Raw genomic sequence first — 72,089 nt, forward strand, 5'->3', positions numbered from 1 at the left:
TTGAACCTCTTAAAATGCAGGTTAACCTGTGCTGCAATGAATGTCCAACGTTATCCCTTTCTAAAAACAGCTCTGTTCTGCTTGCCATGTATTTGTTCTGTGTACACTTGTATCAGCTAAACCAAGATGTTCCTCCAAAAACCAATGAACACTTCTATTACCAAGAAATTCAAGGAATGTGGTCTTGCATCTCACCCAAAGCGATGGAGCCTCAATTCCTTAATGATAAAATGATTCTGTTACAAACAGAAACTTTGACTTCAACTCTGAGGAAAGAACATGTAACAATGGACTGCACGATGCAGAGGAGAATTTTTCAGCCTCTTCAACTTCAACCAGCATTACCTGTGAGTGATACATTACAGAATTGAATGCCAGAAAAGTGGATTTTAGAATAAAAAGTATAGTGTTTCATAATTTGATTTAAATCAATTATACCATCTCTCACTGGAATGCTCATGAGCTTCAGAAATAAAATATATAAATGAAACCAGCTGCTCTGGATACTCTTTCCTTGGGATAGATTTCACTTGAACTTCGCCAGCTTTCTTCTGCTGCAAGTTATTGTAATGTAGCATCACAGTGGAGAGCTGTACAAGTTACTGCAAGGTAAACAGTTTCCATTAAAAAATATAGAAGATTAAAATCCTTTCCTGCAATGGCTGGCAAAAATCTGAGGAATTATTAATTCCTCTGGGGCTGACAGGGAAACCAAGGTAGTTACTGGCACCTCAGAAAGATCCATAATTTATAGCTATTTACTATATCACATAATCTTTCTGATTTGTCTCAGTCTGGAGCCCCTCTGTGCCCAACAGCACGGAGGTCTGCAGTGTTTAGAATGAAGAATAATTACAACTGGAGAAGCACATGCAACCAAAGCTCCATGTTCTTTAATCTCCAAGTCTAATGCATGTGTAGATTTTGGCATCACTCTTAAAATGATTGTTTGTAACTAAATACCGTATCTCAGTGCTTAGATACAGCGATGACTGAGCTTTTCATAAATCAGAATAAATATATAAAGGCAAAATCCTGGCTGTACTGAACTCAATGGGAGCACTGCCAGCTACTTTAAGGGAGCCAGGGCTTCATGCAAAAGGTTTTCAGCAGCCCAAGCTGTCCAGTGTTTTGGTTGCAGTATTTTCAACTCCATTTGAAGGCCTCTTTTTCCCATCCAGCATCTGCAGTAGCGTGACACTGAGATAAAATTGCACGCTCAATTCCCAGCCAAAGTAACAGGAAAATATCCTTTGTTAAAATAAGGGGCAATTCCAGCTTCAGTTCACAAATGCAAGGTACAAAATCCTCTGAATTTTTGTAGATTCCTCTGGGGTTTTTCTGTTCCTTATAGCAGACAGGCTCCTGCCCAGAGCAGAAGGCAGCATCCTCACTGGATGCTCATTTTGATAACATACAGAAATGTAACAAAGGAGAACTCCACCTCTCCCCCTTTTCTGATCTTTCCTTAAAGAAACCATCGTCTTCTCATACAGATGCTTATGTATCTTTTCTTAGTATGTTATCCAAGTGTCCTAAATTCTTCTGTAGTGTTACAGCAGTTCCCTTCAAAGTGAATAAATGTCTCATTCTATAGTCAGAGTACTCAAAGAGAGGCAAAAAACCAGCTTGTAGCCGAAAACAAGATTATTTTCATAGCTACTGTGTGCTTAACTTTCCCTAGCTCAAATAACTTAGAACACAAAAGCAGGTGTCATGTGCAATAAAGGGTGATTAGGAGAGTCAAGTGATGTGTGCACTACACTATCAGTCTAACAAACTCTGTTTGCACTGATATACTTAAAATACTTGCATTCCTAAGAAGTCAGTACCAGAAATATGTTTGTATAGGATCAACAGTGTTAAATTAATATGCATGACAAGACAGCAGCTTCTATAACAATAAAAACCAAAATGATTTTGAAATTACTTATCTCTGTAAGTCCAAATGTTCTTGTGAATGAAGAGACAAAAGGAGGAGGAGACAGGAAAAGACAGAATGAAATGGACTTTTTCATAATGAGGCAAAACAAGCCAAAAAATGTGATTCCCTTCCTTCTCCTGAAAGATTGAAAATGCAGATCCTGTTCCTAGAATGATTCAAAGTAATCACTAATAAACACAATTATTTTGGGCAAGAACAGGTCATTACTATAAATTCCAACTAAAGAATATAGGTTTTTTTGAGACCTAGAAAATGTTTAAGGAATGGAAGGATAACTGTAAATGGCAAAAAATTTCAACACCAGGAAAGAACTCACTTGTGAGAAGACTCATGTTCACAGTCTTTGGCACATTCAGTTGATGTCCCACATGGCACAGCGACCTCAGGATCCCTCATCTCTTTACCACTATCGAAAAAAAAAAAGAATCTTATAAAAAAGGGCTTAAGGCAAAGTGGGTCAAGGAAGCAGGTGTTGTGATATATTTTAAGTAACAATTTCTTCAATGAGAAATGGAAGCATGAGGATTGACCCCTAAGAACAACATCACAGAGAGGGGATGGGAAAGTTTTCAGTTTGAATGATGACTCCCCTGAAATGCGCATGTGACCTGGTAACCCCTGTGAGACAAGGCAGAGCTGAGCTAAGGAGGAGAGGGGGCTCCAAGAAACAAGCTTAAGGTTTTTGGAAACAAAGAGACCACTCAAACAGGTCCTGGAAACTGCCTTAATCAAAACTGCAAGGATCTACAAACTCTCTCTACAAAAAACCACTTTCAACAGCTGGGATAACTACCTCATTTAAACCATAACTTAAAAAACATATGTCTGTGGATAGATGGGAATGCCTCCCTCCAAAATCTCATTTTATTTCAAATTTCAGCACTGGACACTTAGCCTTCAACTGTATCTAAGTTGAATTCTCATCCTCCAAGCTTGAATGAGCTGTCTTTTAGAAGACATCCTTACCCTCAGTGATGGAGATGGCAATTCAAGGACATAGCAGTAAATGATGGCCATTGAAAATATTTTATCTCCTTAAAAACACCAGTAGAAGACTGGGGAATATGGTCAAGAACCAACTTGTAGAGGAATAACCACTAGTAAAACCACCACATGGATTTTGCATCCTCTCAGTTTCCTTAAGTGTAATATGAGATATTAAACTTTATTTCTTCTGGTCTGAGGCATAATAGGAATTAAGCTTTCCCTCATTTTGCCAAAGGACCTGCAAGTCTGTTTACCTGGCTGTAAAAACAAGCCTATTCTCAAAAAACAGAGCTGTACAGAAATTAAATAAGATCAAGTGAGCATTCAGCATGGCACCTAGAAATATACTGTAGACGTAACAGAAGACTGGCCAGATTAGGCACAAATGAAGTAATGTTGATGAGACTACTCTCTTATATTACCAAAGAAAGGGCTAAAGCTAATGCTTAAAGTGACCTGGGACCTATGGGAAAGGCCATGAAAAAATAACACAGATTTAAGGATCCTGCATTTGCCCCTTCTTCTTTCTTTCTTTTTTTAAAATTTATTTACTCTTTCATTTTCTGAGCCTACAATTTACAGAAAAGCAGATGGACTCCTCTGAACCCCACATTTCAATATTCTCCAACCATCATGGAAAGTTGTGCAAAACATTTCTTGTGCCCTCAGGAAGCTGCTGAAATTTGGATAGAGAAAAAACATGCAACTTTATTGAGGTCGGTGCAAGCCTAGAGATTTCCAAGTTGCATGTCTCTGTTAATCAAAGTGACTGTGCCAACATGATTAGGATACCCACAAAGCCAAGCCAATCAAGCAGCTAACTGAGGGAGACCATAGAGCAGATAGCAAATACCACTGGAGTTGTACATTGTCTCAAAAGATTATCACTGCAGTTGTTCAAACTCTTGTGACCAACAAGGGATTTCAGTGACTCATTGCTATTGTGTTTCTGCAGCTCAACATTATGTCCCATGCATATTCTGGAGCTTCGTAGCACCACATGTGTATAACAATGTGCCACTCTTAATAAAATATCTTTGTGGTAAAAGAAGTACCAAAAATATTCACACAATAGCAGAATGCCAACCAAGCACTGAACTACATTAAACAAGTCATTGGGTGCCATTCCAAAACAGCATCTGCCATGGCCCCAGGAAGTAGCTTTAAAAAAAAATAATAAAATAAGAGATTTTTCTGAAAGATCACAGCTTTTAACATACCAAGGAAACGTCAAGAACAAATTAACATATGACTCACCTCCCTGAGGTCTATCCCATGGTTTCATTATCAGTCGAGCAGAATCCATTGTTGCAAAAGCAGTTCAAAGCATCCACTCCATCCATGTGCCACACTGAATACACAGCAAGTCTTCATGTATATACAGCATTGTTAAAAAAGGAGGATGGCAGGATAACATTTAAAAGGAAAACAAACAACCCCTCCCACACTGGAGTTGGAAAGGCCAGCAAAGCCCATGCACGTCAGTAAGGGCTAGGAAAGAAGATGCTCATTTCTGACAGTCTTAAAACTTTCCCAAGAAAATGATGGCATGCAGCTGGGGCACACCAATCAGCTGCTCTGGCAAAGGTCACTGAAGGAAAGATCCCCTGCTAGTTAACAGCGGTGGCTTCTTAAATAATCTTGAAACAACGAATAGCATGTGAACATGAATGCTTCTTCATCCACAGGATGGAAAAAAGGGCCCACATAACTCCTGTTGTCCTCCTGAAAGTAATGCGTCCAAGCAGAGCAGAGTGCCTCCTTCTGATCAGAGCAACCAAGCCTGCTGAAATGAAAACAACAGACTTAATTGAAAACCTGGAAAGGAGTCATGGAAGAGTAAGTCCCCTCCAAGAGACAGTGTTTGGGCTCCTGCCACAACTAAAGAGGCAGATGTAGCTTCTGACACTGACAAGCTCTGAGTGCCATATCAGATGAAGGTAGGAGATAACAGGGAAACCCTCAATACATCAATCATGTCACAGAGAGGTGTCAGGCATAGTAAGAATCTGGCTGAGTTAAGGTTAAAAAAAAGAATCATGACATTAGGCTTTTACTTGGATAACTAGGGGAAGGGAGGAGGACTGTATTTTCTAATTAAAGTCCTGATTTAAAAATTCCATGTGCAGAGGGTGCTCTAATGATAGATTTTGGCTGCTGAAGCGCAGATGAGCGGGGGGCAGCCCTGCAGAGGGACAAGTTTCTAGGTATGCTGCTCCTTCCTCTCCTTTCTCACATCTGATGACATGACACAGGAGCCTCTCCATGTCAGGTAGGGACTGAACTGAAAATATTCACGCTCTTCTCTCTCCATTTTCTTTTTTCCTTTTCAGTGTCCTGCACTGGGTTAGCAACAACATATGAGGAGCCTTATGGATATGATGGACAACCCACACTGGCACCAAGCCATGGAATGCCATCAGACCTTCCCTTCAAGAAACAGTCCTTCCTCTGCTTGCATTCCAAGCACCAACAGAAGACAGTGGTTTAGGACTTCCACTCTCCTAGGGACCCCTATCCCTGGTGTAGTAACTGCTTGCCATCACTGCACTTTAGGAAAGCCTAAAATTTGGCAAATCTCTTACGGTGAGAATCTGTTCTCCGTGATAGGGCTTGAAAAAAATTATGCAGCTGAAAGGATGGCTATTATAGATTGGAACTTCACAGCCTGTTTGTGGTCACTACCACAGAGCCAGAGGATCCCACTCACAATAGCCCACAAAAACAACCAAAATATAAAAAGCTTAAAATGAACTCAAACTTGAAAGCATTACTGGAGTTTACCATGAAAGGTGCACTGTGCATATATATAGATCAGGAACCCTGCAACACACAAAGCTTTCTACAGATATTCAAGACCCCCTTTCAACTTTGATTCACTTAAGCAAAACATCACTGAAGCAATGTTAATCCTCTTGTTTACAGTTACACCCACGGAAGAATGGGAATTCACAGCTCAAGATCAAACAGATACACTAAAGGGAGCTATTTACCATCACTAAGGATAGCACCCTGTAATTACTGTATCAGGGAGGTTGCATCTTTCAACACAGGTTTTGCTTTAAGAAGAAAAAAAGAAATAGGGAGCTTAATTCATCTCTGGTTGCCCCAGCCTGATATCTATTTCAAGTTAAAACTAAACAAAATACCAATTTATTGACCATTGTTTCAGGACCCCAGATCATCAGAAAACTATATGAAAGAAACTATATGAAAGAGGCAACACAGCTAAAGAAGCATTATAGGCATGGAGCAACCAAATGCAGCTGTGTACCCAAATATAAATATTTTTACCTTTGCATCTGCTAAGCACAGCTGTTACCAAGGTCAGGTTGAAAATTGGAGAATCTTGAGGAGCTCAAGGCAAACATAACCCTTGATGGTAAGACCCTAAACGTCCTACAGTCCATGTGTGAGGCCTTATTAACTTTCAGAGAGTATTTTTTGGGCAATGTGAGTGCCTGCTTTTCTGATCCTGTATTCACATTACTGTCAGGAGGTGGCTTTTCCAAGCAGCCTTAGCCTTAGGAGGTAGAGTGCCTTAGTTATATGAAGTCGATGTCCCAAAATGCAAATTTGGGGCCTTTTGTCACATTGACAGCATTTCAATAGAACCTAGGCTTGGTACTTCAGTTCTAGTAGCAGCTCTAGGTTCAACATGAATGCCAGACTACAGAAAAGCCCCTAAACTATTCTAAAAGGAATTATTTAGCTGATATTCCTACTGAAGTTTGCAGTTAATCAATTATCCACAAGAATTCACCATGAAGTCCGCAAGATTTTATGAACCCGTTCAATAAGAACAGTCTAAATACAAGTGCAGGATTCCTGGTAGCAGAGAATTTATTCATATCTTGATATTTTCCATAAGGAAGAAGAAAAATAGAAGGAAGCCTGTTCCTGTGAAAACAAATGGATTTTGCTAGCAACTTCACTCAAATGATCCCTGTTACATTACAGTCCCACTAATGCAACTCCCCTGTGCCCTTGAGAAACCCCATCCACTTTTGGCAGCTGAAACATTCAAGATCTACAACATAAAGCAATTGGATTTTGAATGCAGGTTGCTTCATTTTAAAACATTACTGCTCTTTGATGTTTATCTGTTTAAGAGAGTTTATTGCAGCTAATTCACAGCAGGAGTGCCCTGTGGCATCCTCAAAAATTATATTAAAAATATAAAAGATAAGAAAGGAAAACATAATAATTATATAATCTAATTTTTTATGGCTACACAACAAAAATTAAATCCTAATTTTGTAATGTATATGCATAGAACTATTCCTGACACATACCAAAAGCATGAAGCCATCATACACAGGCCTTTTATTGAAAAGTCTGACAAACTGAAACAGCAAGAGACTCAATACTCTATAAGTTGGGTTTCAACTTTATTTAGAAAATGAGTTGCAAGGATAAGCCAGAAACATATGGATGGCAGGTTGTTACGCACGAACAGAGTTAATGCACAAATGGTATTTTTTGATGAACTAGTTCTCCAACAACTGCTGCAGTCACTCTCCTTAAATTAATTAATGCCCAGAAATTGACCACTCTGGTGCATGGCCTGGTTTGCTCAAGGTGTTACTGAACATGCCCACGACACACTAGCAAATGTAGTCAGAATACAGCAAAGCCATTAAGACCTGAAAACTCCATTGTGCCAAGCCCAAGGAAATGTTTAATTAGCAAAACACAAACATCATTACCATGCTTTTATCTTTAGCTATATCTTTTGAAGGCAGAAACTTTCAGGCTGCATCTTGAGTTGCTTCCTGAGTAGCAAATTTGGTCCAGCTGCAGTATAGATCAATTATTATGGATCAGCTTATCTGTAATTTCAAACACAAGAATGAAAGAGTGTTATTCTATACTAACTCTGCAAGCAGAAACATCATTTGTGGAATCACATTGCCAAAGGAGTTTCTACAAAGGAAAGCCTCAACCGAGAGATCTTCCACTGAGTCATCCCTTTCAAAAGAGCCCTTAAAAAGAGTCCTTCTGAGACGCTTTCCAGAGGTCTTATGATTAGACTGAATTTTCTTAAAGCCTAAAAGTTCATTTGGTGTTGTTGCCTTCTCAACACAGCTCCAACTCAGTCCCCATTTAACTAGAAGATCTGCAATTCATGTTATTCCATAGGACTGGTAAACCTAGAAAGTTTTTCAGAGAAGGGAAGAGTTTTAAGATTATCTATTCCAGATGCAGTGGCTGGAGAAAAATGGCTGATTCCAAAGAAAAAATGAGAACAGATATCCAGGTCCCTGTTTCTGCTAAAACGAATGAGGATGGATTCATCAGACATTCAAACGTCAGCTCTGAGCTCCTAAGTTTCACAGTCTGAGACCACACGTTTGGATCAATACAAATGCCTTTCCAGGTCAAGGAGGGTTTAGAATAAAGACTGACTCTGAAGAAATACAAAAAACAAAATCAAAGATACTCCTCCACAATGACTGAAATTTCAGATAGAAATGCAGTTCAACAGAAAAAGGGGTGTATTTCAACACAGCTGAATGGGCTCAAGTAGATTCCCTAGGAACCAAGTTCTTTGAAAACAGACAAAGGAGTCTTGATTTAAACAACTTGGGAATGCTGGAACCCACCTGAAAATCTTATGTGATAAACAGCCTAAACAAAACAAACCAAAAATCTTAAGAGTATTTCTTCATTTTAAGAGAAATTGTGCCACGGACCTCATTACATTCCCAGCTTGTCCTTTTATTCTAGTGTTGAAGACTGCTGATGCAGTAAATCCTGTCTAGTAAGTAAAAAAAGCCAACACAGACAGGTACTTTTCAAAAGAGGCATGCACAGGCAGAGACTTGAGGAGAGAGCCCTTGTTCCAGCTGTTGCACTCAACCCATGTGCCTCCTTTTCCTCTTAATATCTAATCTATCTCAAGACCAAGCAAAACTGAAGTATTTTATGAACTCCCAGATAAAAATCCTCTTAATTTTCATGGCCATCAACCAAAAATGAGATGCTCCACTCTGCCAGACACACTGAAAACATTGCTTTCAGACAAAAAATATCCTTTGAATATCAAAATTCTAGGCTTAAATATTTCCTTTTCCAAAATTTAACCTTTATGGGAAAAAACCACAATAGACTATATTCTGTCTAAATCTGAGTAACATTTCCTCCTGGATAGACACCTCTGAGAGCTGAGCCAGCAAAAGGCAGGTGAGAGGATCTAGGCCGTCTAGATCTAAGGATCTCGAGCTGACTACAGCTATAGGTGTACATTTAGCTCAACAAACTGACCAAAAGACACACTTGTTCTGCAGAGGGGATCTGCAAAGGCAACTCAGTTCCATTCTGCCCTTTGCAGCTGAGATACAGAGGCCTTTACTTGTCCTCTGTCACTGCTTTACTAACACCAAACTTATATACTGGCTTATTAGTGAAGGCTACCTCTGCACAGAGCTGCTGCTGACCAAAAATTTCTGCAAAAAAAAAGAGAATTTAGGGAATTGACACAAGTCCAATTCAAATGTACATATTTCCTCTGCTGGAATCCAACTCAGGTTTGAAAAGACAAACAAATAAAATTGAAGATCTGCTACTCTTAACATTGTCTCCATAAACAAAGGTGTGAATGAAAGACTCCAAACCTGAATTCACTATTTTTATGTAGCTTCTATTTCATGACCATCACCAAGGTACTCCTCACATGAGAGAGGGAGGGAGAGAGGAAGAAAAAGATTTAATAAATAACAGAAAGGAAAATCCTGATGACGTTAATCTCAACCACAGTGAAACAATAGTTTGAAAGCACGCCAGGTCTCTCTCTAGTCCCAGGCTGAAGCCCAGCATCCAGCTCATTAAAGTAAATAAAATATAACGGTGAATGAAAAAGAAAAATAATAAGAAAGATCACATGAATAATAGAGATACTCTGAGCACAAGTCCAACCAAATGATGTCAACTATTATTTAATTTTTACTTTGCTTTCTCAGAGACAACACCAGAGAGAGCAGGGGGAGGGGGACCCGGGGAAGTAGTATGTTAAGGAGAGAAAGGCAAGGATATCCCAGAGGGGTTTTGATAACATAATCACTAAAATAGTATATATACATTTTAAAGCCTTTTGACATTATTCCTTCCAAAGATAATACAATGGCAAGTCAGGAGGAAAAAAAAAAGGTAGCATTCAGAATTGCAGAAATATTTACACTGAACAGCTCTGGGCCATTGTATCCCAAATGCACCTTCTGTCAGGATAGAATTTGGCCCAGCACGGACAGTTGTTTATATAATTATTGTGTGGGTTAAATCAGTTCTTGACAAAATAAAGAAGATTGACATTAGTAGGTTAAGTCATTTTTATTTAAAATTATTAGTATTCAACCAGGGATGAAAATTTAGATGTAAAAAAGATGCTACATCTTTTCTTCTGGTTTAGTAGGAAGCTAATCATTACAGTTTTGAGAAGTCTTTTATGCCCAAATTCATGGAGATTTTTTTCCAAACACCTAAGGACAAATTTTAATATGCTCTTCTTCCTACCAAATCTCAGGAAAACATTCTGGCTTCTGATCAACAGCACCAGAACTGAGATCTTTTGGGGGTGCATTCAAAGACCCAGGAGATTTGGTCTGTCACAGACAAAAGAAATCCTACTCCATAAGCTCCCATTGGCAAAGTTTTACCAGGTACTGGCATTAAGCATATATTTTTAAAAAACTGTATTAATCAGTATTTGAGTAAAAAACTTTGGATTCTCAGAACCCAGGTTGTGCAGGTTACATAAATTTAACTTTTACACTACCTTGATAATCAGTCCTTACTCTTAAATCCAGAAGGAAACCAAAAATCATGATGATTGGTGTTATCTTCAGTGATGCTAGATTTTCATCTCCAGATGCAGAAAAGTCACAGAAAAATCAAAGTGTTACCAAGTAGAGTTTCATTTCTAAGCATTGAGCAAAACCTCGGTCACCTTTGTAATCAACCTGTGAATTAATGACAAATAAAGACTTTTATGCTGACTCGAATATAATTCTTGTAGAGCTGAAAGGACAGTGGCAGGTGGGGGGAACCTGTCCATGACTATGCATTTCAATACAGCAAAGCAGATTTACTAATTTTTTTGGCTGCCTTTGCTGTCATTTTGGGTTTTGATTTGACTGACCTTTTGTATCACCCTTCCTCAGTGTAATATACACATGGAAATTGAGTGTATGAATAGGCATTCAAATCCAAACTTTGATTCTTGGACACGAATAGCACAAGTGACCAAATATTAAAACTACCATATTTTAAGTAAAAAAACAAACAAACAAAACTATAAAAAAAAAATCATCTCTACTTCTACCCCAATACAGAATTGCAACATTCACAAGTTACATTTATTAATCAGGAAAGCTGATTGTCCAACCAGACAGCAGGCTAAAAAAGATTAACAATTATAAAATATGAATTGCAAATCACAAGTGCAAAAACCTAAGTATTTATGAACAATCTTCAAACAATGAATTATTAATTGAAGAACTTTGTGAGGAACTTCCTACAGCAAATAAATCAGAGAATTCTGCAATCTGCACAAACAATTTTTTGAATAAATTATTAATTGTGATTCAAGTATTCACTCAGATCTGAATCTTTCTTTTTTAGTTAATCACTATGAAGATTAACCAAAAAATCTGCCTAATTCTATTGCCATGATGTAAATTAAAATGTACCCACTACCTATAGTTTTATTAGAAGTAGTCAAGCATGTGCCAGAAAGATATTGAGTTCATTCAAAATATAGTCTAATAATCTATTTCACCATAAAGTGAAATTTTGGGTGTTTCAGGAGCACAGTGATATATGAGAGGAATTTCAGATACCTGCAATTAATGGACTTCCTGAGAAAATCTGACTGTAACTGCATATATTTATAGCCCTTACTTGTAGAAACAAATGCAAAACAGATTTGAGAATAAGATCAGCTTTCTGTTCTCTTTAACAACTGGAATAGGAGAAGTGTTTTGCATGGATTTGCTCAGCATGCCCTCCAAGCCCATCCCCTTCCCTTCTGGGTGAACTTGGCAACTTTGAGCTCATTTATTCTCATTTTGCTTCAGTTGCCCAAGTCTGTAAAGAAGATAACTTCCCTGGGCTGGAGATTAAACACACTGGGCTGATCAGGGCTTAAGATGCACAGCAAATAGACTGAAAGCCAAAGTGAGGGACTTTGACTTCTAGGAATGAGCATATGTTTACAAAACAGGATCATAAACAGCAGCTTTTAACTTCCCTTCTTGATTACCCTACACCTTCTGCCTTTGCAGCTAACATTTATGATTACTACACTGGTTTAGAAATAACCACTCCAAGCTATGGTGAACTCTCAATATGTTGGGTTATACCACAGTAGAAAATAATCAAGAAAAAGAACAGTGTTAACTGCATGATGCATTATTTAGGACATACAATTAGCACTCTACAGAGAAAGAACATCTGTGATGCTGACTGTGGAACATGGGGATCCCTGAACACATCCCAAAGCCACACCAGGCAGCACAGCAACCCACAAAACGTGGCTCTGCAGCTCCCAGACCACAGGAAGGGAAAGAATCTATGGCTGGACTCATAACATATCTGGCATTCCCAGCAATCAAGATTGACTGTCAATTGTTTAATCATTATTATTGTGGCCCTTAAGGTTTCCAAACACTGTGGGATTTCATAGCATGATTCTTTAAGAGCAGCACAGACAAGCACATCCAGAAGGGGCTTGGGGAAAACAGGAAACTAGGCAGGCACAGACAGCTTTTGTTTCACAGAGCAGACAAAACTTTTCTGAATCATCCTCTTTAACACAAAAGAGCATCTTGAGGTAGAGATGTGACAAAGGCACGTAGCTAATGAAGCAACAAGAAATTTCCAGCAAATTATTTCTTCATCTCACTTTATTTAAAAAAATTCTAATGAGCACAAGTGTCTGTTTCCAACAAAATCTATCTTCATCCACCTGGGAATAGGAAATTGCCCATTGAAATGGAATTTGCTCAAGTTAGCTTAAAAACATTGTAGAAAGAGTGCAAAGCAAACATCAATATCAGTTTGATAGCCAAAATTAGAAAACAGAGTTTTAGGTTTATTGTTGCCAATTATTTCTGGCCCTTAGAACATAATACTCAGTAACCCCCAGCTTTTACCTAAGGCTATTAAAAGTGGTATTAACATTAGATCACATTAGCATCTTGCTACAAGTTTCTCCAAGAATTTGTAATTTTACTGAAGTCAGCAGAGGTAACTCTGAATTTATACAAGTACTGTTGTGGTAATAATCCACTCACTGGCTCTGAGGGTTTAGGTTTGGTGTAAACATCAGGGCATTAATATTATCATTAGTCACCACCAGAGAATGAGCTGACATAAGTGAGTTACAAGAGTGAACATACACAGAAATAACTGGGTGCTGTATCAGGAGGAACCACTTTATTTTTTTTTAATAAAACCGAGAAATTTATATTTTATTCACCTCTATTTTACACATCCTATACAAAAAAAACTTCATCTCGGAGCCCTGAGATACAGAATCCACTGCATTTATTCTCTCAGTGCCTACCACTCACCTTCACATCTGTCTTATATTTGATCAGAAGGGCTAAGCAGTAAGGAAAGGATGACCCATTTAGAGTCACATTCCTCCAAATCCTAATGCCCTGTTGAATGTTCTCTCACCTCACATCTCTCTGTTGCAGTTGCAAATGGTTTTCATGCTTATGTTGCTCTCAGAACACCAAGAAGGATACTTGCTACAGTTACAGTGAACGCATTCATTTTTCACTTCAACGATATTTTTTTAAATATCTGTTTTGCACTTTCAGAATTCCACAGGAATTTAAAAATGGTAAAGCCATGCATAGAATAAATAGCTTGACTTTGCTACCTACACTTAATTTCTGCTTGTTTCATGGGATGAGTTAATTTGCCGTAAAACTTTAACCACTGCTGATCCTGGATTCCAGCATCCATAGCTCCCTACAGAATTTTATTGCCCCTAATATAATAAAATGTAGTTTAACCTTCACTACTAATTTCAGAATTAACTACTACAAACCTGACTAAACGGCCTTTTTTATCCCATGCACATTATCTGCTCATCATTCACCTGAACCTGCCTTCTTTCCACAGCTTAAAGTTCAGTAAGGGGTTCAACAGAAGATTTAGAGTTACAAAGAATTTCTAAGCACAGAAAAGCTTCCAGAGGAAGGATATCTAAAATATTACTGCAGGAGAAGTCTTCCAAATCTCACACCTCTACAATGCAAAATAATCACAAATTGCTGCTAATTAGGGATCAGGTGAACTGCGCAGATTAAGTAAGCTTGCTAATAAATAGGTTTGAGTTATAGTAACACAACAAATGATGCTATGAACTAAACCTCTGTAAGAGGTAGAAAACACCCGACTTCTAGAACCAATGGCCCTTAAGAAAGAGATACTCACTAGTCTGAAAACAGGCCTTTTGAAAGCCAGGTAAGACAGAGCAACAAAGCCTTTCATGCCCTACCGTGCATTTCCTTTTGGCAGTACCAAAACCAAACAATTCAGCAATATTCTGTTCATTTGGATAGGCACATGAAAAGGAATATGCCATTTATTGAAAAGGGCATATTGCAATATTACTGTAAGTTTATTTGCTTGCAGGATTAAAGAAACAAAAAAATTAATTAAAAACAGGAAAATGTTTTTGGTCTCCAAACCTGCCTCAGTCAGCCTTAAAAATCCCATTAATTCACACTTCCTACTGCCAGTGCCCTGTTGCATGGAATGCCATAGGCACCGTAATGGGCACTCACAGTGCGGGTGAAGCGACGAATAAAAACCAGTTTAATCTCAGTCTAAATCTTGGGCCAGCTATTCAGCAATGAAAGCACCTAAAAATTAGCAGATATTCTTAAAACCCAACAGCTTTAGGGATCCACTATGCCTATTATTGCAGGTTCTCTCCTGTAGCAAGACTTCATTACAAAGCTGAAGTGGGGATTAAATGACACAAATCTTAATGCAACCTTAAACCTCACACCTCTCAGTGCAAGTCCCAGAGTTGTGTTTAGAGAATCACTGAGTATATGGGAAACGAAGTTGGACTGGTGGGCAATTCCACCACCACCCAATATTTTTCGTTCCACAGACATGCCAAATAGCTCCCTTTGGAGGCCATGGCTGGCTTGTGCCCGCAGCTTACACTGAAGGCTTGAGCCGACCCCCACAGGAAGAAGGTTGCTTTGACACGAGACATCTTCTCTGACCTCAGTTTGCCTGCATTTCCCACCATAAAACATTTCAAGCCTGCCTTGACTCCCTAAAGCACATCTGTCTCCCACTCCTAATCTGGATAACACCCTCAAGTTGTCTGAACAACCTTCTACCGACACTCTTTTGTTTTCCCCTTCCCTTATTCTGCTCAATAAAGCTGGCTTTTGGCATATTAAAGCTTAATTTGTTTAAGAACAAACAGTTGGGGGCCTGCATCTCACAGACGAAAGTGACAGATCACACGAGGAAACCAAAGACTTCAGGGGCAGAAGATTTGGCAGGTTTGTGTCTCAGCGGAGATGCAGAGCTCATTGTCACGTTTCCAAAAGGCATTACACAGGGCTCCAAGGTGGAGCTGTTTACCAATACCGTGATCTCTCCCCAGATGCAGTTGCTACTGCAGCTAATTAAGAGAACAATTAAGACTAAGGCAATCAGTCAAGTACACAGATTCGACTCATTTTCTCCACTCTCTGATGCTGCGCTGGCTCCCAGAGGGCTAAACCTTATTCACTCATTCAGAAAATGACAGGAAGAAGCTATTAAATATCTGAAAACCATAAAAACGCAATCATACTGTTCCTGAGCTAAGCCACTCACCAGAGACCAATGCCAGGCAACTTAAGAAACTTGCTGGCCCCCAGAATTCACATACTTACAAATAAGAAAATTAATCAAAAGCAGTTCAGATCAAAATTTAATTAAAAAGAAAAGGATTGCGGAAGACTTCCTGAGATTTCTCTGTTTTATGTTTATGACTGATCAATATTACGCGTTATCAGCTCAGTGTATGACAAATTCCACTGGGCATCTTTAAAGAGGAAGTAACAGATTAAATATTGAGCTAAACAATTTAATCTCTGCTTTAAAAGGTTTTCAGATATTTGTAAAGGTAAATCCTATTAGAGTATAAATGTCTCCATGTGCTAGTGCTGTAGTCTCGTCACAGAGGAATTTGTAAACACCAGGAGACAGACCCTCATTAAATATAAATTTCCTTCTTTTGTAGAACTATTGATGAAAAAAGAGAAAGCATTTATGTCAGGGAAAGGGTCTTAGGAGTGAGATTTAAATGTATCTATAGATATAAGTAAATATTTATCACACTTCTAGAACAACTGGCTCCCTAAATCCATTTAAACCCATCTGAGAGCACTGATCCTTCACACCTCACAGTGACGGTGGAAAAGACTCATCTTGTGGGAATAAAAACATAGTCAACTGTGCCAAGCACATACAAGAACAGAGAGCTACATGTGATAAAGAAACAAATTAAGGGAAAGGCTAAATCCAAAATATACTGCATGCCTATTATGTACAGACACCATATATTATATACACATGGAGGCATGCAATAAATATGGTATGTCATGCACACAAAGGTCAGACTGACAATGTAGATGTTAAAACCATGCAATATCAAGGAAAAAGCACAATGCAGGCGCCCTCTCAGCTGCAGGGCAGAAATGTAGAAGGTGTACAAGGCCTTCAGAAGAACCGCAGCACTCACCCTCTCCTCACTGGGGAATGCCTTACTCCCCTGACCAACATCTGTTCTGCAACATCTGCACACATGTATCCTCATTGGGACTTGGAGCACACACACACCCACAGGAGGCACTGTTGGCATTGTTCCAACCCTCGCTGCAGTCCAGGACCTGGTAACCTTGAACATGGAATGCAGTCCAGAACCTGTGCTCACCTACCTGTGTTGCCCTGCCCAAAGGACCAAACCCATCTCTCATAAATCAGTAAGTGACCAGCAGGAACACCACCAGCTTCACAAAAGCACTTGCTCAAATGTTTTGCCACCCAGTCCCACCCCACCACAAGATTGGTGGAGCACCAGGCCCCTGCATCCAGTCACCCAGAGCCCCACAGGCAGCTTTGCTTTTTCTGGGCTTTCTTCATTTTCCATTTGGGAATTAGTCTTTTTTTTCCCCCAAATTTTATGTGAAAAGGGACTAAAGTAATTAGAGGTTTCACACGGTCCCTTCTCCTATCCCCCCTCACCCCCACAACTATTAATCAGCTCTATTCAGTTTAAACCCAAGACAGATAAAGAAGGAGAGGAGGAGAAGAAATGTTTTGAACGTTTGTTGTGGAAGGCTGGGTGACTTAAGAAGCAGAAGTACAAAAACTATACAAACAAATCAATTGTATATAATGTCGCTGTGGCAAATAAGAACATTAATCAAATGGAACAATTTTTTCTGTCAAATGGGAACAAAATGACAGTAATAAGGAATTTAACAGTTTCTCAGTCAAAACGAAATAAACTCCCAAGAGCTAAATTTCAAAAACCAATGTGTTTTAAGTTACAGAAAACTTCTTTAGTACAAAAGTCCAAGTTAATAATACATAGTTACTACAGATTTCTGCAAATAGAATCACTAATATTTCAAAATAATATCTTTGTTTCAGAACAAGCCTACATGTAAGTGTTAAACTTGGTCCTTACAATTCCCACTCTCCTGACATTTGCATATGTGGAGAAAGAGATGAAATTTTGTCATGAAGATGATGACCAGGATGGTTCATCTTTTCCAGCCCTGAACTGAGGGATGCCAAATGAACTTCAAAGGAAGTGCTATAAGATGAAAGGGAGACTCTCACCTCGGTGGTCCTGCCCCAGGACACCAACTCTAACAGCCAAAGAAGGAATGGAAAAGTTATGGGGGAGGACACAAAGGGACAAAAGCTCCCCACTGTCGAGTTTTAAACAACAGCTAGCACTTCAGAAAACCCCATCACAACAATCTGGTGTAGGCTAGGAGAACCTACCAGGAAATGTCTGCTCACAGATAATCTCCTGCTGCCTGAGGCAAGCAGCTGCCCCAGGTGGAACTGAACTATGGCCTTGTCTGACTATTATGCTTTATATAATTGATTTTGAGAAGAATATCACCATTAAGTATTTGCCTTCTAACTCCTCTTTAGCTTTAGATTCCTATATCACCTTAACATCAGGATCCAGATGTTTGGGGGCCATAGTTACTCATATTTTTATGAGTAGTGGAAAAGGGAAAAGATCCATGACCCGGTGTGATTATGGCTCAATAGAAAACAAGTGGTGCAAAGAAAAACAAGGGGGCTTTCCACCCTGTGTTGGATGGAATCACCACAGAGTGTGACTAATTATGGTTTTAGTATCAATGGCACCACATCCAAACTGTTCATTTAACACCTGATAAGGATAAATTTCTAAAAAGAGGTCCTCCATCCTCTACCCTCAGCTACATACCTGGTGCAGAACCTGAGCAGCACCTACTAGGCAAAAATCCACAGGACTCCTTGCAGGCACAGAGACCTGGCTATGCACAGCTGGTAAACCTGTGCATCCAGCTGATCCATGCAAACTCCTACACAGATCTGCTTTGACTGGAGCATGTTTGGGAGCTGCCATGAAGAGAATGAGTCTGACTTTCTCTTTCAAGATTAACATTGGGTCTGAATTAGGATTTTTACCTTAATATACCCTAACAGTACACATGCATTACCTGCCCTTATGAATCTCCCTTCATTAGCACACTTAAGTAACCACTGAGCAGATAAGCAGTGGTGTAAGTGTGAATATAGAGTTTCAGAGGACTCTCATGCCACTAGACAGTGGGAAAATATAGAACTGGAAGAAGCAGATACTGTATAGGTTCATCACCTTCTTCAGTTTGCTTCCCTCTGAAATATCTTGTTTCTGGTTTTTGCCAGTCTCTCACTCACAAGATACCAAGCAGCTTTACAAAGCAAACAAGAAGGTGCAACTTTACCAGTACATTTAGAAAGGAAAGCATTCCATGTGCTGCTTCTGCAAAGAGAACAGAAAGCATCATGAATATGTTCAGTACAGCATTTGAGGACATACCAGGGCTAATCTGCCTGGAATCCCAAGAATAAAGGGGAGTTTGCCCTTTAAATGAAAACCATCTCATCTCCTTTGTTGTTTTAAAAGTGTTTGTTAAAAAGCCAATTCCTTGATATAGTCTCATATTGTGCTATTGATTATTATGTGGAACCTCCCACTCCCTTCCAGCTGAAATTTTGCAGGAGTTATGCTTTATAATCAATAGCATGCTTCACACTGAATGGACTTGCCAGAGCAGCAGCTCTCTTCCAACACCCCCAAGGACAGCTGCAAAAAATGAGCAGCCTACCTCCCGGAGCTATCTAAGGACCAGATCCAAACTTCATTGAATTCTATGGAAAAATTCCCACTGACTTCAATGGGCTTTGGATCAACCCCCTGCAGAGGAACACTTTTTAAAATAAACATTAGGGAAAAAAAATCATTAGGACTGTAAAGCCTTTCATATTATCTCCTGGATACATTTTAAAGGGAGAGGGTGGGAATGTGCTCTTTTCTCCTTATTAATGTGTAACTCCCGTTAATGTCAGGAAGAAGTCATTCAATTGTGAGATTGCAAAGGGGGAAAAAGAAATATGGCCTGACTTCTACAAAATCAACCTCTGTCTAGACCTAGACTTCATTAGGAAGTTTTAAAAAACATGAGTTAGCCACACAAAATTTCAAAAACCCCTTTAGAAAAAAATAATCTAAAATCCCCTAGATTTGTAAAGCACTTTGACAGTAAGTATACTATTGGAACTCTCTAAAATACAAAGAAGAAAAGGAAAAAAGATAGAATAAATTGCATTCCATGTAATATTATGCAGGTTTAAATATTATTAGAAGAAACATTCCGTTTGTTTCCTGTTCTCTGGGCATATATCATACTTAGCAGCATAGGAATAACTCCTGGGGTTTTGCCTCTCCAAATGTGCTTTTACCTGGGACCTGTTCAGACTGAGCTCACAGGCAGGTACGTACACTACACCCTTGCAAAGTGTGCAACCAGAATCATTCCAAAACGCAAAGTTTCCTCCTGCTCTCAGAGCAATGACACCCAGGGCTGAGTCTGAAACCAGTAGGTTCTGACAGACCAGTAAGCTCTGGTAGAGACCAGTAAGGTCTGCTCATTTCTAGGATCACAGTCTGAGATTTACCATCCATCTTTACTAGTTCCTGGACAGTTCCTTCACAGCAAGACCAATCTCCTGTTGGCAATCCCTCTACAAAAGTCTCATTCTGCTCAAGAGCTGCAGATGCATTTGCTGGGCTCAGTCATCCTTTTAACCTCAGCTTTTAAGTTGCCCCTGCAGACTGCACACAGAAAAAAAAAAAAAAAGCTCGAGCTTGGTCATGAGTGTTGACTCCAGTTTGAAGAGGTCACCCACAAAGGAGTGACACTGTCAGGACCACAGGGTGGATGGGCTCCAAGGTAGATTGGGCTCGAGGTGCAGCTGCTTGCAGGCATGAACTAACAAACTGCTTTATCTGAAGGAAGCTCCATGCTGTGAGAAGCTACTGCAGAGGCAATGTCCTCCGACTCTCCCTTTCATTCAATTATCCCCATGATCTAACCTTGCAGATTTAACTATGGCTACATGAATATGAAAGAAAGCTTTAAAATGCGTAGGCTCAGGATGACAAAAACCAAATTTTTCTCAGCAAAAATGAATAAATAAGAAAATCTTTCTTGGTGTAGAATGAAAGTGTCATATTGCACCAAAGGTGTTTTAAAAAAATATGAATTCTTCAAGAATGAAAAATGTTATTAAAAGAAAGTTTCCTTTAGATCAATATTAAAAAATTCTCTTTGCACTTTCGTAAGATTTTGTCCTTTTACCCAGCCCAAACTAACATTTGAATTTCATCCAGACTTGCAAATAATTTCAATAACCACAAAACTGAATTTTCATTTCTCTTTTGGGATAGCAGAGAATAATCTTGCCTGAAAAATAAAATCATTCTAACTGGAACACCAAGAAAGAATAAGTCATGCTCAAGACTGAAATCACTGCGAGGGACATTTCAAATGCCTCTGGAAATCTGCATTTGAACACACACACACAGTTTTGGTTCTAGGAATTCAGACAGAATCCTTTCAGCTCTCTAGTTTCAACAATTTGTGACAAACATAGCATATTTAAGGACAGGACTATTTCTTTTACTATAATTACTTAATGACACTAGTGAAATGATCAAAGAAGTTCCAGAAGCTTAAAATTCATTCCAATGCAGACATAAAAATAATTGGGCTAAAGGCTCATGTTTTAGCACTTTCTTCTCAGTTATGCCCCAGAGATTTGCTCAGAGCCCACAACAATTTCAAACCCATACTTCTGGGGAATAGTACAATATAACCATAAAATCACACTTGAGATAAGATTTAATTGTCATTCTCACCTTTCCAACACCTTTCAAGAAGTAATCCTTAAAAGCCTCACAAGAAAGAATATTGCAATTAAAATTATAGCTTGCAACAATGATATTAAAAGAAAGACAAACTGCTTTATAGGTTTTACAAGAGCTTAAGTTCAACAGCTTTATTCAAAGATATTACAAGTGATCCTGTCTGATGGATTTTAGATATTCACTTTGGGCCCAAGGATGTTAGAGCCAAATAAAACAAACTGACATTACACTCCAAGACATCTTTTCATTTGCCTTAGCCATGAGGCTGGAGAAAGGCAGTGGAACTGCAGCAGGTGAACCATCACAGAGGAAGAATCACGTTCTCCTGTGGCTTCTTTTCAGCGCTGTTGGATTCACAATAAAAGCAAATGCTGCTGTGGAACTGTACTGCTCCACGGTACTAACTTCCACCTTCTTCCATTAATCCTTCTCCTGCTACACCCTCTACTCTATGTTCACTACTCTATCACTACTCTATCAGCAGTGCAACAGAAAAAATGAGATTGAGCCACTCTGGACTGCAAGATTCACCAGCAGCTGACTTGGCCTTACAGTCTTACCCATGGCAGTAGTTGTCACACCTGAAAGATGTGACTTTGTAACTTGTATCTGGAGCAGAGCCCAACCAATTTGTGCTTGGGAGATTTCAGGCACAAAGGGAGAAAGCTTGGGAGCACAGCCAGTTCCATGAGGCTGCCAGCATCTCGGGAGGGTCGAAACCTTATGCTGTAGCTGCCATTTTGGTCTCCTATGCTCTCAGGGGATGAATAAATCATTCTGCAACTGTGCACACAGTAGGCAAGACACACCTCAGCAGAAGGGAAAGGGAAGCACAGCCTGTCACGTATCCTGCAGCCCACCTAACTTACCCAGCAGATAAAAATGCTGGGGTCAGCTGGACCTTCCAGACAAAGGGGAGGTGTGTTCTGTTGACACACAGCTACCTGCAAAACTGAAATAATTTTAGTTGCTGCAGTGGGAAGCTCTAATTTATGTTCCTAGGAAGGTAGCTCTTCTTAGGGTGGGGAGTGTACTTGTAGCAGTTCACTGCCTGAAGCATCAGAGAAGATGAAAGACAAAACGCAGAAGTTGCAAGTGAATCCCTTAAAACAAGTATCTTCAGGTTCCCTGACCAAAGGCTAAATTGCAACTCTCATTCAATTAACCTGGAAGTTAACAGGGGGCAAGGGGAGAGAAAGGAATGGTCTAATCTTACTTTTTAACCAAAGGATGCAATCTCTCCATAAATATTCCCAGAACAGCTCCCAAAGGGTGAGCCTTCACTAGCGATTATGTATGGAAAGGAAGAGTTCTACTTGTTGCCTAGGCCTTGAGCAGAGGAGAAAGGGTGTCTTCCAATTAGATGAATAACTGTGAAAAGATGGACCTGATTTTATACTTCAGATTAATTCATTGGGGTCTGTCAAACCAAGACTTCTTCCTTTCTTTCCAGAGCAAAGAAAAACACAACCAAAACCATTACAGTTTTTATATGCTTGCAAATAGAAACTTTCCTTTTATTCTTTCTCAAGAAATCCAGCTAGTAGTACTGTTTTTAAAACTCCTACAAAAAGGTAAGACTATTGAATTCAGAAGTGAAATCATTGCAAAGAATATTTTGCATTAAAGCCAAACACCACATCGTCCTGAAGCAGCACGAATGCCTTCAAGGGAAGATGGAAAATGTAAATCACTGGAAACCCTGAATACCCAATAAATCACTGGCAAGCTGGCCTGGGTTTCAGTGCTGAACAGAAGGAAAGCAAAAGAGCTCCAGAGTCCAGCAAAGATGGAAAGAAAGCGTTCATTGTATTGGGTATGTTACACGATCCGTATCGGACCTTTGTGCACCATGCTGGGGCAAAGAATTTACACGGATGCAAGGAAGTGGGAGGTGTTAAGAAGGGAACGGCACTGGAGTTTATACAAGTGTTACCAATGTTAGAATAATGTTTATCAGCTTACAGTATTTGAATTAGCATAGCTCAAGGGAGAAGGGAGAGATAACAACAGTCCAACACACGTTCCTTTACCTGAAAAGCCGGAAGGAGGTCTAAATTCTCCATTTGAAAGGGAGCCCAATTAACTTTATCTTGTATATCTGAGCTCCTGCTGGGGAGACAAGTTCACTGGGGGTTATAATAATAATAACCCATGTGCAAACATTTTGACTACTGCATGTACTGAAACATCAGAAGAGGAATATAGTATCGCGGAGAAGGTTTATTGCATCAACTTCTTTTCAGCGCCGTTCTTTGGAAGATGCTTGAAGTCAGGCACACACTTAACCACTTTTATGATAGGAAACTAAGCAGTTCCCATGCATATCAAAAGACTTGGCTAACCCAGCTGTACTGCTTTTCTGAAATCAACAGGGCTGCGCTGATTTATATCAGCCCAAGAGCTGACTGTCCACAATTCATTCCTCTATGCCAACTCAGAGCAGGAACACAACAGAAACAAAATATTCAGATTCTCCACAGGAGAACTGGTCAGCAACAAACCCTATGATGATGTTGAGGGAAAGAAAAAGAAACACTTCACTAATTCCAGAAATTAGTTGTTTGGAGTGGACACACATGAGAATGAATGAAACTTGGATTCAGCCACCTCCTTTGCAATAGCCTCTGTACACGGCTCAGTCATCTGCCCTCCACCACAGGCAGAAAGTTAGGTTTCATCCACACACACTTGCACATTGAACAATATTTCTATGCAGAACAAAACAGGCTGTGACACTTCAATCTGGCACGATGAATTATTTTGGGCATGGTAAGAAGCGAAACAACTGCACATAACCTCAAGAGGACAATCTTCCAATAATAGAGCAAGCATCATCAAATAAAGCTTGTGGAAGCGAAAATCAAAACACACCAAAGAAGGTCTAACACCTCTCTTGTATGAAGAGCCACTTGGAGAACTCCTTAGCAAAGGATGGCAGGACTACATGACATTTTCAGTGGTTCAAGATGAAAACTCCTACTGTACGTACCACACATTGATCAGGAAATCCTTAGATTGGAAAGTACCAGAGGATTAGGAGAATACTGGTAAGGACACATTAATCTTAACACTTTTACACCTAATCTTCTCCAAGCATTCATTTACAGCTATCAACAGGAACAGGATGCTGGATTTGCTGAACCTTTAGTCTGAAGAAGTACAGTGAGTTTTATTTTGTTGGTAAGTACATCGAGATTCTTATAGTTACTTAGTTTATCTTTAAAGATACAAAAATACAGGGACAGAAAGCTTAAAGCTGGAGAAAGATAATAGATGGTAAACAGTACCCAGTAAAAAGGATCAGGGGATATTAATATTTAATAACGAGCCATTACACAGAACCACAGAGTCATTTAGGTTGGAAAAGACCTCTGAGACCATCAAGTCCAATCTCTGATCACCACCTTGTCAACTAGACCATGGCACTGTCACATACAGTCGTTTCTTGAACACCTCTGGGGATAATGATTCCATGAATTCCTTAGGCAGCCCATTCCAATGTTTAAAAACCCTTTCTTGTCAAGAAATTTCTCCTGATGTCCAGCTTGAACCCCACCTTGAAGCAGCTTGAGACTACGTCCTCTCGTCCTGTCACTGGTTGCCTGGGAGAAGAGCCCAACCTCTGCCTGGCTACAACCTCCTTTCAGGGAGCTGTAGAGAGTGATAAAGTCACCCCTGAGCCACCTTTTCCCCAGACTAAACACCCTCATCGCCCTCAGCTGTTCCTTCACCAGCCTTGTTGCCCTTCTCCAGCACTTCCTACCTGAACTGAGGGCTCAGAGCTGGACACAGCACTCGAGGTGTGACCTCAGTGCCCAGCCCAGGAGACAATCCCTGCCCTGCTCCTGCTGGCCACACAATTCCAGATCCAGGCCAGGTGCCATTGGCCTTCCTGGCCCCCTGGGCACACTGGCTCCTGTTCAGTGCTGCCATCCAACACGCCCAGCTCCTCTCTCCCTTCCCAGCCCCTCTGCCCCACCCGTGCTGCTGCAGGAGCTGGCTCCTGGCCATGCTGAACCTCACCAGGTGGCTCAGCCCATGGACCCAGCCTGCCCAGTCCCTCTGCAGAGCCTTCCTGCCCTGCAGCAATCAGCACTGCCACCCTGCTGGGTGTCATCCACACAGTTACTGAGGCTGCTCTCAATCCCTCATCCAGATCAGGGATAAAAGACATTAAACAGGACTGGGCCCAGCACAGAGCCCTGGGGACACCTCTGGTGGCCAGATTATAGGTAAGCAATTTCATAGGAAATATGGTGAAGGTCCCAGAAGTAATTTTAATGTGTGCTACACACTGCTGAGGTTAACAGGAATTGCAAATATTCACATAGGACTTTGGACCTGAGCCTATTTTCATCATGGAAAGTTAGCACCAAGTCTACAGCAATCAGAATTTAGGTCTTTGGTCATCAAAGCTGCTGCAGAGAGGTGTGGGAGATACTAAATATAAAAATAAAGGAAAGGCAATAACGAGCATTACCATATTTTCATGCACTCCAAATCATCCATTCTCATTAAAAGCACTACTCCACAAAAATGATTCCTCACCTTTGGACTAAACTATCTATGGAGAAAGAGATAGAGTAGGATTAAACATCTCTATGCCAGATAGGTCATTTGTAAGGTCCACAAAATTTCAGAAACAAAGTTTATAAGTTTCATTTTCAGACAGATAATCCTTGGATTATTCATGTGAAAATGTGGTGCAATATCTACCTGTCTGGTAAATTCATCCTTGCTGTAAATCTTTGAATCAAGGAATATTTTCCACCCTGCTACAGACACAGCTTTATGTCCAGAAAACAAATCTGGCAGAGGTGCACTTGCCAACAGATCTTAAAAAGTTCCAGTTCTTTGATTAAACACATCTATTTCTGCAGAGTTCAGTAAATGCGTGAATGGAGCATGTGACAAGCTGTTGGCAGTGTATTTATTTCTACAACACTCTGTAAATCTTGTCTAGGCTGCCTGTATCCTCTCATTTTCTTGTCTCTATTACTGTTCTTCAGCACAGAAAATCTGTGTCCTTCTTGGGAACTGAGATGCTGGGGGCCTGCTGCCCTTAACTTCTAAGTGAGATGTGCAATGATTGCTCCAAAATGCACTGGCTCTTGTGTCATATCACTTAAATATTTTTCAGTGTTCAACCAGAAACTTGCAAGGAGTACCTCTGCCATGCAGATCTCACAGAAAGTACTGACATTGCTAGAAAGGAGGACAGGAGGGGAGTGGAGGTGAAGTAAATATCTTAACTCAAAAATGTCTGAGAAAGACAGCCACGGGTGTGGAAGAAGTTTTCTAGGGGGTCACTTTTCACTGTCCTGTGAATTTTCTGACAGGAAGATACACTCTTAATGAAAAATGCCGCAGTGTCATTATGATCTGACTTAGAAACAAATAAAACAGCAAATTATGCAAGACAGCTTAAATGTGAAAAATTGCCCTCTGGCCCTGAAATTCCAGGGTTATTTTCGACAGGAAGAGGTAAAGCCACCAACAAAGGAGCAAAAATTTTCCTTTAAGGTTACATGGGCAATGGGACCTACAGAACAATGTATGTCGCTGTTCATGGTATAAGAATAACTATGATTTAACAGCACAGTTAAAAACCAAGGAAGAGCGAAAATTCATTTGTTCAAAGTTTAGCACATTTCACAGTAGCAGAGAGCTGAACGAAGAGGGTTCAAATGCCTTGGATAAATCACAGGGACAGACAGGAAAAAATAGGGCAAAACTAAATCAGGAGCAGTAAAAAGAGATGTTGGAGTTTTAACTGCTCAAATACAGGAAGCACGTGGCTAAATAGCAGTTCTCCAGAAACATATTTAGGGGTTACTGGATGAGAGTCAACATGGCTCTGCTGGCAAGAAAAGAGAAAACATAATGCTAGAAGAGATAAACAGGGTCTGCAGCCTGCACAACATAAAGAACAACTCCCCTGCTCTCTGCAGCATCATAGGGCTTCACAGAAACACTGCATTCTCTTTAAAAGTGGACAGAGCCGAGCAGCAATGGGATGAAGTTTCTGGGGGTTCAAGACACATCTATTAAAGGTAAGAATTACAGCAAACACCACAAGGCACCATGAAGAACTGCCACAAAAGAAAGAGCAGCAACGTAACCTCCATCACTAACTGCCCCTCAGAATAGGTTGGGCAAACATGCCACAGCAAAGCATCCAACCATTCTACCTAGATTGCTGTAATTCCACACACACGAGGGACACCTTCCAGCCCAATTTTTAATGGATTCTGTATTCCATGGAATTAAAGGAGAACACCCTGGAAATGAGTTAAGGGGATTCACCACTTTCTCTCCAACATCATTCATATTTCCCCCTCTTTTAGGTCATCCTTACCTTCACATTCAGAGCACCTGTTGGGTTGGAAAAGATCACTGACAATCATTTTCAGTGATGAGTTTGGCTTGGCATTCCTTTAGAATAGGTACTCACATTCAGACCTGAATATTTTTAGCATTCTGGGGTTACATCCCACTTGCTCTATCAGCAGTACAGTATCAGTTCTGAGGCCTTTCCTTTACCCAGGACTGATCAAGCTTTGTGCTGGCTTGGCTTCACAGGTACACATGAGCATCTCTCCCTTGTGCTTCCTCCCTTGGAATTCCACTGACATCATCCTCAGCCCTGCACCAGGCTGCTACAAATACCTCTGTGCTCTAGGAGCTCTCCTTTTCGTAGCTGAGGCAGACACACTATTAAAAAGGATCTCTGCTGCCCTCTCTCACCACTTTTAGTCCACTTGAATACGGCAGAGCAGAGAGAGAGAGAAGCCAGCATTTCAGGGAGAGGAGAGAGGCAGTCAGTAATAACACTGGAGAGACATCAGGCACTCAAATGGAGATGGCTGGAGAGGATCGAGCAGAGAACTTAGGAGGTTTATCCCTACTGGAGGAATAAACTTGAACTGGAAAAAAGCTCAGACCAATATTTCATTTATTCTGCAGATCTGGATCATAGTAAAAGTCTTACTGAATTCATACTGCAGCAAAGCCAGCTTCAGTTACAGCTAGACCCAACCCCAAAAATGAGCAAGAGAATTACTGCTTAATTTCTTTGATATTTGATTTCCTTGATTCGTAAGGTGAATGCTAGAGATGAACCTAGAACTAGGATCTCAGCTGGAAAACAGAGAAGTCAGGAGAATTATGATTTCCATTACCAAATTTAAGGAAAATAAAAGAAGTAATGGCCACCACAGCCTAGTATGGCACTGGTGTCAGTAACTCACTCATTGGCATGAGTGTGCCTGAGGCTTAAGCTAAGACCCTTACTAGGACAACCTTAGCATTAACGAACAGGAGGGACAAACACTCACATAAAGGAACTTTTTACAGTCACTCTTTTGCCTTCACTGTCAACATAGAAGGATTAACAGAAATATCATTGTCTACACATGAGGGCAAGTATTAGGACTACCCCACCCAAAGCCCATGAGGACCCGTTGAGCACAAGGTGACTGGACAATAAAATCCTAATAAACTCAAGAAAATGTGTTTATGACAAACTCCCAACACATCTGCATCTGGAGGACTGCAGATAGTTCCGATTGCCGCACCTGGAAAAGAGTCCAACAGAATAGGGAAGGAGCAAAGAAGGAAAACCAGCTCCTGACCACAGGAGGAGACACTCAGAGCAGGAAGACAGTAATCTTCAGGGTGGAAAATAGCTATCTAAAGGAGACATAGCAAATTTAAAATCATAAGGGAACACAGGAGGCAAGTATGTGAGACATTATTTTTCACAACAGAGCTCCAAAACACCCAAATAAGAACGTCAAAATCAAGGGGGGGTTAAATTTTAACAGCTCTCTTCTAAATTGAGGATGGCACTGAAAAAGGAGGCTATGAAGACAAGAGAGTGTTTTGGGAAGAAAAAGAATAGTTTCTTCAAGAATAGTCTGTTAGTTTCAACATGAGAGAACAGAAACTATTAGGTCAAATTGTCCATTACAATGAGTTTTTGAGTACTGCAGAGAACACACAGGTGAGAAAGAAACAAAAATTTTAAAAATCGAGAATTTTGCCCTTCCGCAGGGACCACCCTAACTACTCCTCAATGTTCCTAGTCCCTGCTCTAGCATTTGGGAATAGCCAAAACTCCTCTGTATACACCATATCCTGGTGATTATGCTACAGGCTAATAGGCAGCAGTGTGGTTCCACAGTGAATTGTTTGATGGGCATCTCCAGCAGTTTCAGTAGGCAGCACAAAGTGGACTAAGAAGACCAGAGAATTCAGATCCAGTAACCCAACTGAGTCACCTTTGTTCTTCCTGTCACTAGCTCCAAGCACAAAACATCAGCTGGACTCAGCTGCTGGTTTTAATTTAAAACACATACAGATTTTGCTGAATACTATCAAGAGGAGCTTTGAAAAAGGAGACGAAAAACCACCTTCTATTAGTCACATGTTAAAAGTTTTGGTTTTTTTTCTCTTAGAATAGGTCTGAAACACTGTCAGCTCCAGCACCTAATCGACTCTACTGGGCTAGGGGAGGTTATCAGACAGGCCTCCAGAAAGCACAGTAACTCCTAGAGTTACAGAGGCCCTCTAATATTGTGTGCAACTAAATATCATTTGCCACTACAGATAGCGTACCACAATGCATGAGGTAGTTTAGCAGATGCAATCCAACTGAGCTTTTAGCATAAAGAAATTTCTTTAAAAATGCCCAAAGGTCTCAAGACAACCTCAAACACACTGTCAGTCTACCTGAACCGGAGATTTGTGCTCCCTTTGGCATGGAATAGCCAGATGTTCTGATCAGTGCCCTAGTAAAGGCAAGGCAGCTCTGCTTCTGCTGGGCAGCAATGCCTCCCTGACCTTGGGAGGAGGAGCCTGGCACAATGGCTGAGAGCCAGCTTTGTGCCCCCCGAGGACTTCCCTCAAAATGAGGCACACTGCTGCAGTCTTCAACCCTGACAACCTGCAGCCTAAAGTCTGAGCAAGAGGGGGCTTGGCTGGGGCTGGAGGGCAGAAGGACATGATCATCTCAGTTAGGAAAATTGAACACACCCAGCAAGAAAGAATAACGCTGCAGTGCAGCCTTCAAGACAGATTTTTCAAGGGAGGAGAAGAAAAACAGCCATGAATCAGTAGGAGAAATATGACTTTAAAGCCCTAACAAAGGGGAACAGATGGGAACATAGCAAAGTGCTCACAAACTTGAACTGGAATAGCTGTCTCTTAATAAAACCTCTCCGAATATGAAAGCTCCTCAGACATCTGCAATTAAATCCCCTATTAATCCCGACTATATTTTAAAGGCAGTTGAACCAGGCTACTAATAGTATCAGCTATCGACAGGCTGAAAAGTATACCAGGAGGACAGAGATGGTGAAACAGAAATGAGAAGAGCCAAAATACAAACTTAAACCCCAGGATGACGGGGCAGGTTTTTTCCACCTCTCTCTCCACGTAATTAAGATCCTCCTGAAGGTTTTATCTCTAAGTGCTGGAAGGGTTCGGACTTCAGTATTTCTGACTCACCCTGATTTCTTACATGCTCACAGGAATGAAGATAGGGAAGTATCACCACTTCTGTATTATGGAAACCTCGCAATTAATAATTGAAAATCTTTTTCTCTTTCTCTCTCTTTTTCTTTCAGAACTAGAGTGCTCTCTTCAGCTTGTTAAGCTTAGTTCACTCCCACTGATAATTCACTAGAGATCATAATTTATGGACAATTGAAGCTGCAGAAACATCTCTTAGAAGGAATAGAGCAGATCCATAGCAACAATTCTTCAGGGGAATATTAATCCCCAGCTTTATGTAGTGCTAAGTGTACAATAGTAATCAGAACTTGAGTAGAAGCTGCTAATCATTGAGGGAAAAGGCTGTATAAAGAATTCATAATGGAATTAGCCTGCGGCAAACAAAGAAAGACAAAATTAAATCAGCCATCAAATTGCACCAAGGAATTTTAATTTACAGGTTAATGTAGGATTATGTAACTAATCACAGCTAACATTTTCAATGAACAACCAATAAAATTCTGCTCTTTTTTTATTCCTGCTAATGGTATTCCAATAACACACTTTTATCACTATATAATGTGTTAAGAATGATTTTCAAAAATTCTAAAAATCTTCCAAAAAGCATTATGACTGAGCAATCGATGCAAAATGCTGGCTTTAAGTTAATTAGCATAAATATACCTCTAGATGATCTACTGTTTGTTTCAATCCAATACAATAAAGTTCCTTGGAGTCTGCATGGGACAGATTTACATAACCAAATGTGCATAACTGTAGCCTTAAAATATATGCATGACTTCCAAAGAGGGAGATACAGCAATACAGAAAGCCTCCAAATTAAATAAGTCAAACAACTTCTGAGTACTAAAGTGCACCAGCTAATTCTAAATAAAACCCTTATTATAGTTTTTTCTATCAATATAGCATATATATCCTATGATATACGCACAAAGGATTGCTCTAACAGAGTTTGTGCTGTTTATAATATGAACATCATAAAAAAGAATAAGGTTTCTGAGATAAAAAGTTGATTTGCTTCCCCTGGAGAAAAGAAAGAAAGACCTTGTATTTGACCCAGTTTATATTTTGATATTGGCCAATGCAAGGAGATTTAAAAAAGACAGAAAGAAAGAAAAACCTCTCTGTTCAAAAACATATATTAAAAACCCACTAGTTACTGCATACTAATATATAGAAAAGACTCGCATAGCTCTTTGCACGTTTTTAAAGGGAAACACCGAAATTATACCGTATGCTTCAAAACACATCAGCTTAATCAAAAAGATCTTTTTTGCAACATATGGCAGCATGAAAATTTTTATAAATGGAGTAAAAAGCACTTTCATAAGCTTTACTTCACTTAAGAGGAATGCTGGGAAGAAAGGCAACTGCATTCTTCCTGCATATGTTTTTCTTGTTCTGAACAATGTGGGAAAACCTCATTTTACTTTAATCTAACAGTTCATTTTATGGAAGCAGCAACATTCTGCCCATTTATTAGCACAGAGGGTTTGGGGTTGTGGGTTGTTTTTTTTTCCCCCTTCCTTTTATAAAGTCTAATTTTAAGATGCACACTTCCAAAAAACATTATGGTGTCAATTGCACTACCCTTCAGCAATCCTGTAATAACTTTATTCAACCATTTCTAATTATAATTATATTTTCAATTCCTTTTAGCTATAGAAACTCTTTATCAATCAGAGCACAAGACAGAAAATTACTTTATTACAGCTACAGCTCGTTAGTCTGAGTGCTCTTAATGAAGCAGCCTCATAATCAGATGAAAATCATGCTGAAGAAAACTTGCATCATTAGTCTGGGCCTTAATTACCAAGAAATATAGTCACTAACAATGATACTCCATTTCATGATACGGTGCATGCACCTTCTACAGTACTTGCAATTAATAATTCCGCAGACTGCTACAGAATCTTTCTATTTATTCATAACAATGGAGGGGAAAAAATTCTAAATTTAATTGAGCGGCTCCAAATGCACTCTCTCACTCTCTCCTGCTCAGATTAAAATGTCAAAAGGCTAATATTCTATCTTACAATAATTCATCATTTTAATTACATATTTTATGTGTGTGGAATGTCCTTTTTATTTTTTCTCCTCTTGATCATTTAGGGCGACATTTTGGGGGTACATGTGTATGGAAAAAATCTCTCCTTGTATGTTGATGGACCACGCCACACAGAGTTGCAATAAAGAGAAGAAAAAAGCATTTCTTTTCCTTGCCAGTGAACGAGGATAAGCTTCAGACATAAGCACAAGACATTCATTTAAATTAATGATGTCCTTCATCCAGTACACTTATCAGTGAGGATGGAAAGATTCTTGAGCGAGGAATATGTTGATCCCTAAAATCCTTTATGAATATGATCCATCATAGGGTTAGTAACTTTTATACACAAGCCTCTTCTAATCCACTGCATTTTCTGTCATCTTTCACACTGAATGCTGGTCTGAAGTCTCCAGTAAGCTCCCAGCACACAATAGCATCAGGAAATGCCGTAAGAGTCCCCTTCATCCAGCTAATGAACCCGCTAAAAGATCAGATCACAATCCTCGACACCGAACACCTGGAGGATATTTCACTCTAATTTGCAGCATGGAAAATGATTCCACAGGCGTCGGCGGGAACGTTCACACCTTACAGTAGTGTCCCTGAGATTTGTGCCTGCTCCATCTCTCTCCCTCCTGTGCCTCGCCACCCCTGAAGCTCGGCAGGCTCCCGAGGGTGACCAGGAACACTGCTTTCCAGTGCATTAACTGAGGAGGGGAGCAGATCCTGCTGCTCTGCTGGCTGCAAAGCTGCACTTCACAAACTGGAGATTCCACTCCACATCAAAAATATCTGACATTATGATTTTTGCAAAGTGCCCGGCCCTTGGCTGTTCAGCTGCTATCTGAGTAAGTCACATTAGAGCAGAAGAGATTGCTCTGGAGTTAAGTTACCGAGCCTGTGATTAATCTCAAGGGCATAAGCTAAATAACTCCCTCGTACCATTGAATTTTCTAGCACTCACACGGTGCTGTGCTTTCATGCAAGCACTTCAAACAACAACTAGCCATTAGACAGGCTAGATGAACTTGCTGTAAATATATTCAGCATATCCTGCTTCCCGGCACTGTGCTGCACAAGGCATCCTTGCTGTCGCCTCTGTTAAATGATTTGCTGCATCTTCTGTTGGTCTTTGACAAATCATTGGCATCTTTTGAAGCCTTTTACGTGCCCTTCCAACAGAGAAAGCTAGCTCCCTTCTCCTGAAACAGAAAGTAAGAAGCTCCCTGCGCTGTTTTTGCTACCTCTCATATGTGGCACAGTTGAGGGCTAGTAAGCAAAAGAAGGAAAAATGAGAAGCAGCTTAAAATCCTGTAAAACAAATCAGTAAGTAGATGGAATGAATAAATAAAATAAATAAAAAGGCTTTCTGCCCAGTCTCTCCTGCAATTTTATTTTCCTACCCTCCCACCACACCTCAGTATTTTTTATTTTAGGATAACTTCTTTTACGTAATTCCTTCAAGAATTTGCATCTGGCACCAGCAGCCGACAGAGACAGGAGACTGACAAGATGGACTGTTGTGGCAATTCCTATGTTCCTACTACATTCCTAAGCTATGGGTTTTGGCATTGAATATGGCAAAAATAAAAGACAGCATATTTAGAAACGTGACAACTGGAAAAAATATCCTTAAACCTTACAGTGCTTTCTAAAATGGCAGAATAAAATTAATTTACAGTATGACTATAGTTGGCCAAGAACCAAGGACTCACAGTAAACCAAATGGGGTAAAAAACTGGCTCTGAAAGCAGTTCTGAGGTTTTGGCTCTGTCCAACAACTACACTTATAAACTTATTGTATAACTTACTGGCAAGAGAGGAGCATCAGACTGACCTCCACTTGCATCACAGAAACTACACACTCATTGTCTTTGAGGCAAAAATGTTCCTATGGTACCATATTAATATCCTTTGTGGGTTGGGTCATGAATCAGCATTGGCAGCCACATCCAAAGCCGTCTGCCTGCCAGCCTTCCCAGCTGGAAAACTGGTGAGGCAGGAGAGATGTATACATAAGGGAAGTGATGGTTTCCCAATTCCGAATTGATTCGTACATGAATCCGCTCAAGTTTAAAGCGCCCCAACGTGCCAAAAACCTGGTCCAACGAATATATAGGATGGTGAGTGCTCCCTGCGTGGGTTCGTAGTGAACGTCGGCGAGGATGGGTTTGTGCACACACGGGCAGCCCTGCAGTCCCGCGGCCTCGTGCTGGAGCGCTCCCCGCGGGGGGCGACCCGTCCTCGGGGGAAGAGGTTTGGTCTGGCTAAAACCGGGACTTTTTTTTTTTCCTAGATTTTTTTTTTCTAAACTTTATTTTATTCTCCCCACTCCACCCCTCCCCTCGCTTTTTCTGCGCCGTGCCCGTGCGGAGGGGGCGCAGCGGGAGAAGGAGGCGGCAGGAGTCCCGGGGCTCTCCGGCCGCGGCGGGGCAGCCCCGCTGCGCTCCCCCCGTGCCTGGGGGCCCGGCGCCCTCTGCCGGCCGCCCGCCGCAGCGGCCCAGGGAGGGGCCGCGGGTTCGAGCCCCGGCTCCTCCGCGCCCCGCAGCCGGCGCTGCGGTGGGGCTCTCACAGGGCGAGCCTAACCAGCGCTTCCCGAATAATTAATAACGACGAGTAATTAATAACCACCGCGCCGTCACTCAGCGTACAGCTCTCAACCCCCACCTAAAAGCATCGAGCAACTGGGACAAGAGATAATTTCTATCTGCCTGTACCAATTATTAAATACTAAGAAACCGCTTTGGTACGTGCAGGCCACCGACTGTCCCCAGCCCACCCTCCCTGGCAGGAGGAGCATTACGACTGGCATGAGTGGCAGATCTGGACCCTGAAAACCCTCCCAGACCATCAGAGGCTTGGAGCAGTGGTGCCACTGCTGATGAGCACTATTGTAACCACAGTCACAGGATGACTGTCGGACCTTCAGGCCTTAAACCAGGAGGAGGACATGCACTGACCAGCACAGAGAGGAACGGTTGTATTTTACCTGTCCGGGTGTTTGGGGTAGTCCAACCCTCAGCTTCATAGCTCACATCCCTGAACTACAGTTTGGCGATTAGATCAGTCTAAGTCAGCATTTCTTCACATTTCATCTTTTTAATTCTTGTTCCAAATGACAGTTGTGTTTGCTTATTCCACCTCTTCCTCCCCCAGAAAGATTTGTCCCAGTCTTAGAAACTAATCCTTCAAGGAGAAAACAGGATTAGACAGGCAATGCCATGGTTTTGGTAGTAGAATAGCTGTGTTTTCCCAAACGCTCATAAATCCAACCTGCAGGTACGAGCCATAGCTCTGAGCTGACACCCAACTGTTGCAAATGAGCACCATGCTGCCCGGGTTCCTTGGCCATGCACCCTCCTCAGCTGCACTCCCTGCTAGCAGCCAGGGGAGAAGCTCCAGCAAAACACAAGGAAGCTCCAGACATGGAGCCAGACTGCTGCAGCAGTAGGAAAGACAATTTTTCCTCAAGTAAAGACATGCCAAGTCTCTTGGTTCCCATGCTTCTCACTGAAATTGCCTGCTATAAAATCCAGGTGGAATGTAAAATGCAGTTTAAAAAAATACTAAACCAAGACAAACAGGATTTCCTGACTTTTCCTTGAGAAAGTAGGTTAGGCTGCACACAGGGTCCTTTTCTAGACAGAGATTACAGCTGAAGGGCATGGTCCACTTAGATGGAGAGCAATAGGCAACAGTGACAGTTTGATTGGAGAAGAGGCCAAACATGAGACATTGAGGAAATTACAGATATACTGTGTGACAGTCTTCAGTCACAGTATAGATACAATCTACTTCCACATAACACATTGCACCTTTAATGAAAGTATAGCAGCAGACCAGTGTGAGATGCCTGCACTTCCCACAGGAAGACCGTTCCCATCCCCATCCTGGTTTTGCACTTAACCTCAAGGCAGTCCTGCTTGCTCTAAGACTGCAAGACCTCACAGAGACCAGGGCAGGGGAAGGACAGGTCTGGAGGGGTTCCTAGGTCTGCCCAGCTCTGAAACAAGCTCCCTGCCTTCTCAGGGCAGAGAGCATGGCTGCTCTCCTCTGCCTCCTCCCAGCTGGTGGCCACAGTCACTCAGGCCATGAGCACAAGAGGGAGATGCAAAACCCAATTCACCTACCCTGATCCCCAGCTCAGCAAGGCACCCAAACCTCTCCCTCCCTCCAGCCTGCCAGAAGCATTGCACAGAGGTGTTCCAACTGGCTACAAAGACCAGTCAACCACCACTGAGGTACACAATAAGAGTCTTCTCCTCCTACACCATTCCCCCACCTTCTCTCTTCCTGCATTCAGGCAAGATTTACTATTTCTTTTCCCCACATGCTCTGGGAAAGGGGAACCATTGTGGGATTTTTTGGTGGTGGTGAGGTATTATTTTGTTTGTATGTTTTCCAAAGCCAGTGGGCACAGGGTGAGGCAAGCCCGTGCAAGTGTGCAGCAGCGCTGCTGTGAGCTCCCATCGGCCCAAGTGGCACATTGCCTGGGGACACTGACGAAATACTTGGGCTTCTGCTTGATTGCACAAAATGCCCCTGAAATTGCCAGGTCAGGAGAAAAGGTGCAGTGCAGGAGGTGACAAACAAATAGCAAAACCCTAAAAGACCAGCCAAAATCCCTGACCCCTTCTCTACCTACACCAGAGCCCGTGAGCCAGGAAACTTGCTCCATACATGCCCTTCAACAACCAGAGATGGAGTGCACAGATATTGAAGGTTTATCAGCTCTTCCTTCAAAAGCATCGACAGAATCACCCCCAGCCTGTGTTATCCAAGCACTTCTAAGACTCTTGCCATATGAAAATATTTGGTAGGTTTTTGCTGCTATTGAATTATTGTCTTTTTTTTCCCTTCTTATATGATGACGTGGTTTATCTTATTTGCTCAATGGGATCATTGCCTTTCCACTGAAGAGCCTATTTTAAATATCAACACAGGTTGGTATTTTAAGAGTTATTTAAAATGTCACCAGTCACAGAATGTTTAATTATTGCAAACATCTTTCAAAAAATTCCACCATGGGTTTCTTGCGCCAAGTGATTTATTTCGGATATAATTTCTGTTTAATTAATAGGGGATTTAGCTCTGACCTGGAGGGTGTGAGAACCAGCAGAGGAGCTGGAGCTGAGTCGAGTTAACATTAAACCTGCTTGTGCCTGTTGGAGGCTGAGAAGGAAAAAAAACCAACAAATCAGTCTGGCACTTATTCAGGTGCTGCTGCTACCCAGCAATATTCTCATGTTGATTGCAATGGAAAAATTGTAAAGGCAAACAGAACTTGGGGGGAAAAGAATTAATCACCAGACTACGAACACTGCGCTTTGTTATTTATTTTAACTATGTATATAATTTGCTATAGAGTATAATTACCCCTAATTTCAGCTGAGATAATATCTGGGCCACTCTTTGTTATTCATATAAGCACAGAGAGCAGTTTCTCAATCAGTCTGGCCTGAATTTCCTTACACCTTGAGAACAATTGGAATCAAGGACTAAAAGGCTATTTTGGGAGGGGGAAAAAAAAGCGCACCTACTTAAAATTACAAAATTGGAAAATGCCTAATCTATGCTGCTCAAAACACCAGGTTACATCAGAACCAACTTTAATAACCTGTAAAAATCTCTTAGTATGACGCACATACAGCTGTCTAATATTGCTGCTTAAAATGCCTTCGCCTTAAATAAGATTCTATGCTGTAAAATTTTGCAAGGTGATAAAACAAAAAAATGATATAATAAATATAAACCATCTGCATTTTTTAACAAGCCATTTGGAAATGGATTTAATTTATATTTAGAATTGTTTTGAAGTGTTCTCTTTTTTGAAAATGTCCCAGTTACAGTATATTAGGTTTTCAGTAGAAAGATTAAAAGAGCTGACGCACAAATAAACATGCATGCACACCCACAGCAATTTCCAGAGCTATGAGAGCATTTGATTCTTCAAGGACACTACAGCTGGCTCTTAGTCACATAAAAAGGGTTAGTGTGTGCAATCGGCAGCTCTGGAAAATGGATTCATGAACACAAAAATGCATTAAAACAACATTAAGATTTTGGCAACAACCAACATAAGCCAGGAAACCGAGCTTGAGGCTGAACTCGCATCTTAACTCCTTCCACGGTGCTTGCTGAAAGGGTCAGTCATATTCTGCAGGAGGGGAAAGCCCATCCTGGGGCTTCTGAACATCACAGCAGAGACACCAAGGGGAGCCAGGACTCAGCGTGGTCAGGGCAAAAGAGAGAATGATGCTTTTTTGTATGACCCAGCTCCCGTGGCATTATCTCCTCTAACAGACTCACATCTTGTGTCACAGCTCTGTTCAGCCCGGCATCTCCACTGAAAAGCTTTCCACTTAACTCCTTCATATTACTTCTGCTGCCTTGCACTCCTACCTCTGCTGCACAGGACACTCCTGAGTGCTTCCTGAGCATTTGTTTCCAGCAAACCTCCAATGCCAGCAAAGCAGGGATAAGCCAGCACTGTTCAAGGATCTCAACATTGCAAAGAGCTTTGTATGCCCTCGAACCACTGCCCAGCACCCTGGGCCCCCTCCCCTCTCAGCTTGCCATCAGCTGCACATTAACCTTACAAAGCTTAACTCAGCCCGTGGGAGACTGGAATTTGCCTTTTTGAACTCACTTCAGTTCAGCAATCCCCAAAACTACAGTGTTTTTATTCTGAGGAATCCCACTCCTAGAAGACCTGACGGTTTTGGCTGGTTTTGCCTCCTATTAGTTTCCTCTCTACAAATCCCTTCTTAATATTAAAAATCAGAGTTTTCCCTGCAATACATGGATGGTGGTATAGTACCAAAAAAAAAAAAAAAGAAAAGAAAAAAAAAAAAAGGGGGCATTTTGTGTCTGTCCGAGCAGGCAATGTATAAAAAGGATGGGGCTGTAACCACTTTACTTCTTTTGCTATTCCTTCTCCCAGCAGAGCAACATCTACTAGAAAGCATTACAAAGTATGAGAAAGTTACTTTTTAAAATAAATTAAGCACTGTATTAGTACTACAGGCATTATCATGCCTACTAATAAATATCTGAATGGTCATTTGTTTAATTTTAAATCATTCACTCTATTAATAAGCAAATGCACTATTGACCAGATATCAAATGTAATTCTTCTGCCTGAAAACAGCTTCTGAGAATGTTAAGTTCATCCTCATTAAGAGAAAGAAGGCTTTTATTGGACTTTCTATTTTATCATTTAATTACCTGGTGCTAACATCTGATTGATGACATCAAAGTTTGAACAAGCCAGGGATTTTTCAAAGACGCACCTCTGGACAGAAAACTGCATTTACAAGCCCAGCATTTTGCCTTTTTTGGAGCCTAATTGCCTTCCTGTCCCAATTAATCTACAGCTAACAGAGATTTACTCTCTTTGCTGTTGTATACACAACCCCAATTCTCTATGCCCTCTCTCGGGTGCTCCTTCACAGCTTCTCTGTTAGCATCATCTCAGCTCACTGTCTGCTGGAGTATTCTTACTCACTTTGGTTTTTTCTTTTCTTCCCAGAAACCCTTCACTGCTCATGCAGCCTCAGGAATGTCAGCACTCAGAGGGAAATTTTTAAAATCTAATTATAAACTTGTATTTATATTTTCACCTTGCAGTTTTCAAGCTGTGAGGGAGAGGAAGAATTCCTTTCTACCTCTGAAATTGAGAAGTTCTGCCAAAAAGATTTACACAGCTGGCATCTCACCTCCAACACATAAGGCAGGGGAGTCATCTCCATGCAATTCCTTTTTTCCTTCCTGTGTAATTCCTCTGTTCCCTTATTTCTGGGGACTTTGAGTTTATGATTTCTCTCCCCCCCACCCCCCCAAAAAAAACCCAAAAAACATTAGAAACAAATAGAGGACCTTCATATCTCATTTGTATCTACTTTCTCTCTTTGTTTTCACTCACTCAACCAAGGAGAAAGGAAGCTGTATTTCCAGAGGCGAGGAAGGATTTAGAGGGTAGAACATCACCCTTTGGTTGTTTTCTGGATTACTTATTTCCAGATAAGAATGTATGCCAAAGAAAGGGTAGCTGCCCAGGGAGCTGGAGCTCTTCAAGCAGAAAAGACACTGGAATGGCAAGATGGTAAGATTTTTCCAGGATGAAGTTAGCCTTACAAATAACAGTTTCTCATGTGTTCCCTAGCCACCTATTTTCAGCACCCAAATTCCCCAGAAGCAGTGATCTTACAGCACCAACAATATCAGAATAAGAATTTTAGACAAGCAGAAAATAAGGAGAAAGTTAAAGTGATAAAAGTCTGAGAGGAATGTAAAAACTGCTTTGGGGTGACTGTTTTCCCCTCTGGGTTTCCCACTTCCTCCTAACAAGGACTGGAGAAGTGAGAAACTCCTATGCTAGGAAGCTATTTTGTCCTTTTTTTTTCAGACCTTCAGATGCACACAGAGAGAGCACGTTCCAAATAACAAAATCACAGATCATTAAGAAAAATATATACAACCACCACCATCAGAGCATGAAGCAGGTTTGGAGGTGTGTAACACCAGTGGAAATCACTGAACAGGACAACTTAAACCTATTCCGAATAATGGACCAAGATAAGGCACAATGCTGTTTTCAAAGCAGGAATTTTTCCTTTGTCATTAAAAAAACAACCAAACAAAACAAAACAAAAAAAGAGCCCAACAAAACATCAGTTACAGAATTTGACCTCCGAGTTCAGCACAGAACCATTCAGCACAATATAGCAACCCTCAGTGCAGAAAAACAAAACCCCAAGTAATTCTCATGTTGCCTGATGTTTCTCCAGCACCCCAGACCTCCTCTCCCAAGAGCGCACACACAGACACAGAGACAGACATTCCCACCATCCCACCGATATTCCCTACCCTAAGGAGGCTTCAGGCACCACCCTGGCAGCCTTGAAAACTGCAAGGTGAAAATATAAATACAAGTTTATAATTAGATTTTAAAAATTTCCCTCTGAGTGCTGACATTCCTGAGGCTGCATGAGCAGTGAAGGGTTTCTGGGAAGAAAAGAAAAAAAACAAAGTGAGTAAGAAACTCGAATACTCCAGCAGACAGTGAGCTGAGATGATGCTAACAGAGAAGCTGTGAAGGAGATCCTGTGAATGGGGGCTAAGCAAAGATCTGGGTCTCCTTCAAAGGCCCTGGAGGGACTCCAGCTGTGCTTGCTTCAGGGGAACATCTGCAAATCCACATCGGCCATCAGAAAAACGTTGTTCAGGGGAACACGCACGACTGATTTGCTCACACAGGTTGGAGTGTTTGCATGCCCAGCTCTGCAGGTGTTTTATGTTGGGACACAGGAAAAATCCTATGCCTGCATCCACCAGTGGCAATACCTCAACAGTAAGGAAACTGATGCTTCTCTATTGCTTTCTAAAAATCTCAATCCTAGAACACCCACTGTGTGTCAGTTAAGCTCCGACAAGACTGAAGTGCAGCCTTTTGTGGCCCAGCTCTTGCTCAGTACTAATTCAGTGGGGCTGCTGATATTCCACTGGACAGTCACCCAAAACTGGGACAGTCACCCAAATTCTCACAGAGTCAGGCTCTGCTCAGGGACAAGTGGGGTAACTGCAGTCAGCTGCAAAAAAACCAAAATGGGGAAAGAGTGCTTATTACTTGCTTCTACATTCTTAATTTACAGGGCATTGCATTGTAGACACCCTGAAGTCCATTCATAGACTGTTGCACAGGCCAGAGCAAAAGAAAAAAAAAAGGCATTTTAAGGCTTCCTCCTTTCTTGGCCAGGACCAGCACATGAAAGAAGGATGCCCCTTCACCTTTTCCCACCCTGGGCTCAGCTCCAATAATGTATTGTTTCTTTCTTCTACCCCTTTCTCCTCCTCGGCATCTTCTACTGGTGTTTTTCTCGCTCATGCTGCAGTATAGGCAGTGGATGTTGATGAGGTGATAGCTGGGGCAATTCTAGCATAGCAGCTTTTCAGATAATTTCTCATGACCCTGATATTCAAACTGTTCCTTTTAACACAGAGTACAGATCTATTTGCCCATATATCAGCATGTAGTAGTCACTGAAAGTCACTGTAGCATTTAGTAGTCACTGGAAAAGTCTGAGAGGTAGGAATATTTGACAGTAGCCCTGATTTCACTCTCTCACCCCTTCTCTCAAGAAAAGTTACTTGCAGTCATTATCTTTGCTCTAAGAGTGCACATGTCTTATGGGCAGCCAAGACTGCAGCAGAAAAACAAAAGGTAAATTTCAGTAAAAGCATTATTACAAAATCTAGTCAAGCATTGTAAATAGAACTGCCATATTATTATTGAGAAAAGGTGTAGTGCCCATGCAAACTACATATTTGATTAGGATCTGAACTCTTTGCTGAACCATGAATCTGAAATAATTTAGGTGATACATATAAATTTAATTTCTTTGTTCAACATTCCACATCTGAAACGATGCACTGCAAATGTGCAGCTCTCACTGAAGTCTGCAAAATGAGTCTTCTTATAACTCGCCTATACTGTGTGGAAATAATCTGAAATAATCTTAAAGGAAAAGGAATAAACCTATTTTAAAAACAGCTGAGTCCTTTAGATTGTATACCATAACCAATTTATGGAGATAAATGGAATTCAATATTAAAGAAATACTGGGTTTTTCCCCTCCTGTGGAAAATTTAAATGCAGAAATAAAAGGGGAAAAAAAGAAAGAAAAAAAAAAAAGAAGAAGAAAACGAAAAAGAAGGAAAGAAAGAAGTGGTAAGATATAAGTAACACTTGGCTATTGTTTCTATATCAGTGACTGCTAGGGGCACTGCACCTTCTTTTTCCTGGCCCAAGCTAAAGGCTAGCTGATTGTGGAAATGACTCATTCCATCTCTATAATGGAGATACACCAGCTATTGGACATCTTTATTTCTCATTCATTAAATGAATCCAGTGTCTACTGCTGTGATAGCCATCAACAGACACAGACGAGGAAATAAAAAAAAAAAGGGGGAAAAAGCAAGAGGGAGAATACAAATGAATATTATAGACTACTGTATGGGCCCTATTACTAAAAATGAATACAAAATACTCTAAAAAAATACATTAAGCCGGTATTGGCTTACAATGAGGTCAATATTGTGATTCATTTAACTCAGGGGACAATAAATCTTGATATTGACTGAAAACATAAGTCAATATGCGTACTGTTGTGTGCATTCCATTATAAAAACGAGGGGGATAAGTGTAATGGAGAGCACTTTCAGAGGAAAATTAGTTTTGCCAAAAGATTGTCTGGTTTTTAAATTCGGTGCTGCAGACCTCCATAGGTGAATCCTTGGCCCTCACCTGTAAGGCTGTAGGTTGGGCTGGGGCTGGAGACCATCTCATCCCAGATACACTGGAAAGCTCCAGCACAAATGGGAGCCTTAGAGGCCAGAAAAGGGGCCAGGCTGTAGAAGACAGTGACCTTGATATGGTTGATCTGGCAACATTTAAGGCTATTTGTGCCATCTCCAGGGATAACTTCAATGAGAAGAAGTCAAATATAAAGTCAAACCTTTCATACTGATATGGAAGAAAGGAGTCAGAGGATCTGCCTAGATTTCTTCAGCTTTAAGTTGTGTTGAGCTGTAAAATTCTCCTTCTCTAATGATCTGGGAAAAAATTATTTAAAAACAAAGCAACCTCCCCCCCAAAAAAAAAGCAAAGAAACCTACATACATGCAAAAAGGAAACCCTAACATTTCCAAAAACAGTTAAAAGCAGAGGCTGTGGGCCTAATATCCAAGCTCCAGGGCAGCTCAGCCCTGAACTCTACCAATGCAGCCTGGCACTGATATAAGACCAGGCAGGAAAATCAAGAAGGCCTCACAGTGCTCATAGCTCTGGAAGACTGTAATAAAAAGCCCCATTTTTGCAGAAATATTTTGATGCCAGCAGACTGTCTGGCCCAACACATTGTTCTGCTGGAAATCTCCCACTTACACCTAAACTGCAGACACTGGGCTTACCTGCCTGCGCTGTCTAAGCACAGTTATCATTCTCTCTTGCTGCAAGGTCTTCCAAAACATCTCTTAAAGACCAGCTGGGCCAAGTGACACAGGGAACCCGCATGAAGCTCCAGCTGATTCCATTAGCACCTGACTTCCTGCATCCATGTACAGGCCAACCTACTCTACAAATACTGAGCCTGCACAGTGGGCTCTCCCTAAAAGTCAAAGAAAAAGCACCACATTGCTTTAAAAAGCCCTGCTCTTGTAAAAGCATCCTGTTTAACTGAAAAAAAGTTGTGCTACTATCAGTGAAATGCTTCAACAGTAAAATTAAATTTTCCACAAGCTACAGGAACAGCATGTGACATCCCAGGCAACTGTCTGGCCCCAAGCTACTGACCTCTGAAGTCAGCCAAGGTGAAGAGTAAAACTTACTGGCTCAGCATGTGACCAGCTTCAGCAAGTCAGCAACTGAGGGGGATTCCCTTTCTGATCTTATATCCAAAGATGCTGAACCCCGCTATCACTGCCCAATTCCCGAGGAAAACAGATGGGCAGCATATGCAGAGCAGAAAAAGATCCCACCCATCAGTAATACTGCAAAAGGAAAATCACAGGAACAGTACAGAGGCATGCAGGAATCCAGCCCTTATACAAGCCAGGATGACACACCCCTACATGGGTACCTGCACACATAAGTACACACACATTTCTGTGACAGTACTTCAGCACACAGTCAATCACAGGGAGGAGGGAACGCAACTAGGGGTACCTCAGTCAGTGTTTCCTGCATAAAATTAGCATGGCAACATGCTACAAGATAATCTAAAAGAGCAGAAGACCACTTCTTACAGGACAAGGTTGATGTCACAGAGCCAGAATGTCACCCACGCTGGTGCACAAGCCAGCACTGCCCCCTTCAACCTGCTTTCATCCGCGCTGGCTCGGGGACGGGCAGCAGCGATCAATACCCACATGCTGAGCTGTAACGACTGAGAGCGCTCCTGGGCTAATGCATCTCGGAGAGAAGCCAGGAAGCTCCATGCCACTGGCATGCACAAAATTCAGGGGTTACAGAAACAGGGACCCTGCACAAGTGAAAATGCCTGCAGTTGTTTAGGGAAGTGTATATCCCGACAGAGCACTGAGGCCGGGTACCACAAGCCACATAACGTCATCATCTCACTTAAATGTCTAGGAAAGAGTGGCAGACAGCAAAATTACTGCTTGTTACTCCTATCACTCCTATCTGGGCATGAGTTTAGTGATGCCTGCCTGTCTCCTCGTCCAATGTATTGTCCTGGTTCCAGCCAGGACATGGTTAATTTTGGCAGTAACCTGGAGAGGGTAGGCCAGGTATGGCCAGGACCCAGAGGCTGCTCCCTTTCCCTCAGCTCCTGTCACTGCCAGGGCTGAGGGAAAGGGAGTCTCTTCCAGAGAGAAGGGGCCTCTTCTAGTTGGCCTAGCATTGAGAGCGAGCAGTTGGGTGTTGTCTGTTGTCAGAGGGTTTCCTTGGGAATTGTTCACCTCTTTCTTGTACCCTCTGTCATTATTACTGTTGCTGTTTATTTTCTTATCTCATTGCTGTTGCCAATAAATTGTTCTTATCTCAATATGTGAGCTTTACCTTTTGTGCCTCCAATTCTCCTTTCCATCCCACTGTAGAGGGAAATAAAGTAAGAGGGAGCAAGTGGCTCATGATTTGGAGATTCTCAGTGGGAGCCCTAAACTGAGGAGTACCATTCCTAGATCATGACCCGTATGCTTAAAAGAAAGCAAAAGAGTGCACAGGCAATGACCTCGTAAGATTTCTTGCTTTATGTGACATCCTTCTTAATATGCAGCACTGATTTTCTTGTCCCTATGGTGCTCCTGACAAAGACAGCTCACAAGGATCAGGCCAGCAGCAGAAGCAGAGGGAAGGACACCTCACTAATTTTAATGGACATGTCAGCACTCTGTTCTCCTGCCAACCTTGTTGAATAAGCTTTCTCTTAGCAGAGAGCACATCCTTGCTGGGAAGAACTAGTCAGAGCCTTGATCAAGGCCCATTTCAAACCTCAAGTCTGGCTATAAGCACTGTTGGACTCCAACAAGCCCAGACACAGGTCTTGGTTACATTACTGCATGTCAGCAGTTTGCAGACATGCTGCTGCAACCAAAGCTTTGCCTGAAACCCCCTCAAGAAGAAAATCAGCACGTGCCTGTGTTTGTGTCTGTACAGATAGTACCTGGCTTGGCTGCTTGCAAACAGAGTCTGCTACCCCTTTCCTACTGAGAGTCAAGAGCCAGGTGTCTGGGATAGAAAGTGACTTCCAGCTGAGAAGAGCTTCAGCTCCCCCGGCAGCAGCCCGGTGCTCTCTGGCAGTGGGGCACTGGATCAGGTGGAGCTGGGATGCGGCTCCATTGCAGCAGCATGCCCACACATCCAGGTACGGGCCTATGTACCTGGGAAGGAGGCTGGGATCCTGGCTCAGCTACATCCCTGCCAAAGGACCACAGTGGGACAGGGAGGATGAAGATAGCCACTTCCAGCTAAAAAGAGACGCTTCGCAAACTTTTTGCTGGTTTGAGCCCAGCAGCAGGTCTGAGAAAGCTGGCCACTCCCCTTCACCTAAGAAAAACAACAAACAAAAAAACAATCCCAAAGACCCTTAAAATTGTACAAAGGCATAACATGCCGCTGCTTTACAAATTAAAAATACTAGAATTTGTTCCCATGGAAATCTTCAGGAGCCTTTATTCTTTTCCTGAGTAAGAAGAAATCTGTTTTCTATTTTTAAAAGGCACTAATTCTTTTGGACCCAAAGCCACAGAGAGACTCTGCTCAGTGTGTTCAGATGTTCTCTCCCCCAGCCCAGTCTGCCCCCACAGTGAGTGCTGAGGCAGAGCCCCAGTCCCTGCAGCTGGGCTCTTAGCTGGCTTGGAAGTCACTTCCAATTGGTGCTGAGGTAGGTTAGTTATGAGAACAACCCTTCCCGCTGCCCAGGTGTAAATCCACTCGCACACCCAGCTGCTTCCCTGGAGCTGGGGACACAGCAAGCCCAGACAACACTGGGAAGCCAAAGGTGAGTTCAGAGCTTGCAGGCAGAGCCCCAGCTATTAACAGATTATTGTGGGGACACACACACACACACACCTTCCTTCACACTCATGTCCAGGCTGAGACTTTAATTCCTCTCCCGGGTTTGGCCTCCCTGCTCATACTTCCATCTCATATCACACTGCCCCCATAAGAAACCAAGCACCCTGGCACAAAGCAGAGTGTTCAGCCCCCAGACTGTGGGGGGTTTGGGACTGTTACATGCACTTCACAGCTCAGACCCAGCTCAACATAAAACATTCTGTTATTCTCGCTCTCTTTTTTCCTTTCCCCTTTTCTGAAAGATTCCTCCAGAGATAGACAAGGAGGAAGCATTTTTGCCTCCAAGAAAGAATGAAAATTACAACCCTATCTACATAGCAAAGGATACTTTACCCCTGGGTGCAGAACAAGAAGGCTGAAAGAAATGTAAGCTAACACAAAAATTATGAGCAACTTTGGATGTGGGTAGGTCTCTGGTGTGAGACCAGCATGCAATCCTTTCTTATTTCTTCCTCCTGTCTGTTTCTAAGATGCAGATAGATATTCAGATCATATAGTGGGCAAGACAGATAAATAAATAAAGTTTTTGAGATTGCAGCATATGTACAGTTCTGTGGTTGGGACTCTAATCACACAGGCAAGGATGAAGAAGTCCTGAAGAACTAGTAAGAACAGGGAGATGAAATACATTCAGTGCTGTGATAATTAATTAAACTACTTCAGTTAGGGCCACAGGTTGGTGCCATTTCTTATGCAATGTATTTATAGGCATATCAGTCCAACAATGATGGAGAGTGAAACCCTGTCTGAAATACTGCTCTTCAACGGCCGGATAAGCACACTAGAACAGCTCTCAAACATGTAAGCCAGCTCTTTTCCAGCCCTCAGTTATTCTCTGCCAGCTGTTTAGTCTTCCATAAAGAATACCTACATTTTTCCCGCATTCAAACATTTTATCAAGCTGCCATATAAAAGCCAATAGATATTAAAACACAGTAGTACTGTATATTCTTGCTACAGCCCCAAATTCAATTATAATCCTTCAAGACCCCAGGGAAAAGTTACAAGTGGAAACACTATGTACTAAAAAAATGAGAAACTATGACATATTCAGCATTTGTAAGTTTATTTCTACTGCCTTTCCTCGGGAAAGCAGGTACAAATAATTTGTAGTCATGATATGGCTTTTGCTTGAATAACTCCTTTGCTTTGCTGGTAACTGCAGGTAATCTTTAGTTTAAGTTGTCTTGCTTATGAGGATACCAAAAGATTCCCCTCCCTACCAAGATGCTTCCAAAGCATTAGGCTTGTGACTAAACAAGAGAGTAGATTCAAAACCCATAATGCTCCCCATATCAGTCATCAGCAACTGCATCAGAAAAACAAATAAACAAAAAAAAAGCACCTTTTTTACTTCTCCCTCTGCCTTTTTTTTTTCCATAGATACCTTTAAAGACTTTTACTTTGAGCGAATATGGGACTCGTCACTTGATGATTAATTTGCATGTTGATAGGCAGTCAGTGTAGCAGCTTTCAGATTAGGGACATTCCGCTGCACACTAAAAGGCACAAAGAACAAAAAGTGAATTTCAATCTTGCCCTTCTTTTCCAGTCAGTGCATTCCCAGCCCATGTCTATTGATGAGCAGTTGGAACAATACCAAAATGCAGTGTAAGATCAATCCTGCTGTTTACTTCGCTGAGCTGAAGGAACAAAGGACAGAAGAAAGGACTTAAACCCAGCTATAGTAAAAGAGTGGGGATGAAGGATGAAAAATGTGCCTGATGGGCAGTAGCACAGAGTAAACTCATTTAGAAAATAGGCAGCTCCAGCTGAGATAAAACCAATGATGATTTGTATTTTGTACTGTATCTTCAGGGGATAAAAGCACTTCTATCAGATACCATTGGAGGCAAACTTGAAACACTGCAGTAAAATGCTATGTTCCCTACCAGGGAGAGAATAAAAATTCCCATAATTGCAAAGGAGTGTTAAATATCTGATTGTGCATGCCTTTTTCCTCCCATGGTGAGATAACTCAACCCGGTCCTCTTTTTAACTTCACAGGACCTGTCTAATAGAATATTCAGCTGGATGTTTTTGTATCAAATGCAGCATGACACCATGTTTTACTTTGATAAATACTGATAATTGTAATTTGGGGGATTATTACCCTTTAAGACCTTTTTTTTTTAAAAAAAAAAAAAAAAGAAAAAGGAAGCTATTTCAAATGAGAAGGAGCTCAAGTGCCTGAACAGGCAGGAGGATGTAAAGAGAGAGGACAAAGTTCTTCTTCAAATGCAAATGCCTTAACAAACTGTAACTAATGAGAAGAAGAAAATAAAACACTCCCTTCTATTGCTAAACATGAATTATTCTAAATCAAAAATCTATTTACTTTTACTGAAAAGCAAGAATATCTGACACAATGAACTACCACCATCTCAGGCAAGGACAGCACAACACAGAATAATAGAGATGGCAAAAATGAACAGCAGGAGAATTGATGGTATCCTTGCTGATATTGAAGGACAGGGGAATTTTGCTGTTTACTGATCACCATTTACAGGGTTTGTTCACCTCTTTAGCTCAAAAAATTACTTCCCAGAGGCTATTACTTGCTGACAGGGATGTGTTGGCTCCTCACTTACACTGATCAATGTACATTCTTCCAGCAAGGATAAAATTTGAAGTAATTTATTTGATTTTCTATGATGCTTCAGAAGAATCTCTGGCTGTCACCAAGCAGCAGATAAACAATGTTCCCATTTGCAGGAGTAAGCACTTGGAGACAATTATAAATTGACCTGCCTAGACACCAGCACACCAGAGTGTGAACACCGTCTTTGCACATAGGGAGCTGGTGTAGATACATATATACACACAAATATATGTGCATTGTAGGGTAGGGAAGGTTATTGTTTAAGGGAATAAGAGGCAGCAATAGCAGAAAGTACACAGAAAAATCTGAGAGACTTGCACAAACCTCGCATTTGAGAAAAGCCTCTGTGGTACACCCAAATGCAGCTGAGCCAGCACGGCAGGAAGGATAAAAGGGCTAAAGTTAGGTACAAACATCTCTACTGCTGACTCAACAGCTGAGATTTTTCTGTGGGTTGATGAAGATCCAAAACATTTTCTCCATTTCACCTCACTTTCCAACCCCACTGTTTACTCTGAAGTGACCTGACGTGTCTCTTTTGTCCCAAGATACAATAGCTAAGAAACTTGGGCCCTGATTCTGCAACTCTCTTTTTTCACTGTTATTCAGCAGCAGACGTCAAAGCACTGCTGATTAAAAGCCAGCATATTAGAATTAGAAAGGAGGTACACTCTGTCTTGTGTTAACATCGCTGCTACCAGCCCATTTCTGTGCTAGAAATTTAAACCCTCTTTTTTACTAAAATATTACACCTGTGGGTGCTCTCCTGCAGTGTAACAGCCTGCCAAAAATTAGTCCAGCTGGGCAATAACACATCCACCTTGCCCTGGTGAGAGAGAATAGCACTGTGTATGGACCAGTTCCCAGAAGAAGGAAGGGGTTTGGGTCTATTTACGGCAACTTTCTCTGAATTTAGAAATATTTCTGTTTAGTTCTGAGTGCACCCTCTCTCTCCTTACATAACAAACAGCAGAATCAGACAAACCGCTGTTAATTTTAACTCTCGCTTCAGAACATTCATACAAGCACACCTACCCATGTTTGGAAAGAATCCTCTATATTTATCCATAAGCATAAATATTTGGTACACTGATGGATCTTAAATTTTTAACTATGTTCTTCCAAGCTTGAGAGTTCATGTTTCTTCAGAGACAACACGAGACAGTTTATAACCCTCTAGAAACTCACAGACTCTGATAAAGGTTCACAGCTGAAATAACCCTTACTACAGTGGTGAAAATACAACACCATCAGGATAAAATAAGGCAGCATTATTCTAAGCAATCCTGTGTCCATAAATAGTGCAAGATTAAAGTGTCTATAAATTGCAGAGTCTTATTTACTTCTAGATACAATTACATTTACAACAGATAAATGTCCAAAGTCTTTGAAATCTTAAGTCCCTGGTGTGAATTTCTGGATGCAAACCTATGCTGCATGTATGGGTAATGCATATTCCTGTCAAGAATATAATTCATAGAGAGTCTAGTGAGAAAAAACCTACCTCCTTCTTCTAGCTTTTTTCCCCACTGTCATTTGCCCTCTGATGGAATTCCTGACAGTTGCCTCAAGTTTCTACAGTGCTGCAACTAAAAAAATAAACAACCCAGTCACATTCTTTTCCCTTCTAATTAAATAGCATCAGCAGGTGATGCTCAGGTCTGTAAAGCTGTATATGGCCACACCTCCCCAGCCCTTTTCAAGGTGAGAGGAAGTTCTGTTCACCTTTTGGGAATGGCCTGCTTGCATCCCCAGCAGGGTGAGCACAGCAGCTCTCAGAAGACCCACAGCTCAGAGCCAACAATGCAAACACAAAGCTAAATTTTCAGTAGCTGCCAGGCATTTAAGGTTCCCTGATACATCAGCTGGATTCCTCAGGTCAAGGAAGTTGAGCCTTTCTGCTTTTGAAATAAATTGTCCTTTTGCAATAAAAGGGCAGGAAAAGAACATTTGAATGCTTCACCCTTGCTACTAAATGAGAGAAGAGCCTTAAAAGGATTGAGAGCTGCAAGGGGAAGCACATAATGTGAAACACGGGCACACAGACCAGCCAGCACTGATAGGGAACATGCTCAGCACACCCAGGGCAAGCCCTCTCTCCCCCACCCAAGGTTCATGCCTAAACAGGCACAACTAATATTTGACCTACACACTGCAAAACAGGACTTAAACAAAATACAAGAAACATCATTCAGCCTCCCCAAAGAGTTTTTGAAATCTCAGTGTTAATTCTCTAATTACTAATTACTTATAACTTAATTACTTGAATCCCACAAACAAGATTTTTTTTTTTTGTAACTGACACCTTTTTAGAGATTATCCAAAATTTCACAGACCTTGCCAATTCACAAAAACCCAGCCAACCAGACTGCAAAACTGCACTAATGTCTTTAGAATTTCCTCCTCTTCCTCAGCTCACCTCTTTTTTCAGTTCAGTGCAAACATAAGAACACAAAGATACAATGTAGACTAACTTATCTTTTTTAGGCTGGGCATGCTGACATCCTTGTTTTAAAGGGAGGAAAAGTTCCCAAAACTTTAGAGATCTTATGAACCTACAGATGGGCTGGTGGCAAGAAATCCAGCACAAAATCCAGGCTAGGTGGCTTATGTTGACAGCTGAACCATCAGCTCAGTTTACGCCTGAATTTAAGCACAGTAAGGGGCATTTACTGGAAGAAGAACTCAAACAACCTGTGCATAGATCTTGGTGATGCCAACAACAGAGTGTTGGATGCTACCAGTTCTTGGAATCTTTCCAAGCAGCTGGTGGGCACAAAGCTAATGCCCAGATATCAGGGGAGATGCTCCATGAAATCTTACCTTTCTTGCCCAGTTCTAGCACAGATTTTCTGAACTTTCCTTTACGTTTCAACTGGCTTGGACCAGAGCCTGTTTATTCATGAAGATTTCCACTAATATTATTCTATCACTGCCTCCCTCCAAAGAGCTCAAGTCTTGGAGCAGACACAGCTGGCCTATCCAGAACATCCTGTCCTGAAGCATTTTGCTGTCAAAATGCAACATCCTCTTCATCTCAGTGACCTCTGTTCTTCAAGCCAGAGTAGCAGACAGACATACCCTAAGCAGGCACTAAATTGTTTTAAAAGGCAAGTCATGAAAGAAAACAAAACATCCAGTGCAAAGACAGAGAAATGAAGAAGCAGGAGGACTAAATGTCTCTAATAGGTTTCTGTAATTTGCATCTTTAAAAAAAACCAAAAAAGTTTCACAACTTGAGCTTGGACAAGAAACCAACTCCACAGCTCTGTGAGGTAATTACAGCCATTTCCAAAAGAGGTTCTGGAGCACACAGATGACAGGCAGGACATGAGCTAAGAGGCTAAGAATGGGAACAGCAAGTAACAACAGGTCAGAGTGCAAGGCTTGAAACTCTGCTTTTAAGGGTTTAGCATGGAAATAAATAAATAAATAAATAAATAAATAAATAAATAAATAAATAACTAGAAACCTGAAAGTCAGTGCTGACTTTTATCAGGGCCCAGGGTCAGTGCTGTGAATGGCTGCACTGTAAGGCTGGACTCCATCAGCCCTTGAACTGCTGACATCTGTGGGATTTACTGATGACAGCAGTAGACCTCAGGCTGATGTCTATGGCTCTGACCTGCAGGGACCAGCATTTCCAGGGCTTTTCATGGGACCAGCTGCCTTCCCCAAGACAAAACCAGTCTAGGCTCCAAGCACAGCCCAAGAACCCTCTCTGTGCTCCATCCCACAGCAAATCACTTGGATGAGCAACAATGGATTTCAGAGCTAAAACCAATGCAGTGGGGCACATCCCCAACAGCTGCTGTTTGAGGCTTACTGCAGACTCCAACATCCATTACATTTGGGTGACATCCAGAGTGTCCTGTAGCTATAAAGGCTAATAACTCTCCCCAAACCCACTTTTCAACATCGCCACCAAATGTTACTCTGGTGGTGTAGAGTATATCTTGATATCCCTTCCTTTGCTTTCTCAGCTTTCCCAAGCTTCTGTGTCATAAACTCCTTCCAATCCAGCCTTCCCCAGAATTATAGGGAGGAGAACAGGATTGAGATGTTAAAAAGTAGCAATTTTCTAAAAGGCTAAATCATACAATGGATTAAAATCAGATGTTCATGCTCTGCACAGGCACTTCCCATGGAATGTCTGCAGTGCAGGAATCAAATGTTATCACTATCTGGCTGATGTGATTAAATGAAACACGTCAGCGGTGAGTCTGGCTCCGCATGTTCAAATGTCAAAATCTCTTTCCACCCTCCTGAAAAACCAAACCAAGAAACTTGTCTCCAATTACCACACCTTCCACTTTTCCCAGCAGTGATGTCAGGAGCTCCACAGATAAGAAGGAATTATTCCTTATGCTACAAGAGGTCTAGTGAGTCTGATTCTGTATTTTCCAACTGAGCAAAAACTCATACAGATCCCAAAAATAAGGTCTTTATCTAAGGATGTCAAGGAGGATCAGCTCAGGTCCCTAAGAGGGAATAGCATGGAGAAGTCTGCTCAGATGATCTATATAAAGGAGGCAGCATTAGGAAGACCAAAATAGTCTCTATGACATCCTCCACACCTCCAGATATTTACATATTTTCCTGTAGAAAAATGGCGCAAATGACTGAAGTACAGAGAAGAATTTAATTTTCTCAGAGAAAGTGTCTCTCTCCTCAGCCCTCACACCTCAAGCAGAAAGGGGGTTTGATCTCAGATACATTTGCTCCATTGGAAAACCTTCACAAAAAGTTTCACCATCATCAAGAAACAAAACCTGTGGAAAATTAAAAACATGCAGCTAATGTAAGAGCAAATTTATACCAAACTATCCCTCCACCCTGTAATGAGAGCAGTCAGGGTCAAGGGGAGATAGTTGGCAAAAAGGGATAAGAAAAAAAAGAAAAAGGGTAAGGGAGAAGAGAGGGAAGAAAAGAGAGAGAGAAAAGAGAGAGAGAAAAGAGAGAGAGAAAAGAGAGAGAGAAAAGAGAGAGAGAAAAGAGAGAGAGAAAAGAGAGAGAGAAAAGAGAGAGAGAAAAGAGAGAGAGAAAAGAGAGAGAGAAAAGAGAGAGAGAAAAGAGAGAATAAATCAAGGAGCAGGGAAGAATAGATGTCTGAGCTCTTCCCCTTTTGTACTTGGGGTCAGTAGCTTAATTTTCTCTTACATTTGAGTTGTTTTTAATTTCCAGGAAGTCTTCTCAGATACCTTGAAACTTTGCCAAATTATCATTAAGCCAATATTTTATCTCCTCATAAAAATGCTACAGTATCTCCCCCACTCAATACATACTGCAAGAATATATCTTAAATCAAGGAGGATGGGAATTTGTTTTTAAAATGACTTAACTATTTCAACCATCCCAGGGAGAAGGAAAAGCTTTAAGGGAAAAAAAGATCCCTTTAGTGCTGTCCTCCCCAAATATAATAATTATTTTCCTGTGGCTCTGTTTAAAATATCAGCACCACATATCAACATTATGTTTGCTCTTCACCTTGCACAGCTGACCACAAATGAAGTATCACAAGAAAAATAGCTATTAAACTTCCATGTGTGAGGCACTTACAGACATGGGATCTACATGGAAGCTTCACAAATCCATCATTAGTCATGGTCTCCAGAAGCCCTGCAGGGAGGAAGCAAGAAAACCAAAAGCACACTGAAGTACAAACACTCCTTTGTGGATCATAATAACTTGAGAGAGAAAAGGGATGCTCAGACAGTTAACAAGTATGAGCCCAGCCCAAAATGGATGTTTGACAGCCCTTCCCTTTATTAAAACAGTGCATTTTCAGAGCAGAGATTTTTTGCTCCTGTTGTCACTACTTCAAACAAACAAACAGAAGACAAACCCAGTAAATAAGCCCAAATTTGGCCCAGCAGAATAGCTGCACCATTCTGTAAATATGGCAGTGTGGTGAGGTCTCTTGTCATCATGGAAAAGCCTAATAAAGAGCACAATTCCAGGTAAATGAGGTATAGGAAATGCAGGGAACTTATCTAGCCCATCATTAACCTCATTTTGAGACAGCCCCAGAGGCAGTTCTTTAGCCACCAGCACAGCCAGCTGTCAACTGTGTCAAACCAGTAACGGGTTCGTTAGCTGGGGAGCAATCTGAAAAGCCAGCCATAGATCCAAATGCCTAAAAAATATTCTCAAATGTGGTAATTATGGCCTGCAGCTGCCAAGAATGTCCTCAGAGAGTTCACAGATACTGGTTGTACCAGTGAATCAGAGCAGATAACCACTGTAGCCTCAGCAGAAGCATTAACAACAAGCAAAAAAGTGAAACTTGGAAGGAGAGATTTTGAACCATCAGCAACAATTGGCATGGTAATTGCCATGCTACTTTAAAAACAGTCTGCTTTTATTTTTTAAAAGCATGCCAACCTAGCATCTTCATTGCTTAAAACAAAATTATTCTAAAACATGGTGTAAGACACATTATAACAGGGATGAGCTTCAGAGACGGATCCACAGAGATCCTGGAAAATGAGGTTGCCTTTGCAGTCCCATAAGTTGGGCAACTGAGTGTGGATGCAGGTCACAGAGAAATCAACGTCAGCTTTTGAAAACGCTCGCACGTTTTGAGTGGTGACCGAAGGAACAGCCTGTGTGCAGCCTCCTGTGAAGGCTCCAGAGGGATTTACCAACCAGCCTGAAATTAGCAGGTGTTTCATGTCCATCTTGCATAGAAAAAATTGCTTGTGAATTGTATTTGGCAACTAGTAGATGACGGAGCAAACTTTTGCTTATTTCAGTGATAAGCAGCTAGCTAGCAGGACTGATAAGGTCTGGCAACAGTGACAGGAAAAGTAACTATTGCCTCTGAGCAATTTCCAGAGGCAGAGATCAGAATAACCAGGGCAGAAGGAGCCACACCACAGAGCAGCCCCAAGAAACCCAAATCCCAGATTCCAGAACCCACTGACAAAAATGCAACTTTTTAAACACTATTGTGCAAAGCTGTTGACTCTATGTTTTCAGTGGGGGAAAAAATATTAATGGGATTGTTTGGGGATTGGTTTTTTTTTTTTTTGGTGTTTTTTTTTGTTTGTTTGTTTGTTGTTGTTGGTTTTTTTTAGTTTTTCTGTAGTTTCAAAATGCTGGATTTTGCTAATCTGAGAAGTTTTGATTCAAAATTTCATGTTAATAAATAATTCAAAACAAACTAACTCAATGATTTTCCTATAAATCTCCTTTCTCTTTCCATCTGTGCTTTCATTCACATGAAAAACTAAAATGATTGTTTCTAAGAATTTGATTTTTTTTAAAGAGCTTTTAATTATAATTTCACTTACCACAAACCAAAGAGAAAAATCATCCAGATTTTGCCCAGAGCCTTCACATTCCTGAAGTTAGAAGAGCCAGTATAATCATACGCAAAGTTTGTCTATCATACCACAAACCAGTTTTCTTTAAAAAAGCTACTGCAATAGAATAGAGGAACAGAATGCAGACACATCTCACATATGACCCAAAGTACCTCCTACAGGATTAGGAAATAAGGGATTATGAAAACTAGAACTTCTAGGGAATGCTCAAGTGAAGATAAAGTCTGTTCTGAGCATTTCAGAGACAGAGCCTGGAACAGCATCAAGATTTGATGGTCCCTGCTGACACACAGTTGCAACAATCCTAAAAACCAGCAGTTTTAAAAGACAGGATACAGGAAAATCAACTACAAGCAATTAACAATCTGGAAAAGAAAGAGTCTGTCATTTAGCATCAGCTAGATCAGGTTTGCTTTCCAAGTTTTGTTGGTATTTCAGCTTTCAGCACTGGTTTATTCAGAAGACCTGGAATGAAGACTCAAGAAAAACACTCACAAAGCATTTCTTGATGGCCAAATGCCAACGTTACGGCATTCTCAGAATGCAAAGACCAACATTTAGCCAACTTTGACTTTTAGGCAAAAAACTCAACAAAAAATCCTACATACACAGCAACTTAAAATCAGGTGTGTTCAGAAGGAAGTTTATGTTCCACAGAATTTTCAAAACACATGAGACACTTGAAGCCTACAGCAGAGAAAGAAAGTAGAAAAAAAAACAGTAGCAATTTAAAACCAGATCTTAACGTTTGTGTGACCATAAGTGAGGAGCAGCGTCCATGTACAGAGGCTAAGAATACCCAGCACCAGCTCCGACCTTTGAAGGAGGCAGGTGGCCATCCATACCCTTTGGGGCATTTCTTCCTGCAACCATTTCTTTTCCATATCTTAATATAGCAGAAATTAGGCAGGGTGCTAATCCAGGAAAGAAAGGATGAATTGAGCATGATGAACTCAAGTAGAAGAGACCCGTAACTTTTAGTCCCTTTTCTCACATTTCTTTCCAGAACCTCCCCTTCCTCTGTAGTCACTAACATCCTTTCCTCAAACTTTGTCTCAGTTCCATCACCATTACAACGGCCAAAATATCTACAAACCTCTGGACATTTGCCAACACTGGGATAGCACTTCCAAAGTGTAAGGCAGAAATGTTTAATTTAAATTAAATAACGAAAGGATGGTATTCCCAATGGTCAAAAATAGCTTGTTCATTAGGCTGTGGCTGTTGCACAATGGAAACAATTGAAAACACTCATCTGTTTAAAAATTCTGAACACTTTTGTCAGGTCAAAGAGATCAGCTATTACTCCTGTTCCATTCTTAACAACATGCACATCTAAAATGTTCTTGTCAATAGACAAGATCTTCTTGTCAATATTATTTGAATAGACAAGGCAACATTTTCAAGTCCACCCAGGCGACATTAGATTTTCAACACCTGTATTCATAAGTGACTTAGAACTTTTTTTGCTTATCCAAACTAAAACTGTGAAACTTATGTAATTTTTATTCTCTTCTGTCCTGCTTTCATCAAGTTGAAAAGTTAAACAGAACTTCTGAATCTATTGTAATAGGAAAGCATATTTAATTTAAATACAGAAAATTTCTACCACTCTCATTGTAATAAGGTCACTAAAGAAGAGCCTATATGGCTCTGGCTTTCCATTCCAGACATTTAGAAACTTGAAGATGACAATACCCTTTTTAAAATCTTAATTTTAACTGCTCCATTCCTCGTTATTTTAGCAGAAATGTCCTGCTACCAATAGGCCTCTTGTGTGCTTTCTGCTCACAGAGATGGGATATCAGCCGGACCATCTAACCTTTGAACACTTCACATTCTCCCTCAACAAATGTCAAAAAAATAATGGCTGTGTGCTATCCAGAGAAAAATAATCAGCACACACACCAAGTCAGGTGGCACAAAATGGAATGCTCAAGAGAAACAAATAACAAATTCCACACTTCAGTTCTCTAAACAGAATCAATGCCCTAGGCTGATTTGTTTCCTGGGAAGTGCTCATTTTGTGTGATTTCTTACATCTTAATGTAATGTTCTTTTAGCTAACTTTGTCATTAGAAAAATTTAAATATTTTAAGTCATGATTACTTCAAAGCCCTCAGGTTCATGCAATCTTATTGCAGGGATACAAAACAGGTTACAGAACAAGAATTTTTCTGTGTACGAAGTCCACATGAACCGCAAAGCATGGGGAACAGTGCAAAAGCAACTTGTTTAGATCAAATCCTTCAGACACTAACAAGGCCTAGAGCATTGTGATTAGGCATTGCTGATGATAGACAGATCAGCAGCATGAAAAAACCCTTGCACCTCTCTCAGGAACCCCTTTCCCAACATTTACTAACTTATCATTTTCAAGACTCACTCCATTTCCTGGGTCATCATTTCTTCTGTCTCCCCAGTAACACACAGGAAGCCCAGACTGCCCAGGGCTTCCTCAGGGACACAGAAAGCACACAACTCTTGTCTAGTTTATCAGGATGCCAACGGTTTGAGTTTGGCACATGGCTTCACCACTTAGATGATCTATTCTACAAAACCTCCATCAATTTGCTTTTCACAAGCAGCAGGCACCTCTCTTTGACTCTTCAATACCAGACACTAATCCAAGGCACTAGTTCAGCTTCTGCAACTGTTCCCACTCCTCCCTCCTCCCACATCCCCTTTGCTGGACTTCTTGGTCATGGATAAGAGACAGACACTAGTGGCTTATCATAACTTCATTTGAATTTATTTACCCTGGAAATCTGCCAGAAAATAATTGGCCAAAAAAAAGGTCTCCTCACCCATGCCTTAGCCATGACATACATCTCATATCACATATAACTTGATGGTGACCTGCTTTGGGTTTGCAATTAAACAGCCTGTTTGCAGGAGGTATCCATGCTTTTTTGCAGCTGCTGAGTTTGGGGGTTTGTGCTAAAAGGGCACACACTGAATTCCTGCTGGCTGGACCTGCCAGGCTGACTAACCCCATTTGCAAATGGGGGAAAACTGTTCCTAAATAACAGACTAACTTAATGAAATTTCTGACAACACAAACACCTTCCTGAGTCCAAAGTGTTTCATCATTTACTGTCATTCACCACCAAAGTACTTTGCAGCTGCCACTGCCATCACCCTCACCAGGGCCCGTGCTGGATCCCACCACAGGTGCTCTCCTCGGACCAGATCTGCTGTCCTGCTTGAGTGGAGGGGGACAGTGCCCAAGTCAACAAGTCCCCACCTGTCTCCCAGCCCTCACTAGTTCCCTGCCAGCAGGTAACAGCCCATCACACAGGCTTCTCTGAAAAGAAGGAGTCACATGCTTGAACATGTGCTTTAGCATTCTACTCAATCTGCTTTTAAAAATAAAGTGCCAAGAGAGTGAGGACTCCACCAAAGCCGGTGGGAAGCCAAAAGCTATTCTTTCACCAACAGCTTTGAATGTACATCTAATTTCACCATTCCACATACAGGTGAAAGTGGTCAGTGCAAAGCTGTAACGCTGCTGGAAATACTTTCATTTACAGGCTTGGCTCTCACAGCCAAATATTTAAGATGATAAAATAACTGGCCAAACACCGGATTTGGCTGTGGTTGCAATAAACATTTTTCTTTTCAGTTGTAGTTCCTTTTCCCAAATGCTGTTAGAAGTCATTATTTATGCCTACAAACTGGAGCCATCTCTCTCTCTTTTTTCTCTATTTATTCCAGCTATTTATCAATAGCTGGAATAATGTAGGGTTTCCTACATTATTCCAGCTATTGATTGTGAGAATTCATTTTCCAAGAAAAGGTAAACTCCTATACATCAAACCAGATTTTGCATCTGGCACTCCCTATGAAAGCAACTGGCACTTATTCAAGTGTTCTGAACTGAAATGTTTGAAATTATTGAAATCTTTCACCAGGTGCAAGCACCAAATCCCAGTTTCTACCCTGAGCTCCGATGTAGAAATGCAGCTCTGTGTATGGAGCGGCCACTGCAGCTTCTGCAGAGTGTTGTTTCCTACCATCTCTTCCCAAAGAGATGGAATAATTTCCTTAAACGCTCGCTCTGATTGTGCAAACCAGCATTCACCTTGAGACTGAAGCAGATGACACCATGTAGGTGAAAGGAAACATGACAGAGGCCACTGCTATTCAGCACTTCACAAAGACAGAAGCGGCCTCAGGGTGCACAACAGAACGAGAAACTTTTTTTTCTCCCCTTACCACTGATGTTTATTGATTTGTCCAGTTCATAGGGAGCATCCCTTAATGTTCTGCTTTCATGTTTCTGCTTTGTTGCATGGGTACAGAAAAGAATATTGCAAATTGATCTTTCTTCCCTGCCTTTGTTGGGAACACGCTCCTATTACGTTAGCTCCCCTGGCCTGTCAGCTCCTGCTCACTTTGCCAGTATATAATCAGCATGGCTAAACACCGAGGGCTGAGCTGATTAATTTCCAGCCTTGGCCACTGAGCCCATTGATGCACTCCCTGTTTGATGATCTGTGCAAGAGAGGACCACTTTTGATTGCTTGACCCTTGCCCTTAAACCTCGAGCTGTCGGCTCTAGCACCTGTCTAAGTTAACAGAACACACATTGTGTTTATTTTCAGTTTAAAAGGAAACCCTAACAATGGATTAGCATTCTCAAAGCACAAAGAGCCTGATTTTCTGCTCAGCACTGAACTCTTGCAACTCCCACAGATGCCAGATGATTTCAGGGTACTTGGTACCACCACAGACATGCCTGGAATACAAGTTCAAACAAAATATAACTTACTCCATATCTGGATACAAATTTATAAGCCGTATGCATTAAGTAAAATCAAGATGGAGAAAAAAACCCTAGCAAATTAATTTACATCCTCATGCCTAAATTATTCACCTGAACTGGGTCAGTAAGCACCAACAGTAAAATTTCCACTCACTACATTTAAAATAATGTGCGCAGCATTCATTTTTTCAATGGTGCCAGAGATGTTCCTGCTGTTTATTTCAGATTAATAAACAGAGTTAGTTTATATTCCAGGAAGGAGCAGGGAGTGATTAGTGTTAAGGCTGTAAGAATCACAATACCTTTCCTTACTCAGAAAAGAAGTTTTACTTAAAGGCCCAACTTTTATTTTAAGAATGTTATCTTGGAGTCCTAGGGATGTTTGGAATGAAAGAAAGGAAAAGAGAGGACAAGAATGGCAAAACATTTAAAGGACAGTTGGTTAGCCTGATTCTTTATGTAAATACATGTGTATAATTCTGTATATCATTATAAGTGAATATCTGCAGATATGAGCATTATGGATCTTGTAAAATATAGATATACAATTTAACTGTAACAGCTTACCCTGGCAGCCACATTTTCACAGCAGCCTAGAATAATATGCCTGGTGTGGCAGGGGTGCACCTGTGAAGCAAGAAGGAAAAAAAAATCTGTATTCATGAGTGCAAATTAGCTAAAATTGACAGTAGTTAGGTTTTGCTTCCCTTAACTCCCATCTTTACTGCTCATCCTGCAAATCCTGCAGGTAATGGCTCTCTGGGAGGAGAACTTCTGCTGTTCCAGAGGTCATCACAGTGACCAGGTCAGACCCTGTTGTCCTTGTGCCAGCTGGCAAATCAGTCTGGGAGAATCACACTTCTCTGTTGGAATGCCAAATTCACTTCCAGGCGCTGCTTTTAGTTTAATGTGTGACTCAATCCCTTTGTGGGTGTTTGTAGAGAGGGTAATGGGCTCCAAGGGCACAACCCTATGCACAAGCCTAGTCCCTAGAAGTGCATGAAGACTGCTGACTCCTCACAGCAGCCTCAGAGAAATTTCAGAAGGCATTTCACCTGCCAGAGCCCCATGGTAAGCAAAGGTTTCATGAAGACTCCGTGGAGGATCATAGAGGTAAAAACTGTACTCCCAGACTATTAGTAGCTGCTTACTCTTAATACTTATTATCCTTTACCATAGATAGTTCCTCCCTATCCTGAATCTTTTCTTAATTTTGTTACGAAAAGGTCAGATGTCCTTGATTTTAAATGGATTACGTAGGCCATTGTTGCCTTCCCTCGTAAAAGGAAACTTCTCCATCACCTGCCTGCACATGTTCCTGACTGAATTCTTCCTTCTTAAATGGTGAACAGCATTTCCATAAATTTCCACCTGTGTTTTCCCACTGCAAAAATTCCACATGACATATCTGAGGCCTGTGTTAGCCACAGTAATCAATAATGGCCAGAAATTTATGATCAGGTTAACTCTTAACACAGGCAGGCCTGGTTCCACCATTATGCCCAAATGCAGCATTTTCCTGCTTGTGGAAGAAATTATTTCTACTTCTTACACTTGTGACTTAAAATTTAACGTAGCAATATTATCCCATTTCTCTCCCTCCTCAGTGATAGCAGGTTGTTCAGTTCTTTATGATGAAATGTTCATATTCTATCATCGCATCATTTGCAAATTTCGAGAATAAGTTTCAACAGTTTGGGCCCTATGACTTCTGAAGAAAACATTAAATATGACTATGGGGATTTTTAAAGGAATTGTAAATGAGTTAGAGATTGGACTTCAGAGTTTTTAGATAATGCTGTTTGTTTTTTTATTTTTTACATAGGCAGGAAGGGGGAGTTAGCTCAAATCTTCACCTTATGGCTCAGAAGGTCACAAGATTCCTAGTTATAAGACTTTTTAAGGATTTATTGACTAATAAAACACCATTAACAAGGATTTTTATGGTTTTGACCTAATCTTTAAATATTTCATCTTATGGATTCATGCTATAGTGTAAGCTTTCTTAGCTAATCATGTTATGACACACAAACTTACAGTATTGCATTCTAAACTCCTTGTTTACTTTTGCAAGTACTTCTATTTTTTTATATCTTAAACTCTAAAATTCTAAGTTTCTTCTACTTAACTTAATGTGTCTCTGCTTTAAACCATGAACCTACAGTCTCACCTCTAGTACCTAAGTTTGGAAGCCTTTTCTAAGGTCTCAAATCCTATGTTTAACTCTAAGCTTTGGCTTACAGGCCCAAAGTTCAGGGAATTCCCTGCATTTAGGATTCCAACATATGACCAGGTTTAAAATTCCATTCCTGAGGATGACCTCTCACTTACTCCCTCCAGTCAAGCAACTCTGCATTTTCAGCCTTCAATTTGGCCAGGTTACTGTTGCTCTAGCCCCCTTTAGCTTCACTTTACAGCCATAACACCATGATGGATGGAAATGTGCCAAATGCTTTTCCTCCTTTAAAATCAAAGTTACCAACCCAAACATGAGCACCATGCAAACATGAGCACCAGCACTGAAATAATAGATGACATTATGTCATCTATTTATTTATGACATTTATTTATGTCATCTAATTATCCAAAGGAAGGATAATCTGAGTTTTCACAAGCAATGCCTACAGCTGAAGAGCTGATTCTGAAGGAATCATCTATTCTCCATAGCTGCAGGTCTCAAGACACAGAAAGAATGGTCTCGTATTAGACACAGAAACCTCCCAATACAATGGTATTGGCAATTGGAGTGGAACAGACAGATTGGGAAGCTCATTTTCATGCTGTCATACAGCTGAAGACCATGGATTTGACAGACCCTTGGAAAGCCAAAATTGACCTGATTTCTTGTCAATTTTCTCTTTGTTCCCTCACCTTCTATTGCCACACTGCTCAAGTCTATGCTGAATAGTGTTTCTACCCACACATGTGTGCTTTCTTGTTTTTTGTCTTATCCCTCCTAATCTTTTGGACATGCCAGGGTAGCCATTTTCTACCCATCACTCTCTGAAAGGTGGCTATATCTTCTACTTCTTGAGTTTTTCAGTTCATCTTAGTTCTTACATTTGCAGAAGCCAAAATACAGACTTCAAGGACACAGTGTGACAAAAATGACACCACTGGCATCAAAGTTACAGTCAACCTTCCCAGCACCTACAAAAATTCTAGGATTCCTAAAGACCAAGTTCATCCTTCCTTTAATGGGGAAGAGAGTCAGACCCAAACATGAGCAGAGTCCAGAGGCATCTGGTTCAGGATTCCTATTTACCGGAATTCTTGATTTGAATAATCAGAAGTTTTTCTTTCCTTCTCCCCCTTCCACTACTACTGTACTGTAGACCAACTGTGTACAGTAACTTCAGAATTTCAATAGTTATGTTAAATTACCATACCTTAATCCTACTTACCACTGTTTCTAATTAAAACATAATAAATAGGAAATTATATCACTGTCAAAACTAAAACTCCATTGTTTTTTAAAAATCAGTAGATACTTACAGTACAGTAATTGTCTTAATGCAGCTTAATTACATCCTTACAAGAAGACAATTTGAAGAGTGACCTATTTTATTCTCTAGATTTACATAATACAGCAAGCAATCAACGCTGTCCTGGATACATGAAGCAAATATTTTAAAGATTAAAATGACTGATGAAGCAGCTACTTTTCACAGGGTTTGTTTTAATGCATTGTTGGGTTTTAACCTGAAAAATATTCAGAGTGAATAATGCTCTATAATGGTAAAGTTTCCAAGGAAATCTGAATTTAAAGCTCTAGAGAAAAAGTCAACAAGACTGAGTGGAACACATAGTGAGAGACACAGCGCTGTCTGCAGTCCTGTTTGAGACACTGAACCAAGGGTTTGTGAGTGTGGGGAGAATGCTGGGGGGGAAAGCACCACAACACTTTCTCATATTCCCCTCACAAGACTGTTGTGATGCAAAAGCAGCCTTCACTTAAGGATATATGCCTTTCTATAAACGACATTCCTTGGCAGTCCTCAAAACAAGTCTTTAACTGCTTCTCTGGATGGGGTCCTTATTCCCAAGCAACATAGCATCCCCACTGCCAAAGCCATCAGGAGCTCAATTTTCACCTCCTCTTTGATCCCCAAATCCCAGTTCAGGAAGAAGTCCTTTCCCCAGAGCACTTGCACACGTGGTCAATTCCTTTGGGTGGGATGGCACTTCACAGTGTGCTCAGTGAAGCTCGTTGCCCAGCAAGGATGGCCTTGGATGCAACAACTGCCACGGTGAGTTTGGGTACCAGGGAATACAGCCAGGCAAAACTGAGCTCTAAATTCACCTCCTTCCATTAGAGAAACACTTCAGATAAACCAAACTCTCAAAGTAACTCTGCTTTCTGAACAGTTCAGCCCTCAAGGGATGTTTATATATTTGTATGGAATGGGACAAATGTCCAGTTTTATCTACGTTGATATGAAACCAAAGTCAGGGAGATTTGAAATGGCTTTTAATATAGCAAATGCAAAACACACCCAAAACTCTCACCTTGCAGAAATCAACAGGCAAGAGACAGCAATGTGACCATAACTACTATCCAAGAACACCCTGGAGAATTGCTTGTATTTTTCCCAGAAGATCGAGGGTCAGACAAAGTTACATTTAGGTAGCACACCAGAAAAAGAACATGTGTTGCTCAAAGAGAATTTGCATCCCACATCAAAAGAAATTACTGAGGCAGGTTTACTGCAGTTTTGACACATCAGAGGAGTAACCTCATTCAGCCAAAATCTGAAACTCCACAGTGCTCCTGGAAGCAGTAATATAAAACATACAGAAAATATTGAGTATTCCTTATGCATTGAAAAGGAGTCATATTTCTTCCCAAGAAAATCCATAAAAACAAAAGAACGTTGCTACACAATCTTTGAACTGATCACTGGACCAAGGTCTATATTCTATCTGGATGCAGCAAATGGCTTTCTAGACTGACAACTGATTAGTATACAAGGATGATTATATGCAAATCTCCAATTTCTATTGACTTAATTGTGATCTGATGTAACATGTATAATTAACACATGCATTTAAAATAAATGTATATTTAATTAACATGCATATTTATAAAATGAATATTTATATTTAGCATATAATTTTGGGTGAATTTAGGTGGCACAAAATTGAGGGGTTATCATTACTGATGAGAGCTAGTCATAGCAGAACAGCTTTCACACCTCAGGCTCTCCCTGGGGATTTCAGTCCCAATTTATCTCACCTCTGGCAGGCCAGCCTTGGGCCTTCCTCCACTAAACAAAGTCTGCAAGTCACACCAGACAGATGCAACTCTGGTAAACATCTTCATTAAGGCTGGGGGAGGGGAGTCACTCAAATCATAGTTTGAATAGGAAACTACAACAGTATGACAAGCAGAGTCCAAATATACCTGAAACCAAAGGTCAGGAAGCTGGCCATCAGATTACCCAAAACTGTTTAGTACTTCCATTATGGATACAAGCTGCTGTGTGACTCCAGCAATTCAGGGAAGTTTATTCACATGAAATCCTCTTCTGCAAAACAGAAACGTAAAAAGAAACTTGAGACCCTATTTTCATAGCAATGCAAAGATGATGCCTTAAACATACTGGAAAGACCAGTGCACCAAACTCCAGCCATCAATCAGAAATGCTGATCTGGAGAGTCCACCCAAGCAGCCTTGCCCCTCGCTGCTCTCATCAACAACTGGGTCATGGTGCTTATCACCAGGGCACCAAAATCATAGGACATAACAAAATATTTATGTGGTACAAAATATCAATGATGACTTCTTTAGTTTAGAATGCCTCTGGTGCAAGCAAGGCTTCCTACAATCAATACAAATCTGTCATTCTCAGGTGTTCCTCAGGAAATAAGCAGCCTCAAAAAGCAAGAGAAAGCCCACTGCTTTCCACAAACAAACAAACAAAACCCAAATGGAAAATGAATGACACTCCCATGGCTCTGTGTGTATATTTCATATCATCTCTTCCCTCCTTGACGAAGAAATACTGAAAAAGTACCTTAATCACTGCTGAGAGGTGCTCAATTGTGCTGGGGATCAGGATCAGAGGGAAACTTATGTGAAACTCAACCCAGAAATTCAGTCTTGGGCTTGAGCAGCATTCTGAGGCAGGGCTCATGTCAAGCAATTATTTGTTTCCTATCAGCCAACATCAGTATTTGTATAAAGACATTTATCAAATACCTAGTTTCCTTGGGAAAAATCAGGGGGAGAGTAATAGCACATCTCCAATGGAGTAGTCATCTGTTTCTCCCCAGGGAGAACAGAAGTACATTTTCTTCTTCACTTCCTAGGGAAAGTAGAAATTCTGACAGCTCTTGCAAGGCTCAAAAATACCCCAGTGTGCCCTCCTTCTACAATATGATGGAGTATATCCTCTTTATAAAGGCCTAGAATATAAACAGTTCTACCATGCTATTCCTGCAGCATTTTGATCAAATGTCATCTAATTCTAGACAAATACTTCTTCCTGATACTTTTAAAAATCAGGTTTAATGGTTCACATACAGTGGATGCAATCACATTAGTTTCAAAAATGTACTGACAGAAGGAAATATTCTGACTAGAAAGACAGTGTGCCTTCCAGCACTTTGTAATGGCAAAGGTTACACAGCCAAAATGACCTCGTGCTGCAAACACCAGCTTGGGCAGTGATGTACTTAGACAAAAATCAAAACTTACAAAGGAAAAAAAGGATTAATCAAACAATGCATTTCATCATTACCAGGATGTGATCTTTCTTCTATTGCACCAGATCTATCAAATCACAGATTTTGTAGTTAATCATTTGGATTGCACATCTCCAGGAAGCCAAGGAATCAATTTACAGTCGCCTTTGTCCATTTCTTCTTCTGCCTCATTCCCCACACTTTTCTTGTGTGGTTTTATTGCCTGTCCCCTCAGAAAAATCTCTTCCCTGCCGCCATGAGTCTCTCATTCTGTAGCCACTGTTTACCAGAATGGTTTTTTATTTCTCTTCCTGAATGCCCAACTTTCCCTTCCTTTCTTTTCATGTTTGCCTATGTCTCTTAACTCAAAGCAATAAAGAAGAACAGATTTAACAACTGTCAGGATGCCTTTGACAGGGGAGCATGTACACAAAATGAGCCTGCATTGTGCTAAGGAAGGAAGAGCCACAAAAGAGTGTTAATATTTCTATTGGTATCAACAGGTGAATCAAAGCTTTGTAACACGGAAGGCAATATCATTCCATCATTGCCATGGTTAGTAAATAAAGCTTGCATCCATAATGGAACTGAACTTGGATGCTTTAGGAATAAGCCTTTTTACTGGCCTGGATATCATTTCAAAGTGATGGTCAAGGCTATTTTTATTCTCAAAGATTTCCTGAATGTTCATGTAAAATGTGCATTTCCAATGCATGTGTTAATTTACAACATATATACTCAAACAGAACAAAGTAGTTTGTAAAATGGCTCTTCAGTCACAGTGACAAAGAACACACCAAATTCTATGCAGAAAACAAAGTTGCTCCAGGGCAAATTCTTTATTAATACATATATATTGTTCACCATGAGAACAACTACACATTGAAATACGGTTGCTCTGAGAGGAGGTGGAATCTCCCTTGTTGGAAACATTCGAGACTCAGTTTGACAGGGTCCCGGAAAAAGTTTTCAGCAGGAGGTCAGACCAGGTGATCAATAGAATTCCCTTCCAGCATCTTTTTCAAACAGTTTTCTATTTATGCTACAGAGCTGAGGTACACTTTGTAAGGCACCCACAGAAATTAGCAGCATATTCTGGGTGCTAATTTACTGGAGGCAAATGTCATAGAAGAGGCAGGGCTTAAACTGACAAGAAGAGAGACTCTGAACCTCCATTCACACCTCCTGTACAGCCCAGCTGCCTGCTACATCCTAACACCCTGCACTCCTGTTTGACTTATGTTTTTGTAGTAAAATTATTTTTGGAGAACCATCTGGGAAAGGAAAAAACCCACAACAAATTTGCATGCATTGAACAGCTCTCCAACAAGAATATCTTCTGTCCTTCATAACATTTAGAAAGAAGGTGTATCTACACAAAAATCACTGTTTACTAGTTTATATGCATCCCAGAAGGATCCCAGAAACCACCTACAAAGGCTTCAAAGGATCATAGCAAGACACGTCCGGTAGTGTACTGTGTTGAAGATGGGGGGGGGCTGAAGATGCAGAGCTTTTACTTTTGTTTATCAGACTGCTCAAGAACATCTGCTGATCCAGCAGGTATTATTTTGGTATTTCAGGTTGCTTTTATGGGGGTTATAATAGCTGTTCCTCAAAAAAAAAAAAAAAATCACTCTTTGTTTATGTGAAATTACAGGTTACAAATTCCCATGATTCATTTTCTAATTAACGAAGTCTTCCCTTTCTTCTCTTTCCTCCCTGCCTCCCTCCAAAACAAAAACAAAAAACAAAACAACAAACAAACAAAACCACAAATCAAACCTTACATATGATATACTAAATAACTTGAGATTACAAGCACTAACTTCATTTTACTTCAAATTAGTTGGTCCCTCTCCCTGTATTCAATATTGCATGGAAAAACTGTTAACTTTGCCAATGGCCCAGCAGAATTGCCTCTGCTCTGTCAGAAGAGCTGGTAGCATACATAGCCTCTGACACATAGTGTATCTGTGCTTGGATCATTTGTACATAAAATTACTGGATTTTACTGCAGTTTGTTACTTTTGGAGCACAGGAAATACTTTTCATGTGCAGGATGAGTAAATGAAACTACACAATGTGATAATTAGTTCTCGTACTGGGAAAACAGAGTTATAAATAAAGGCAAGAAGAGAATTTATAAATAAAGGTAAGAGTAAAGGGAAAGAGCCCTTTGCTTTCAGACACAGCACAGTGTTCAGGGCTATCATTTGTGTAAATACCCTGTAAACCATTTTCCTCTCTTCCTTCTTCATTGATATCACTGCTGGTGGTGAATACAGCAGGAACCTTGCCTCGTTTGTCACTTGTGAGAAGAAATGGACGGGACAAGTGACCCAACAATGATTGTGAAGGCTCATCTAATTAGACAAGATAGAAGATGGATGTTCTTGGGTATTTCTTTAGTGAGGAAATCACAAGGTAGGGAGGAGGAAAGTGAAAATACAGACCAACAGCTTCTAAAGCAATTGCCCAAGAGCCTGCAGGTGAGTTTAGGAAGCTGAGTAACTGATGCCGTGTTCAGGAGAATGTGGGTACAGCATTCTTCCACCAAGTCCCTTTCACTTGTTTGGAGTGCCCACACCC

The sequence above is a fragment of the Fringilla coelebs genome, assembly GCF_963513975.1.
Source record: "Fringilla coelebs genome assembly, chromosome: 3".
In the NCBI taxonomy this organism is placed as follows: domain Eukaryota; kingdom Metazoa; phylum Chordata; class Aves; order Passeriformes; family Fringillidae; genus Fringilla; species Fringilla coelebs.